General features: G+C 44.5%; 2 protein-coding genes across 2 annotated transcripts in view; both read right to left on the bottom strand.

Annotated features, from left to right (window-relative positions):
* The window catches only part of bean1 (brain expressed, associated with NEDD4, 1), a 31,088-nt gene extending 16,671 nt beyond the window's left edge, over nt 1–14,417 (bottom strand). The window contains exons 1-2 of the mRNA XM_035606246.2: nt 14,288–14,417; nt 8,172–8,292 (exon numbers count right to left, since the gene is read on the bottom strand). Of these exons, the coding sequence (XP_035462139.2) occupies nt 8,172–8,196 (25 nt within the window). The 5' untranslated portion in view covers nt 8,197–8,292; nt 14,288–14,417. The remainder of the gene's footprint in view (nt 1–8,171; nt 8,293–14,287) is intronic.
* Nucleotides 14,418–20,622: 6,205 nt separating this feature from the next.
* cdh5 (cadherin 5) lies at nt 20,623–54,846 on the bottom strand. The gene is made up of 15 exons (XM_035606226.2): nt 53,893–54,846; nt 43,146–43,376; nt 42,771–43,053; nt 42,113–42,235; nt 41,804–41,971; nt 41,523–41,704; nt 39,286–39,399; nt 38,642–38,781; nt 38,394–38,527; nt 37,008–37,117; nt 36,378–36,480; nt 31,732–31,862; nt 31,428–31,542; nt 26,679–26,811; nt 20,623–25,674 (listed from the first exon to the last, which is right to left on the bottom strand). Exons 2-15 carry the CDS (start codon nt 43,374–43,376, stop codon nt 25,284–25,286), a joined length of 2,358 nt encoding a protein of 785 aa, XP_035462119.1. The 5' UTR covers nt 53,893–54,846; the 3' UTR covers nt 20,623–25,283.
* Between the last annotated feature and the right edge of the window lie 17,243 nt (nt 54,847–72,089).

Here is a 72,089-nt window from a genome sequence, read left to right on the forward strand (position 1 = left end):
TGTGCTTTCATGCCTCTTCTGCCGAGGTCAAAAGGTGATCGGTAGTTGGTTTATTAATATTGAACAGACCTACTGGTTACAGGCCCACAAGTGCCGGACTACAGCCTGTGTATGATGTGATGGTTAAGCAAATGACTACAAATGACACAAAACGACCACAAAGAAATACAAAAAGCATCAGAAAGAAACATACACTGACTACAAAATGATGCAACACAACCACAAATACACACAAAATGACCACAAAATGACTAAAGTGACCTCAAAAACCATAGCAAATATACCTAATACAACCACAAAGACACACAAAAGACAACAAAGACATGAAAGCCATAAGGAATATAACATAATACAAAACACAAATTACACAAGATAGTAAAGTGACCTCTAAGAGACACAGAACAAACACAAAGACACAAAATACAACCACAAAGACACACAAATGACCATATACTGACTAAAGTGACCTCAAAGACAAAAACCATAACAAATACACGTAATACAACCACAAAGACCTAGAAACCATAACAAATATACATAATACAGTCACGAAAAAACCCAAAACGACTGCAAATGCATACAAAATAAGGTATAAAAAAGGTATCCATCTCAATCCACTGAGCGGTTCCTGGGTCACCTGACAGTTCCCCTCAGTGCGCTGCCCCCCCCTTCTTCTAATGTAGGTTATTAACCAGTTATAAAATTGTCGCACAACAAGAACGTGAATTCTTAATGTGATACACTCCGACACGTACTCATGTCAGGATCAAACCAGGATGTGTATTTAGATGAGGTAGTATGTGGGTCACATAACATCCGAGTATGTGTGTGAATATGGGTCAGAATACATCATACATCCCCTTAATCTCTCTCTCTCCCTCTCTCTCTCTCTCTCCCATGTGGGATAGATGGCAGAGAGACAGATTATCACACCCTGCTGGCCCACATTCCTGCCTTCCCCTCGTTTAATCATACACCTTCGTCTCCCACCAACCCCTCGTCGTTGCCGTTGTTTTGCATCGTTTATCTCCATGAACAACTCTCCTCACAACTCAAGTCAATTTTATTTGTATCGCTGCCAAATCACAACACACAATCATCTCAAGGCACTTTACTCTCAATCTGGCTAATTCTCATCAGGAACGCCACATGTGAAATGAGGGAATTATGATTTCGGCGGAGGAATTAGGTTTTCAGTGCAGTGTGGTCTCATTTTCATCACGTGACATCAATCTGTTTAGCTGTTTCAGCTATTTATTCTCTGTGTATCTGCTTCGTCAGCATGTACAGTGCGGACAGATGTTCATACTGTCGAGAGAGAGACCATTCACATCGGGTCCGGTTTGTGTGAATTCAGTCGAGGTCAAACTGAAGTGATCAATTCTGATTGGATCCTGGATTCCCTCTAGCCCGAATGTGGGGATCATGGACGTTTTTAGTCTTTTTGTTTTTGCACCTTTGACAAGTCAAAACATGTCCAGGTTGATCGACAACTGGAAATCCTTAGACAGTTTTTTGGGCTGTTAATCGAGCTGGACATTTTTTGTTTGTGTGTTTTGTTTTACAAGAAATTGGATTAGAGCATCAATATAAGTCTCTTCATAATTAATAGAGAGATTTAATATGCATAATTGTGTTGCTGTTTGTTTATACAAAACCTTGCACAAGTTGAGTTTAGAGTCAGTAAGCTTGTTTGTGCAAAGCTTCCCTGAACGTCATAGAATCGCCTCTAGTGAAAACACATTGAATGCATTTGGATTATTCTCTTTATTTTTTACTTCATATTTCATTTTTTGGGCAATTTCAACTTGCATTTACAGGACAGAGACTAGTGTGGAAGGGGGAGAGCGTGGTGCTGTAGAGGAATGATTGTGTTCAATGACGGATGATTTTACCTTCGCTGAGGTTTGAGCCTTGTTAGTTAGTTCATAGTCAAATGTTCTCGCAGCTGTTGGTGGTGGAGGTTTGACGAGAAGGAGGAGAATGTTTCAATGAGGAGGTACATTGGAACCCTGAGAGGTTTACTTGGTGTCAATGCAGAAAGTTACAAAAATAACTGTTTAAACAAACTATTTTAAATCGAGTAGATCGCACAAACCCAGACTGACTCTCTTGAATGTAAATCCAAGCAATGGCCGCAGTATATCCACCCGCGATTGGCCAGTGATCGCTGTAAATCCAGCTCTGATTGATCAATAAACACCGCAGATCCAGTTGTGATTGGTCAGTACGCCGCGGGAAACGTCAGATGCCAAAGAGCCTCGGAGATTCAACTCCAAATGGTTTCTCGGTCGCGCCTTAAATCCAGCTATGATTGGTCAATCGAGAATCGGCCACTGAAGAAAATACCATGTTAGATCTCTCTCTACTGAAACACACACACACACACACACACACACACACACACACACACAGCCTGTGTGCGTCCAAACATGTACACTCTTGACCGTTTCCACTGAGGCCATCTGGTGAAATTTAGGAAATAAGCTGTGATTACTCCTTCTCCACTGGAGAGTGTGTGTGTGTGGCTCAGATGTATTCGGGGGCGATGCGACTTGTTTCTCGTCACCTCGACTCACAACAAGTCACGACACGGCACTTGTCCTCGCTCGGGCCTTCTCCCCCTTCTCACCTCGCTGAAAACACGACAGATGGATACGAGCGCTTCTCTAATATCACCGAGCATATTTGATACACGTCTCACGTGTCTGCAGTAAAACTACAACAAACTGCAAAGCAGCACTATTATATTTATATGTATTATGTTGCTGTTTCAGAGCGCACATGCTTCTTGTTTCCGTTGGGGACATTGTTGAGAGCTTCAGCAGAAATCTGCCTCCTACAGTCTGGTTACCTATTTGTTGAAAATCTGTCTCTGTCTCCAAACCTATCAGACAATCTGACTGAAAGTGTTTCCATCTGTTTCTCTTTTCTTTCTTTTTTTCCCACGTCAGGTCTCTGATGAGGTTTTGCACCCAATCCAGTAAAAAGCCAAAGCAGCCGTCGCATCATATCAGAGAAAAAAAGCCATTTCAGACGGACCCCTGCCTTATGAATTATAAGACTGGCGATCTCTTTTCGCCCCTGACCCGCCTGACCTCACTCTCTGAGTCTCTTGTCTTTCTGTGTGTGATTCCCTCTCGAGCTCTTGGCCTTTTTCTGATCCCTCCGTCTCTCCTCCTCCATCTGTGCTGCCGTGTTTTGGCGATAATGGCAGGTGAAGACGAGGTGGAGGAGAAGCAGGAGAGACGATGAAGGGGAGGAAGAGGCTCCTGAACAAAGCCCTCGCATGCAGAAAAAATGACAGGGATTGTGGATTGGTAAAACAGCCTATCTTTTCATCTGCTCTCAATCTGTACGTACATCATTTTCCAACAAATTCACACTGACAAGCTGGTTAAATATTGAAGTATACTGTTAACACTTAACGTCCATCAATTTACACACCAAACTTTAAGTTTTTTCACTTGGTTTCATACCTCCAGGCCATAACTTACAGTTTGGTATTAAAATCAACATTCAGAAAAATTTAAACTTGCATAATCTATCATAGTGATGATATAATGTTGTTTTCTTCTAAAAAAATCCCTTTTGAATTGGGGGAAGAGGAGAGGAGAAGTCATATTAATAGTCTGGCGACAGGTTAAAGGTCTAACATCCTGTTTTCTTGAATAGTTATGACAAAACAAAAACAAAACATATAATTCTAAATACCATTTGATTTTTAGTATCTTGCAGTTCCAATTCCCTGTAAGTTGATTTTCATATCAAACTGATTTTAATTTGACGCCAGTATTCCTGAGTATTCCTTAAAACTGAGCCGACCGCCGCAGCGGCTTGGTCCTTTCACTGTTTTCCACGCATCCATCGAGCCGTCAGTTCCTCCGGCGTGGTGACATTGAACAGCTGAGCCAATACGTCCATTTCCAAATGACGAGCTTAATGAAGTGAAGAGGAGGAAGCGGCTTCGGGTGCCGGAGTCAAAGAGGAGCCGGTGTTCTGTCAATATTGGCACCAAGACATTAGCAAAGACATTTACCCTTCACCTCTCCTTGCTCCCTCTCTTATTCTCTCAGCCGTTCCGACCCACCTCCCTCAATTTCTCTCTCTGCTCTTCTACTTCCCCTTGAGAGTGACGCTGCCCCCCTCCCCTATACCGTCACCCTGTTCCTGTCCAATTCATTCCCCGTTTCATCTTTACCTCATCGTTCCTGTCCTTTTATTTCACACACGCTTCGACAACTCTCTCCCTACGCTGCTGTTTTATTATAGGTAGATAGGTGCTGTTTTCTGTCTCCATGACACAGACACACACACTTGACCACCTGTGGTGTGTATTAATTGTCTGCGGGTCCTGATGGGGGAGTGGGGTTAGTGAGGTGGAACAGCCTTGGTATTTGCTGACCTGCCGGCCCGTGAAATCTTCCTGCATATGCGCACACTCCTCATATCCATTTAAATAGATTTAAATAAACGACCTTACACTGTGACTAGATTGGTCCCGAGCACGGACGGACGGACGGACGGAGGGAGGGAGGGAGGGAGGGAGGGAGGGAGGGATGCATGAATGGATGGGTGGACACGGGCAGATAGGTGGATGCGATGGAAGGTAAAATGCCGTTAAATGCAGTTTTTCCGTCCATTTCCATAAAGCATGCGGAGTGCGATGATTGATGGCGAGGCGGCGGCGGGGAAGGCGAGGCGACGTGGCGCCGCGCTGATAGATGGATAGATGATGTGTGCAGCGAGGGGGAACAGAAGGAGATTCCATTTCAGATCTGCCCTCATCTGATGCACGCTCATGCCAGCGCTCTAATATGTAGATTGTGTTTAGCCTTTATCTTTTTTGTAGTGATATGAGGGGTGGGGGGTATGAGCACACAAACAGACACACACACACACACACACGGCCCTTTCAGTCTACACTTATTGTGCATGGTTTGCACAGAAATAATTTAATATTTAGATTACGTTTAAGTTTTTATGACCCTGTCACGTCTGCATTGTTCAAGGTCGAGTTTTGAGATACTATTATGCCACACGATCATTTTGTTTTTGTTTGTTCATTTCTCTCTTTTAGCGAGGAAAAAGAAATAGAGAGTGAACTCATTTTACTCTGTAAATATGTTGACTTCTAAATGTGAAGGCAGATATGGGTGTTTATGCTGCCAGTCGTGGACTACGTGTCCGTCCATGGGGCCGAGCGGCAGCAGCCGCAGTGACCCCTCGGGGCTCAAAGAGCTGCCGTGTGGTACGCGTCAGCTTCTACATGCACTGCGAGAGCAGCCACAGGTGGCTCGGAAAACATCATTCTTCATCATTTGTCTTTAGAAGTGGTCACTTATTGCTCTTCCGGTGTTCGGTGATGATAATTACTGCTGTGGCGAGAGCCAATATGGAAGGGAGCTGTGTTTTAAAGGTATATAAAGGGTTTGTTTTCTCTGAAAGGACATAAAAAACCTTCATGGAGATACTGAAAGCATAATACTGCCACGTGACTGTCCCAAAAACAGCTCATATGAGTGTTTGATCAGTCATAAGTCATATCCTGTGTATGAATATGGTTTGGTTATGTTTGGTCAACAAGGTTAAACTTGGGGAAACAGCACCATCACTGGCTTAGTGGGAGCCTTTGTCCTAAGTAACCTACATGTTCTAAATCTTGAAAAGGAATTCCCACCTACACATGACCCTACACCAAGTGTAATGAAACTATCATGAAAAATGAATCAGCATATCTAATCTACTCTTTAAATACTTATATAATCCCTCTGACTCCAGCAGATTCATTGTACAGCTAAATACCAGCAGGAGCATCAATAGTAGCCACAACGTCACATCCCGGCACGCACATTCAAAACCATAACAGCAGCCTAGCAACACCTCAGCAATCCATCCTGAGCACCCTTATGATGATAATAGTTTAGAAAGGAACAGAAAAACAATCCGAGGACAGAAAATAATTGTGGAGAAGCCGGGGATGATGAACCAAAGAGCCAAAGGCCTTTGTGAACTGTCTGACGGATCATTAATGTGCTCGTAGAGTTTGGTTACACTTTTCCAAACTTTGCTTTATTATAGAAGTTGGAGACGTATGACAAAAGCATACGAAATCACATGCCACGTGAAATTAGATGCCACTGAAATGCAAAGACAAAGCGAGCTCAACTTTATTTCCCTTGAGCTTGGAAAGGAAAACCGAGCCTCTCAAGTCATTTGGCTCGAGGTAAGTAGAATAAACCGCTGACGTTAAGTGCAATCAGTTTTGATTTTGTGAAATCATGAAGTTAACAAGTCATTTATGCTTCTGCTAAAATAATGGAAACTAAAGTGGCTGTCGAAAAAAGCAGCGATTCATCACAAAATATCTTCTCTCTCGCAACTTCCAGATATTCAACAATATAAGAAGGAAAACCCCAATTTAGAAAAAGACTATGAAGTTATTGATCCGTCACAGACGTATCAAAATTCCATGTTTTCCACTAACATCTCGTTCTAACTGAATCAAACATGGGTGTACTCGGTTAAACAGTCTTTTTTGTAGGGTGTGTAAAATGTCAACCTGTACAAATACACCGCACAAAGAAACACCTTAGCATTTCTATGGGCTGGAGGTGCCCATCCCGAAGCCGTCCCTATCCGTCTCATCGCGCTCTGTTCTTTTATTCATCATTCCATCTCTTTTCCAGAGGAGGGAGTGAGGCTCTGTTGGTGGAGGTCTAAACGCCCCGGAGCAGACGGAGGGATTTCAGGTGTCGAGGGAGCCGAGGGAGAAAGAGTCGGAGAGGGGAAGGTGAATAATAGATCAGAGAAGGGATGGAGAAGGTGGGGAGGGAGTCTGGAGAAGAGAACGAGGGAGCCGTAAAGGGGTGGGAAATGGAGAGACGGAGAAAGAGATGGAGAGCGCGGTGTCAAAGGGACAAAGAGTCAGATGGGGCGGAGGCAGAGAGGAGCCAGAAAGAGGAGGAGGCCGACGGGAGGACGCACATCTGTAAAAGCCGTGCGTCCATCCGTCCATCCGTTCCTCCCTCCGTCTCTTCGCCGCCTCGCAGCGTGGTCAGGAGCCGTTGCGTAAGAGACAGCCATTCATCTTTTATTGAGATGGGAAGCTTCTATAAATATACGTTCCACCTTATTCTCTGGCAGTTAAAAGCGCGACCTGGAATCCGGCTAAAAATATACACAACGGATGACCACAGCCAGATCAAGTTGCACCGCGGAGCTCACGCACGACGCACACCGCTCTCTCTCAGGAGGAGGAGTTCCTGCTCCATGTTTCCCAGAAGACACTTTGCACCGTTAACTAGAAATCAAATGTTGACGGACGTCATTACCGAAGACACATGCTAATAAATTTGAAGCTGCCCGCTGGAAAATCTGTGCCAATATTCGTTATCGTTAAGTGTCACGGACTCGAATCACACGTGTGCGTTTTCCCCTCAGAAGTTATTGGAATTTTTTTTCAGACCCATCAGGGACGAGCAATACGACCCGGACTGATTGCATCAATATTAACTGCGGCTCTTATTTACTGTGCAACATTTAATGTGTTATTGTATTCCGTATATTAAGCGGGTTGTATCCTTGTGGCTCCAACCTGTTTGGGGAAAAAATGAAAACGTTTTATTTTTGTATTTTTGTGTTTTTCTACGTTCTCTTGCATTAACGCAGACTTTTTTCTTTTCACCCTGGATTTGAGAAACTTGGAAATTGTCAGTTGAAAAAAAAGTTTATTAGGATAATAAGTATATTGATTTTACCACTACAGGATATTTTGGTCCAACTGTACTTATAGGAAACCATTAAAAAACACGCGTATAGGGTATAAATGTGGCACATCAGTGATTTATGATATAGGGACACGACTATTTAAGAAAGAAAGAAAGAAAGAAGATTAGCAATTGAATAAATGTGTGATTTTCCACAACGATCATTTTTGAAGCTCGGGTTCCGGCTGAATTCTTTTATATTAACAGACGCGTCTTGTATTTCTGTTTCTCCACATGGTTCCCATATTAACCTTTGACTCATCACGTTTCAGTGTGCGAATTGAGTCTTTCAAGATTCCCCCTGTAAGTACACGCAGAACAAATAACACTCACAATATCGGGACACTAATTAGCGGCCGAACAGAAAATGAGGAAATTGGTGTTCTGGTGTTGTTTTCTTACCTGAGCAGATCAATTTCATCAGCATGAACCCCTGTTCACAGCGTTTCCTACTGGCACATCTCAACAGGCAGGACGCCAACTCCAACTGCTCTCGTACCACACAGAGCTACTGTATATCCCACTACAGAAGACAGAGAGAGGGAGGGAGCGAGATCAGTGCAGGGCGAAGAAAAACAAACAGCAGGTAGGTAGATGGAGAACGAGAGGAATAAATGAGAAGAGTGAGAGATGCGGTGATGAGACAAAGAGGGAGGGAGGGAGGGAGGGAGCAGAGACTGATGTGCGAGTCACAACCTCCGAGCCCGGCTGTTTATAATGCCCCGGGCAACGTGTGTGTGTGTGTGTGTGTGTGTGTGTGTGTGTGTGTGTGTGTGTGTGTGTGTGTGTGTGTGTGTGTGTGTGTGTGTGTGTGTGTGTGTGTGTGTGTGTGTGTGTGTGTGTGTGTGTGTGTGTGTGTGTGTGTGTGTGTGTGTGTGTGTGTGTGTGTGTGTGTGTGTGTGTGTGTGTGTGTGTGTGTGTGTGTGTGTGTGTGTGTGTGTGTGTGTGTGTGTTGGGGGGGCAGTCAAGTGGCCACCCACGCAATGTGTGTGTGTGTGTGTGTGTGTTCATCGCTCTTCCCAGTACATGGCCACGGGGTTCAAATGTTCCAATCAATACCTCGCAAACACACACATATGTATAATACATGCACGTAAATACTACGAGCTCGGCTTTTTGTCATACATTTAATAGCGATATACTTCCTCTCTCTCTCTCTCCCAGCTGCTGTCAGATTGGACCCGTGCCTTACATGGTAACTTGCTGCCCTTGGTATGTATGAGTACGTATGAGTACGTATGAGTACGTATGAGTACGTATGAGTACGCATGCGAACGGGTGAAGCACTTTGGATAAAAGCAGTATAAATATAGTCCATTTACCCTTTAAACGTAGCTTCAAATCCTGTTTATTCTCTACTTTTTTTGCGGGTGGGGGGGCGGAGACCTCAAATAACCCGGTGGTTTCAATAATACAGGACAGTCGTGCCATTTTACTCGGGCCTAAATTTAACAATCGCTGGGCAGAGGCTGTACTCGGGACATCAGCTTGTCTGCTCTGACATCATCGACCGCACGTCCTCCTGCCGCCACCTTTTCTCTATCAGGACTTTTACCAAATGTACGACGGCGGTATTAGGGCCATCGTAGGAAAGAAAAGAATAATACTTCTCGGCGCCGGGGGAAGGGAGGTGATATTCCGAGAAATGAAAGACATTAAAGTCGTAAAATTTCCGAGAAAAAAACGTGGACATTCTCTGAGATTAAAGTTGCAAATTTGGGGGGGAAGGGACGCACATTTACGAGAGGAATAAAAGTCGGAAATTTCCCAAGGAACATCGCTTCAGGATCACCGCAGACGTCCGGATGCTTATGATGATATTGTCATTCTGGGCTAAAATCACGAATCATCCTTATTGCTGAATCCCATTGCGAAGAACAATTTGACTTCAGAGAATATCCAAGTTTCTTTCTCGTAAATTTGTGAGTTTTTTTCTCGAAATGTTACCCCCCTTCTTTGTTTCATACAACGGCCCCTTGTTCGCCGTCGCACAAGCGAGTCTCCTGTAACGTGCAATCTGCTCCGTGTTCCGGCCTCCTGCTAATGTTTTTGTAATAGCGCAGTTTCCCAGCTACACGGCTCCTGTTGCTCCTCACAAGCCGGAATCTCTCTTTGGAAATCTCTTCCCCTGAGGTGTGTTTCAGTTATTTTTTCTTCAGTTTTTCTCGCCTTCATGAATCCCTCTGTGTCATCTTTGTGATCCTACAAACAGCGTCGCCACGCTGCGTACGTTAATCTCCTGTAACGAGTTAGACGCGAGTCGTCGTACACAATGTCGCGCGTCAAAGTCAAAGCGACGCCGCGTCACACCGCGCTCCTGGCAATTCGGCGGAATCTCGCACACAGCGTTTGATTCAATCGCTCACTTCCTGTCTACAGGCAGTGTGTGTGTGTGTGTGTGTGTGTGTGTGAGTGTGAGTGTGTGTGAGTGTGAGTGTGTGTGAGAGGGCTTGATCTGCTATGCTTGTGGGCTCCGACAGCAAAGCGCTAGACTCCAGACGTCTGAATGGCTGAAATTCCCCAGTTGCAAAGACCAGAATGGCTCCGGTGGAGCTCGGGCCTGGCTCTGTGAAAGTACGGGAGGGGTCAGGGGTCAGTCGTGATGGTTGAGGTCGGGCTGTAAGTAAGTGGCGGGGGAATACACCTTGGATGGTGTCACGAACGCATGTGACTCATGAGAACCTACGACGCATTCTGCTTTGTTGTTACATAACTGTCCCTGCTCACACAGACAGATATTACAGACAAACACACACACACACACACACAGAGAGAGAGAGAGAGAGAGAGAGAGAGGCAACTTGAAGAAGAGTTGTAAGTCCCAGGATATAAAACGGTGCAGGTTGATTCTGCACGATGTAGAACGTAATCGGCAGGAACGAGTCGAGACGTGAACACGAGAGATTCAAAACGTGGTAATATCATTTACGGTGTAAATAGGATGTAACAACGGGAACTTCTCCGACTCTTGTTTCTGAGACATGACATAAAGCTGGGAATTGTGATTGAAAGAATAACCGCCAAAGGAAATGTCCATAACAACACATTTGATCATGGATATATCATCAGCAGCTCTTATGTTGAAGTTATCGGGTTTGGTTTTTGTTTTTTCCAGAGAAGTCACGCATCATTCTGAGGGCTGTTCAGAACGATTTCAGGTTTTTTATAGACTTAGAAAAATGCAGAAATTGCAAGTGATGTAATCCCTCTGCAGACCTTCATCGCAGCCTTTGCCAACGGGAAGCTGCTGCTGCCAATTTCCGAAAAATCACGTATGAACGTCCTTAGAGAGGCAGAGAGAGAGAGAGAGTTGGGTTGGAGATGAAAGGCTCATTAAAATCCGAACTGGACATGCTGAGCACAGCAAATACTAATACTAATAATATGATATGCTTCAATTTTCCACAATCACAGAAACTCTGCTGCGACTTGTCAGCACGCAAGACAAAGGAGATGAGGCAACTGTTCAGAGCACAACGCTTGAGAGTGTGAGGATATAATAACTCTGAGTATAGAAAATAATACAACACAATCGCAGAACGTCCTCCTGGGGGAGTTTACCCCCTGATTTGTTCCAGGAGTCTATGATGGTTACTGTTATACATGCAGATCTTTACATATAACCATTAAAAAAAACTAATCCTAATTCTAAAGGTTAGAAAATCGCAATTTTGGTAAAATTGGTTTTAACTTTTGTTAAAGTAACAACACAAAACCGCAGCTGTGGGTCAGGTAGGGTCGGCCGTCCGCCAACCTGAAGGTCGGCGGTTCGATCCCGGCGAGACACTTGAACTTACAATGATGCAGGTGTATATGAGTGTGTGTGTGAATGGCTGAATGTGATGCTTTGACGGGTCTATACGACTAGAAAAGTGTTATATAAACGCAGTCCATTCACACACACACACACACACACACACGTCACTGCGCAGAGCTTTGTAGATACTCCACAGATTACACGCGAGCAGACGCTGATTTGGAAAGAGAAAGAGGGAAGGAGAGCGAGAGGGAGTGAGGGACAGGACCAGTCAGAGGAAGAGAAACTGAGGGAATCGAGTATCGCCTGTAGCCACAACAGCACTCCATCATTTCCTCATCTCTCTTTCTGGTGTTCCCTCGCCCTCTCTCTCCCTCTCTCTCCGTCTGTCCCTCTCTCCCTCCTCTCATCCATCTCCTCCCAGCTCTCCCTGACAGTCTATTTGGCCCACACAGCCCTGTCATCCATTCAACCTGTCAGCCCTGGCGACGGCAGCGATCTGGCGTTTGTAGCCGGGGCCGGCGGAGGGCCCGCGGTCGCAGCGCTGAGGAGCCCAGAAGGTCAGAGGTTCGGTCCCCGCGGAGACTTCATCCCTTCGCCCGTCTTATCTTTAGTTTCACATATGCAGTGTTTTGGGGTCATTGCTATCAATAATAATATTCATCGTGTCTAAGCTCAGCGCGACGCGGGAGCACGACTTAACAACTGAGTGGACAAGGCTACAACTGATTTTGTGAGATTTTTAAACCTGTTGTCTTGGTAACCGTATCATTTGGAAGTAAAAACAAAAATCGATTTTTGTTATCAGTTACACTGTAGAGTGACCGTTTGTTCAGAAGGTCAGAATTTAATAAAAAGTGGCTTCATAAAATAAATATTAATATAATAATATATAAGAATTTGGATGAAAACAGAACATGAACATGTGTAAAGACGATTTCTATAAATTTCATGCCAATTTTCTGCAGCCAACCATCGACTGTATATAAAAAATGGACGTAGTGTCCAGGTTCATAAAATGAAGCCAAGGCCGAAGTGCCTGACCCCTGTATTCTCTGCTTTCACCAGCAGAGGGCGACTCTGGTCGCAACAAAGAAGTGCGTTTCTATAGAAGTCTAAGAGAAATATCACTCTACTTCTAAATTTGATTCATAACCTCAGGAACCATTCTCTGCTACTTTCAAGTCTTCAATTCAGCACGATGTTCATTTAGTAAATGATGGTTCATTTAGAGTAAAATACATGATAAAGCGTGATTGACAGCTAGTACAGGTGTAGGTCTCTCAGCCACTCCTGTACGCCTGGTTCCAGAAAAAACCAAAAACAAGATGGCGCTGCGATGTTCAAAACACGAAACTCGTGACCAACGGGTGACGTCACGGCCGACGTTCAGACTCCTTGTACTCTACGCACCTCCACGTTGAACTGAGGCCTAATATCCCTTTCGATGGATTCGTCAAAGGGCTTTTTTTGCCCTTCATGCCCGACTGCAGAGCAGGAGCCTCTCCGATAACCCGAGCACGGCTCAGACTTCCTCCGGGGAGCGGCGCCGCGCTCACGCCGTGAGCTGTCCGGACAAGGCGAAGATGCAGCCGTCACCCAGACCTCAGACACTCTGCTTTTGCCACGGCGTGCATGGCGATCTGAGCCACACGAGCAGAAGCCCACAAACCAGCAGTTTGGTCTGCGTCCCTCTCTGCACTGTTCCTCTCTGGCTGTCACTGCAGCTGTGGAGTTGGGAGGCCGCTGCAACAATACAGCTGAAGTGTGTGGGAGGGAAGCTGAGCGAGAGAGATGAGGAGACGATCCGACGCCCACAACTGTCCTACAGGAACCCACAGAGAGTTTGTGGTCCCCCCCCCCCCCCCCCCTTGGAAATGTGCGTAAAATAAAACTAACTGTAGGGATTTATTACTCAGTGACAAGTGCATTTTTTTGTTTTCATATCGAGTTTGAGTTTCACATCAAAACGTAAGTGAAAGTTATTTTTTGCTCCTATTCCAATACACACTATAATTAGGTGAGTGGTTTTCTGATCTTATAATAATAATAATAATAATAATATATTTGATTTATAAAGCGCTTTTCATGTACCCAAAGCGCTGGGCGCTCTTATAGATAAATAATGTATATATGAGTATACTAAACTACTAATCCACAAGTAAAACACTTGTATTCAGATTGTTACTTCAGCAAAAGTACCACAGCTTGACTTTCAATATATACGATTAGGCTTATATACAAATTATTGGATTGTTATCACCCGGGATTCCACGAGTAAGCAGCATTTTTATGCTAATTGTAATTTACTTATTTAATAAAATATGATTTTTTACATTACATTTTAGGAGATGATCATGTTTTATGTATTTTTTAGAAAGTAAATACAGCTGTCACAAACAATACATGTAGGACAAAAACCTTAAATGTGTACTTAACTCACTTGTAGTAAATGTAGTATACGTTGCATGTCACCAGAGAGTCATACTTCATAATGTGTCTGTTCCGTGAAGCCTGTTACATAATATCACTGTCATTCCGCAGAAGGTAAAAAAAAATACAGGTGTAATGTATAAATTCGCCGCAGAGTACCAAAAGATATAGAGAACAAGTGTTCTAGTATCATATTTGTGTAGTTTATACATTTCTAATAGTTTCAGGATCACCAGGAAGAGAGAGAGGCGGAGATGATGGAGAGGAAGACCCAGAAAGAGAGATAGAGTACAAAAAGAGAGAGAGAGATCATAATTTGGCTGCTTACCTGCAAATATGAATATAAATATGTGTCCACGCGCAGACAGGAACTCTTCATCAGCTCCTCAACGTCGCTTCACATCACTGAGAGGAGCAGCAGCAACATCCCAGACTGGGTCTGGAGCTCCTCCCCCTTCTCTCTCTCTCTCTCCCCCTCCCTCCCTCCCTCTCTCTCTCTCCTTCTTTCTCCCTCCCTCCTTCCCTCTCTCCCCCTCCCTACCTCTCTCTCTCTCTCTCCTTCTTTCTCCCTCCCTCCCTCTTCTCTCTCTCCCCCTCCCTCCCTCCCTCTCTCTCTCTCTCCCCCTCCCTCCCTGCCTCTCTCTCTCTCTCTCTCTCCCTCCCTCTCTCTCTCTCTCTCTCCCCCTCCCTCCCTCTCTCTCTCTCTCTCCTTCTTTCTCCCTCACTCCTTCCCTCTCTCCCCCTCCCTCCCTCTCTCTCTCTCTCTCCTTCTTTCTCCCTCCCTCCCTCTTCTCTCTCTCCCCCTCCCTCCCTCTCTCTCTCTCTCTCCTTCTTTCTCCCTCCCTCCCTCTTCTCTCTCTCCCCCTCCCTTCCTCCCTCTCTCTCTCTCTCTCTCTCCCTCCCTCTCTCTCTCTCTCTCTCTCTCACCCTCCCCCTCCCTTCCTCCCTCTCTCTCTCTCTCTCTCCCTCCCTCTCTCTCTCTCTCTCTCTCTCTCCCTCCCTCTCTCTCCTCCCTCCCCCCCTCCTTCTCTCTCCTCCTCCCTCTCCCCTCTCTCCCTCTCTCTCTCTCGGGACTTGATCCTCCTCCTCCTCCTCCTCCTCCTCCTCGGCCGTTTCGTTAAACTCCCGGAGACTCCCGCGGTTTCATCCGCACGATGATCGACGTTGCGCGGGACACGCGCTCCGATAACGGTCGGAGGAGCGGTGGTCGCGTCCTCACAGCAGAAACCTCCTCACTACCACCATCATCATCATCATCATCATCATCACCATCATCATCATCACTGTCACCATCATCACTGTCACCATCCAACCCGAGGAGCTCTATTTTTTTCCCCTTTCTCCTACGTTCACAGCATCCCTCTCCTCATCCTCCTCATCCTCATCCTCCTCTTCCTCCTCATCCTCATCCTCCTCCTCCTCCTCATCCTCATCCTCCTCCTCCTCCTCCTCTTCCTCCTCATCCTCCTCATCCTCCTCTTCCTCCTCCTCATCCTCCTCTTCCTCCTCCTCATCCTCCGTGTCTCTGTCCCGCGGCTCGTTCGGCTCCGCAGCCCAGTTAAAGTGTGTCATGCCCGGGGAAGAGAGGAGCATCGTCCAGGTCCGACTGGTGCAGACGGTGGTGGGACACAGCCAGGCAGGAAATCCCCTCAGGGGTTATATGACCCCAGAACTATAATCCAAAATTCCATTGAAATTATAGATGCTATGTATATTTATTGGGACTGAATTCCCATATGAGATTTAAAAAAATACCATGTGTATGATTTAAGGAGGAGTCTCTAAAGACGATGTGGCCAAAAGTATGTGGACACTGATCACATCGAAAAATGTTTTAAATGAAAATGGGGATTCAAACTTGGTGGCAACATTTGGAACAAAGAAAGGTTCATAAAGAGATGGTTTCCCCGTTTGATGTCGAAGAACCTCAAGTGTCACCTGCACCACACAAAGTGTCCGACCTGAAGCCACTGGGAGAAAGATGGTTACTTAAAAATCCTGTGGAAAGTTTAATTAGCAGCATATTAATGTCCATCTTCAATTAATGAATCCAGAATTGAAAAAACATTGTCTTTGAAAAGAAGTATATAATACATTCAAACATTTCATCCATCGTCGTCTTTTGATAGAAACCAGGTTCAAAATTTTCTCGAAAAACGACTTTTTACAAGTTTTTACAGGTATATGCAGTATACAGTACTTTTTACTCCATAATATTTCAGATGACTTAAATTCAACATGAGATATCATAACATATGAAATGTTTCCAGGAACAAAACAGTTTCAGGCGTGAGCTCAGTCAATCAGACTCCAAATGAAGAACGAGGGAAAGAGAATGTTCTTTAATCTCTGAAGCTTTATAAGTTTCACTTTTCATTATTTTTCTTGCTTTTACTTCTTCTAATGGGAAATCTCCTTTTTTTTAAATTTTTTTTTACCTTTGTTGTTCCACTTCTTCCTCCTCTGCTGCCTAGCAACCAAGATGCTCCATTGAAGTAAACAGCCTAACCATTAATACAGATTGAATCAATAGTTGGACTGGACACCAGGTAGAGTTCACAGCCAGCTGATGCAAAAATCATAAAGATTTTATAATCTCTAGACTAAAATCACAGTCAGCTGCACACGTTGAAGTCAGGGTGTGCTTTGTGCCTTTCACCACCAGGTGGCGACAGAGCTCTGCCAGTTGTCACGTTTGTGTTCTCTCTCTCTTTGTTGGTTGACAAACGATCCCTTATCTCATCTCTCATGCACAGACAGCTGCTGGCTATCGCCCAGAGACCAGACCACAAACAGACAAACCGTTTGCTTTGGACCTGGAAACGTGTGCAGCCGCGGAATTTCCGTCCTGAATGTCTTCCAATACGTTGTATTGGACTTTCATTTTTTAAAGCATAGAACTGGATTGACAATTTCTAAATCCTGCAGATTTGTTTTGCTGCGTATAATCATACAGAATCGCACCGGGGATCAAACCTCTGCACATGATTTCTGCACAACTGTGACTTTAATTTGAAATCCATAAACCTCCAAGACTCTATTGCCGGATATGGATGAAACCATTTTCAAACAATCCCAATGAGAGGATGAGGACAAAAGGGCGGGTTGACATTGTGGAGCTGTGCACCGGCAGGACATCGGTCCGATCGCCGGCAGCCATTGTATAATGTTGCACTGCAGTTCCCTTCCAGTGGCTTGAATCCACTCCTTCTCTTCTTCCTCCTCGAGACGGACGAGTCACAAGAAGATTCCTGGTCCCCCAAAAAACAAGGGAACCAACCGCATCGTGTCTGGTTCCCCCTTTTTGTTTTGGTTCACTCAGCGAGGCGGCGTCTCCATCTTCAGTGGTCCTTTTGAACTCGCCCGGGTTTATTTGCCGTCGTGTCAGTGTCGATGTTTGATGCAGATCTACGGGCTTCTTGATGGTTCACTGCTGTGCTTCTCCGAAAAAACTGGGAACGAGGCCCAGGCCTGTTTTCCGTACGGGGGGGGGGGGGGGGGGGTCGCCGTGGTACATCTGAGTAATCCCGACTCACGAGAAGGGAATCGAACCCCTACATGTGGCGACGCCTACATTCTACCTACTCAGCCGCACGCCACAGCTTCTACTGCTGCTGCCCACACGACACGACCACATCTGCTTCACACACACACACACACATACACACACCACGAGGCCAGGAGATCCTGTGTGTCGTGTGTGTCGGGCGTGTTTAGTCTGCGGATGCTTGTGTTTCGCCGCAGTGAAATATTTGCACGGACGACGACGGGGGAAAAAGAAGAACAAGTTTCTCTTCCCACCGCCACAACAATGGAGACGAGACGTTTCGTCTATGAGATCAGACGTCGGCAGATGTTCCGTGTGCATAGCGCGAGTCGCCGACAACGGAGGACACTGTCTTTAAAGGCGCGATGGAAACTATTCCGACTCCTTCACACTTCCAACATTCCCCAGTAGGGGGCGTCTATATCTCCTTTCCTCTCGCTCAGGAAGCTCCGGTGTACCAAAGGAGGCACTGGAGCACCTTTCCTGAGCATTGAGAGAATCCGAACAGCTCCTCCCACGGCTGCTGATGGAATACTTCGGGGTCACGTCAAGATTTAGGAAACTTCCTGAGCCACGACCTCACCCACCATCTTTGTTTCTCTCTCAGTCCCTGTAAACATTGAGATTTAAGGCGATTCATGAAGCATGTTTCTATATTTCTCTCTCTCACGTGTCAGATCTGACCGACAATTTCATTTTTTATTTCTTTAAAAATTCGTTGAGAGGCTTTTTCCTCATTGCTCCGCGTGCCGCGCTCCGATCACCGCTGCGTGTCAGCAAATGAGAATACTGACAAACATTCCTGCACATATCATGTACTTCTGCAGGAAATCGTGTGTGTGTGTGTGTGTGTCTGTCTCGCGTCCATTTGTGCCGGTTCCTTTTCAAAAAAAAATAAAAAATTGCCAGCAGCTCGTGACAAGACGTGGAATACATATTCTCTAAGTGGATTACATGCCGCCGTCATGTAAACAGTTCCCCACGTCGACTCCTTTTACATGTCAACACGCGCACCGCTTCAAAATAACTCCGACTTTGATCGCGCTTCAAAGGATTCATCCCTTCGCAGTCGCCATGTAATTGTATTGAAGGATGGAGCACGACTCGGTTTACTAGTCTGGGGGGTTTTTTTGTCGTTGGACCGTAAAACAATGTTTAGCATGTTGCCGCCAGCCGGTCGCGTCCCGCCCCGCTCTCGCCGCAGGCGGGCCAAAGTTAAGCCGAGGTCGAGGGAGGGGGCGACAACAGGAGCCTCTCTCCATCTTCATCTTGTCCATCCTCATCCTCATCCTCATCTTCTTCTTCCCCCGTTCAGCCTCCGTCCTTTCCTGCAGACAAATCCGTCGCATCTTCCAGGCCGCTTCTCGTCCTCGCCTGAACAAGTGACGACAGGGTTGATTTGGGGACTGTGCGGCCCACAAGACTCAGAAAATCACCCCTGTTCCTTATTAGGGGCAGTAATAGTACGGCGGCCCTAAGGGGACATAGGCAAAATCAAAAAAAGTATGTATATATACATTTCTCGTGCGCACCAGAAAGTTGCCCAAAGTTTGGAGGCCAAAGTGCCGAATGTAATTGACGTCCGGAGACGACTTGCGATCGGAAGCAACATTGTCGTCATAGGAAGTCCTAGGTTTTAAAACATACAAGGCTCAACTAGCTCCTGTACTCGTCACCGTCATTTTCCTAATATTTTTCTCCTGAACTTTAAAGTTTCAAGTTTGCAAGAGCATCACCGGACTCTACGGTGAGAGGATGCAGCTACTCCCTGGAGCAAATGTGCCCGAGCCCGCTGGACTAGAAACAATATCCAACTAGCAAAATTACCAGCGGAAAAGATTAGGTCGATCGTTTCTGTTAATTTTTAGTTTTTTTATCCGGCAACTTTTAACAGCAGGTGACGGTTGAAGGACGACGCACGAGGAGCAATGGCCGATAACCAGATGATCCGTTTTGTTCAAAGACTCGAAACCATAATCATATCGCCTGTCGTCCAATGATGAGGGGTAGAAGTACAAAAGACCCTAATCTGACACGTTTGAGGAGGCGTCACCGAAACGCTCGCGAGTCCACATTTGTGAAAAGGGTCATTTTTGCAAACCTCTAATAAACGGGTTGTTTTGATATTTAGTTTCAGGACTGAGAGGAATAGTTTGGGAAGTTGAGCTTCCTGACGAAACATTATATCGCCTGCAGGTGTTTCGTCACCTGGTCCAGTTTTTAAAGCATAATTTGTCCATATATAATCATAATAATTATAATAACCATATCAACAAAGAAATTGGACTAACTTTGGCATTTCCCACTATCTTGTTCCTCACGTCTCTCATCTGGACATAATCACATGCATGCAGATGTGACCCCCCCTCAATCCACCTCCCCCCCTATAATAATAATAATAATAATAACAATAATCATAAAAACTGCACGAGCCTTTGGCGGATTTACACCTGGTTTAGAAAAAGTATCACATCTGATCACATGTCAAAGATCGAGGTGGTTGGAGATCAGAGCCACATGGAATCTGACACATAAAAGACGAGTGTGTAAAAACTGGCAGGTAATATATATATATATATATATATATATATATATATATATATATATATATATATATATATATATATATATATATATATGTATATATATATATATGTATATATATATATGTATATATACGTCCTTTTTGTTATTTCAGGTAAATATCAACACTCAACTTTGACGTTAATGATCTTTTAGAGGAAAATCTGCTGCAAATCATGTACCTGACCCGACCTCGGGGTCACACCCGGAAATTCCACCTTCTTTTCGTTCATAGACCCGAGGGATGATTCTGTCATGAAAAACACATGATGTCAATTTTTTTTTGTCTTAACCAAATGCCCCCCAAAAATGGATTTGTGAGCTTAACTATGTCATACACGTTATTGTAGATTAATATCTGTTGTTTATCTGCTCTTATTCACTTTTTTCTTGTCCCCATTAGTTTTGACGAGGAGACTTGTCCACTTCTAACCTGCCACAAAATTAAAAACATCATAAAATGACGTTTCTTTACCATCAAACTAAGTGTTGCAGAGCTTTCAAAACTCCAATCACAAGCAAAGAAAAACATATTTGAGTGTTTATTTATTCTTTATTTTTTTATTTCGCACTTACAAAAATGTCAGGTAATAAAAAGTAGTTGTTATACACCATAAAAACAATATAAAAACATTGTGTTCACCATCACAAAAATGAATTACAGTATTTTTTTTTTTAAAGGAATAAAGGCACATGTTGCTCCCTCGAATACCCCTTACTGTATTTACACCAGGATTTATTTTTTATCTATATAGTCGCTTTTTTTTTATTGGTTTGACACTCATTTGCGTGTATGTACATGAGTACAGCTGCAAGCACACACAAGTGGACACAAACAATAACTCACAGATTCACGCGGTCGCTCGCTCGTCCATCACACTCTGCTCTGTGACTTTTGTAGGAAACTTTATGTTTTTCTTTCTTTTTGACAGCAATAAAAAGAGATTGTAGCAAGTTTAACATCCTCGAAAAAATACAGTAAATGATAGAATGAAACAGGGCGAGGGCAGAAAGAGAGAAATCACTATTAGGCACAGTTTTTTTTAAATATATACATGTCACTCAAAGTTTATGTTTCCTTACACATGAGATACACAGATGAAAGTACAGTTAAATCAGATTTTTTTTTTAACAGAATATTGTTAAATATGGGGTTTGTTTGTTGAACCACTTCTTTTTTTTGTTCCTGGAGCCTCAACCTGAGAGATTCATTTTTATATTTTCAATCTAAATCCAAGAGTGATTCGTTATTTTATAGAGGACACAACACAAAATCAAAATTATTTAAAATATGGCACTTTTTTTTGATAATGCACAAATCTACTTGACAAAACAGTGTCACTGTTACAACGTGGAGCTTGGAAGATGATCCCAACGTGTTTTTAAAATACAGGATTCCTCATCAATAGAATTTTTTTGTAAGGATATGCGACGACTTATTATGGGTTAACGTATAACAATGTAAATAAGTAGACGTTACTTAATTTAAATGCAATCTGAAATGAAAATGGACATTTTCACTTTTATTGCCAAACAATATGTTAAGGTCATATTTATTTTTGGAACCGATCTAAAAAAAAATTTTTTTTCGAAAAGTGGAAAACACTGGCGACTTAAATGTGTTTTTTCACACGTAAATACGAAACACATGAAGGAAATATGAAAGTTCATGTGAGGGCGTGGTAAAGAAACCATACGTTAGATGAAATACAAACAATAACAGAACCACCAATACATTTTTTTTTAATATCAGCGTTCAGTAATTGCACATAAAAAAAATAAGGAAAGTAGAAAAGAAAATTTCGTCAAACTACCGACCCGTGTCAGATGTTCTCACCACAACTACACACCGACACTTATTGCTGTTCGGAGAGAAGATAATTGAGCACCTCCATCTGCTACAGGCGGCTGATTCTTTTTTTTCTGCATGAATCCTCTTTCTTTTTGTAATAATGCCAAAAAAACAACAACTTTAATACCGTCTCCTTGAAAAGCTCGGGTCTGAAATGAGAGGAGATTTTCCTCCAAGGTGCAGCGCAGCTTCTCCAGGTCACAGTTTGATTCTCTGACGGCAGCTGGAAAAAGGTCAAACCACCGTTCATCTCCATTGACGTTTAAAAGTTTTTAAATCATCTTCATTCTCTTTTGAGGTGGTCGTGGAAACTATTTCAAGATGTTATACGAATGGCCCCGTTGTGATTGGAATGTAATCATCAGGACGTCACATTTTAGAACAGTTCATCTCTTTTGTGAATTTCCAAAATTTCAAAAAACGCAACAGGACGTCAACGCGTGACGCGTCTCGAGCGTTTCGCGTCTTTGCTTGTGTTTTTCTGCTCGGCTGGAAAACCTCATCACGGCTCCACATTGTTTTTTCTCTTCGTCTTTCTTCAACCTCATACCCCCCCTCCTCCTCCTCCCCCATCTCTCTCTCTCTTCAAGGTGGAGGTTGTTTTCCCATACCACAGGAAGCGTCGCACAATGTGTCCGGGGCTCAGGAGACAGAAGATAACGCCGGACAGGAAGGGGCGGGCACGGCCCAGATGGACAGGAAGTCCCGTTTGGTTTCGCTGATTAAAGGGCAACGGGAGAAGAGGACGGCGCGAGGGAGATTCGGGTGAGGCAACAAACGTGGAGGGAGGGGGGGCGACTGAGAGTGAGGCTGCTCAGATTATATATATGTGTGTGTATATATACATATATATGTATGTATGTATATATACACACGTATGAATCTAACAGGAAAGCATCGCGAGGGCTTCCAGCTATTGTATCCAGCGTTTGTCAGATTCCGCGCGAGCCCAGAGGTTTTAAGGAAACGAGTCTGAGTCCAAGCCAAACAGAATAAACGGGAGAATAAACAAACTGCGAGTTGGCTACACGCTGGGCTTCACATCACGCTGACAAAAAACAACAGGAACCGTCGCGAGACTCATTCAGACGGATTCATTTCGAAAAATTGTCATTTATCTCCAGGCGCTGAATTTGAACAATAAGCTAAAAATGTCTGGTGTTTTTATTTTTTTTTTAAATTGCTAAGTAAGTCATTGATAAATACAGTTCCTGGTTGGACACAGGCCTCGTCCCAGAGGGTCGGGGGTCAAACAGTCGTCCCTGAGGACGACCTCATGATCTAACTGGAGAGCGAAGAGACATCTTGTCCTGGCAACTTGAATTATTGAGGAGATGAATCCACGATGGAGCAGAAGTGAAAAGTTAATCTCGTCGTTGACAAAAAATTGTGATTCAAGGAGTTGAGTTTCTGCTGCTTTTTTTGTTGTTGTTGTTTTAAATCAATGTAAATTAGATTTATTTGTGTTTTGGACATTTGGTCACTTATGATAATGAAGATGAAGAGAATTATCATTCATTTCAGACATGATCCGCGACACGCTATTACGTTTTTCACGAGGCTGTCAGAGTGATTATTGGATTCTCCTGTTCATACCAGGACCATTTCTTTTTTCAAAATAATTTGTTGTGTATCCATATTTTGAGACAAATCCCTTTTTCAGATGGAAACTAATAGTTGGAGAAACCAAAGCATCACATCAACTTGCACGAGCAACTTCCCACGTCCAAATTGTTGAAAAAGCAACCAACTACGCACAATAAAACGCTGCAGAATCAGACTAAAACAATGCTTACAATGACGTCGAGACTTTACGACCCGGACAGTAGCCAGAAAGGATGAGAGGTTAAAGTTATCGGGGCCACCTCCAGCTGCCCGGCCGGCTGCTCTCCGCCACTCGGCGCTTCCTGATCTGTGTGAATGACTCTTGTTCTCGTCGTCCCTCCGAGGATTCGGTCTTCTCATCTCCACAATAAGTGTGATGATGAGTTCTGTCGAATACAAAGCCGGGGCCCGAGCTGTAATTCTGTCTGGACGGCCGCGCTGCCGTTTCCTTCTCTGTCCATTGTTCTCTCCTCCGAGCGAAAGAAAGAGGATTTGGGAAATGACTCCTCATCAGATGGTTGATTTCAGACAACAGCGAAAGGGGAAAGAGATTTTTTTTCCTTTTCGAGGTTTGGTTTTTCTGCTTTGCAAAAAAAAACTACAAATGCCGAATGTCAGGATCTTTTGAGACACGTTATCTGAAGTCTTTCTTCGCTCGGGACAAACAGCTGATGTCACGTCAGGATGCATGACTGCATGTAGAGGAAGAATGAACACATGTATCACGGGAACAGACTGATGCTGAACAGCACACGGACAGAACACGGCTCGCCGCGATCAAACACTTCAAACTATGAAAAAACAATAAAAAACCTCAACGATGATATTTACAAATCTCCCCCCCCCCCCCCCAAAAGAATCACCTCGTTCTCTCCATGTTTGAGGCCCTTTCTTTTTTTTTTTAAATGTAAAAAAACAACAAGTTCAAAGTTGAAAAAGATTACAGGCGAATAGGAACAAAAAGAGAGTATGGCAAAAAGAAAATGCTTTTGCTTTGACGTGCACCATTTTGCATCTCCACTAAGAGACGGAAAAATAAACGGAAAACTGTTAATATTCTGATATTAATCTCGTAAATGTGCTCAGATCTGGACGTCGAGTGCAAAGTATGATAGTTGGAATGTGTTTCCTTGGTTGTTCATTAACTGGAAGGTGTATACTGTGTGTAGCTGGATATCAGTGCATAGAAAGGAGACGGATCAGGATATGAACTTTTTTTGCGTGCAGTGCTCGGTGCATGGGGAGAGGGGACGCAAAATGGTGGCGCGCACGAAAAACCCAAACGTGAAGAAGAAGTTTGTACAACGTCGCCGTCGACCTCCGCGATCGACTCCGACGGGACGAGGGACACGTCGTCGTGATGAAGATCTCAACTAAATCCTCTTTCAAACATCTTTAGCTTTCGTTTAATCCTCTGGCGTTCCAACATCTCCCCGTTGGAGAGAGACGCTCTTCCCCTTCGAGCTTCCTCGAGTTTGATGTGGGGAGTGAACAAACCGATTCAGAGAATTACTCTGTGTGACAAAAGTTCGTTGGTGACGCTGCACCGGGAAAAGTCGCTCCTGGATTCTGTTTTCAGACGGCCGGAGAAGAAGCTCCTCGCCCAGAAACAAAATGGACGACATGAAAGCATGGATCTATAAATGTGTGTGAGATTGATCGATGTGTGTGTGTGTGTGTGTGTGTGTGTGTGTGTGTGTGTGTGTTTTGGCATCACGTTTCCCCGGACGTCGTCCGTCAGTACTGGTGGTAAAAGTCGGGCGCGTCCACTCCGTACAGCTCGGCCAGGGTCCTGAACCGCGGCCCCCAGTCGTTCAGGAAGTCGTAGTCCAAGTTGGAGCCGGTGGACGAGCTGCCCAGCGAGCTGAGGCTCTCGGCCAGCGACTCGGCGCCCTCGTAGCCGTAGATGTGGAGCGTGTCGTACGGCACGCCGTCGCGGTCGTGGTCCGCCTCGTCCTTCTTGGACTCGATCATGGCGGCCATGTCGCCCTTGCACGCGGCCGGGTGGTGGTGGGGGGCCTGCTGCTTCTGCACCATGGCGTAGAGCGAGGGGTGCGGGTGGAGGCGGTCCGAGTGGCGCAGCAGGGAGCCGTCGTGGCAGGCGGAGCTGAGGATGGAGACGTCGTAGCTGCAAGGGAGGAAAGCATTTTCCATTTCAAGACCATATTTGACATCAGAGTACGAATAGCACGTTTTTTTTATTATTTAAACATTATTAACTTCCAATTTCCGACATCACCTGTTCCAGGACTGATCCTTGTATTAAAAGATTGATATTTTGGGTTAATGTGTATTTCATCATCAATAGGTACTACTTTATCCTTCCGCCTGTCACGGTCACGTGTGAACTACGGCTCTGTAGATACAGTAGTGGCACAAATATTTTTCCATACTCTCTGTTCTTTTTTCGCCATACTTATCCAGACCTGGAAATGACTAAAAAAATAAATTCCATACTGCGTAGGAAACCCTGTTGTATATCAATTAGCCGAGAGCCGGTTGACTCCTCGTCGTGGGACCAGAGCTCAACACTGAAACAGTGCAATCAGAGGGAAATAAAAACATACAAACAACCTACAACAATGAAATATAATATTTAGTCAGATTTCACAACTAGAAAGAAAAATTGTTTTTCTAAAACATAAAAGTCTTTAAAAAAAACAAACACAATCTAACATAGTTTTTTAATATGACGAGAACGGCACATCCTGCATATGTGGATGAGGGTATATTATATTGGATTATTAACGGTTTTTCAATACTTTTTAAAAATAGATTGAGATTAGATTGAGAATAGATGAAACTTTAATGATTTCTGTCGGGGGTAAAGTGGGTCAGCAAATTGAAGGATAAGACGAGAGGATAAATATTGCAGATGGGGGAGTTTTAATATACATGTGTAGGGATGAAGTGTGTGTACTGTAAACAGAGCAGAGCAGGACATCTATAGAGAGAAAATTAATATATATGTACAATATTTGTATATAATCATATGCATTCATGAGGACTATTTGCAGATCAGATGATTTATATCTAATTTTCTCTGTGAACAATTTGTGTTTTTATGACTCTGTTAGTTCTGACTGACGTTAGTGATGATTTCAAGTTACAGTAACATAGAAAAACAATTACCCGTTAGTGTCCATCTCTCCTCCTCCCTCCTCGTCGTACGTGACCAGCTGCTCGTGGATCTCGCCGCTGTTCTTCATGTTGGCCAGAGAATCCTTCCGGTAGCGTTTCCTCATCACGAACAGGATCACGATGACTTGAGACACACGGCAGAGAAGAAAAGTTCAGCGGGACACATGCTCAGGTAATATGAAGTTGACTTATTATAAAGGAAAAACAAGAACAACGAGGCTGAGCAATGTGCTGTTTCACCCAAAACTTACATTCTCAATCTCCGCCTGTCCTAAATGTTGTTAAAATGTTATGTATTTGTGAAAATATGATTCAAAATGTCTTATCGAATCTAGAGCTGCAACAGTTTATCGATTTGTAGTCGAGTCCAGAATTAATCGACAACTATTTTGATAATCGATTAATCGGTTCAAGTAGTTTTTATGGGGGAAAAAAGGCAAAATTCTCTGATTTCAGCTTCTTAAATGTGAATATGTTCTGGTTTCTTTGCTCCTCGGTGACAGAGAACTGAATATCTTTGGTGTGTGGACAAAACAAAACATCATCTTGGAGTTTTGGGAAACATGATCGACATTTTTGTGGATATTGAGGACATCCCCAGAAGAACACAAACACGGACCAACACTTCTATGAATTTTAAAAAACATGAGAGAAAATTAGGCCAGAAGAAGCAGAACAGGACGGGGGGGGGGGGGGGGGGGGGGGGGGGGGGGGGGGGGGAGGCACTAACGAGAGACTGGAAAACTGAGAGAAAATGAGGAGCGGATGGTTTAAGGGGTCGGAGAGCCAGAGAAAGACAAAAGAGAGAGACGAGGAGAGGACGAAAGGTTCACCAACTGCTGGAGGGGAAGTGGAGATGAGTGTGTGAGCAAACAAGGTGGAAGGAAAGACGATTGGAACTGGCAGCTGACAAAGACATAAACAGAAAGAGAGAGAGACAATGGAACGAAGAGTGGAGGGGAAACAGAGGACAGGAAGTGAGAGAGTGCAGACAATCAAATGTAAATGGTTCGAAAAATGTTGTTTATGGTCAAATGAGAAACAAATCGAACAGCAGGAGTTATGACTCCTCAACAGGAGCAAAGATGGACGGAGCGGAAGTGACCGCTTTCATGGAAGCACAAAGTTCCCAGAGGAAGCGGGAAGCAGCGGCTGTTCTCCTTCCCTGCACCTGCACCTATTGGACGGTACCAGCTGTCAATCACACGGTATCCACGCCCCCCCACCCGCCAATTTATACGGTGCGTTATCGTCTATTCTTACTCGACATGGGACCATAATGTACAAAATGAACCTCACGCTGTGTATTGAAGAAGACTTGACACTAAGGATTGAACCATAAACTGCTCAGGAAAAGGTTTCCTGACGTTCACGGTGCCGGTCGTTCGAGAGACCAACAGGTTTCAGGCCCCTTCCTCGATGGCGTCGCTTTACGGACCGGGTGACTACGTCCATTTTTTTTTAATATGCAGTCTGTACGGTAAGGACTTCACCAACACACGGAGACCGTTTTTGTCTTGACATTCAGAAAGCACCACATATTGAAAGAACTAAGGATTTGGATTAGAGCCGCCATCGCTCGCACGAGTACCTTATTGATTTATGACATCATTTGTGCAGAAAAGAAAAAGAAAAGGGAGGGAAGAAGTGTGCAGCCACGATAATGTGCCGTGAAAGGTTCAACATGTTTTAAAAATAATACTAATGATGAATGATGGATAGCTTTACCCTTAAAAAAAACCACCAAATTGGCTATGATTTAGTCCGCGGGCTGCCAGCATCATTAATCTGCCAGTCTGAGAAGTGACTGGGTCGACAGTTACCTCGGTGGGTGATTAGTTGTGCTGCTCAGCTACATCCGGCCCAGAAAGTGGAAAAGTGAAAAACACCGGGAGGAGACGCGGCCAGAGAAGTAACTAACGAGGAGTCATTAAATATAGACGTACACCTGACGATGACATTTAACATTTAAATTGCACTGCATTCATTTTGTCCACACCAAGTTATGGAAGTCTGTTTCCGCCAGTGTGAGGAGAAAAAAAAATTGAAATACTACGTCATTATTTAGAGATACTTTCTCATTATTTTGAGAAAGTTTCTCATTCTCATTTTTAGATACTTAGTAAATATTTTTGAGATACTAAGTCAATATTTTGGAGATAATAAGATAATATTTGGGATAAGACAATATTTTGAGTTGATAAGTCAATATTTTGAGATAGTTTCTCATTATTTTGAGATGATGAGTCAATATTTTTGAGATAATAAGACAATACTTTTGAGATAATAGGTCTATATTTTGGAATACATTCTCATAATTTTTTTGATACTAAGTCAATATTTTTGAGATACTAAATCAATATTTTTGAGATAATAAGATAATATTTGAGATAATAAGACAATATTTTGAGATGATAATAAGTCAATATTTTTTATATTTTCTCATTATTTTGAGATACTTAGTCAATATTTTGAGATAAGTCAATATTTTTGAGATACAAAGTCAATATTTTTGAGATAAGACAATATTTTTGAGATAATAAGACAATATTTCTGAGATAATAGGTCAATATTTTGATATAATAAGTCAATATTTTTGAGATGCTAAGTCAATATTTTGAGATAAGTCAAAAAAATTGAGATAATAAGTCAATATTTTGAGGTACTAACTCATTATAATGACTCACAGGATCTTTTTGTTTTTCATCAAACAGTTGACAGAAATTAAAAAAAAAGTTTATCTTGCTTCACGTCCTGCGACTGGAGCTACTGAGGTGGAGGGAATGAGGAACAGGGGAAGCAAAAGGAAGGAAGAGGAAGAATAAAAGGAAAGGAGGAAACAAATGAGGAGAGCAGCCAACGGCCGACAGAAGGACGAAGGGAAGAAGAAGAAGATGTAGGAGAAATCAGAGCTGAGGAACGACAGATGAGGAGAAGGACGAGACGAAGGACACATTTGACATTAGACGAGGCCCCGAGCCTCCGTCCCGATGTGAACCGCTCTCCCTTCAGACGGATGGGCAGCATTAGCCATGCCTTTTTAGTCGAGGGCGAGCGGGACTAATTTAAGTTTGCATGGGAAACCAACAGATTAATCTTTTACAACACATGCTTCTGCAGTTTAATAAGCTCCGGAGATATCAGACTTAGAGGAGCGGAAGAGCAGAAGAGCAGAAGAGAAGAAGAAAAGGAGACGAAGCCCCCTTTCTCTTTTGTGGGGAAAGAGAAAAACGGTCTTTTTGGTGTCAAACCCCTCCCGACTTCTTGTGAGAAAAGACGGCGCCTGTGAACGGGTTGCACGGCAAATTGCTTTGGGCTCCGGCAGATAATGACAAGTGCATTAAATAGTTAATCTGGCCTGTGTTGGGGGGGGGGGGGGGGGGGGGGGGGGGGGTGTTTGATAAGGAAGAGGGAGAGACGGAGAGACGGAGAGACGACCCAGAGGGGGAAGAGAAAGAGGAAGAGAGAGATGAACCGAGGGGGGAAAGCAGCGATAGCGGAGGAGTGTATTAATAGTTAATAGGTTGAGTGTTTGCTGGTGTTTGATAAGCAGACGGCACCTAAAGACTTGATAAACTCTCCTCATTACCACTCCCATTCTTCTGCTGCTGCTTTTTCCCACAATCCTCCTCTTCTCTCCTCCTCGCCGTCTCTCTCGTCTTCTTCCTCAACCTCTTTCTGTCTCGCTCCGTCACTCAGTCTGTCGGTTTCACCCCTTTCCCGTTATCTTCGTCAAAGTTTTCTCTCTCTCTCTCTCTCTCTCTGTCTCTCTCTCTCTTTCCATCCGTCACTCCGCCTCCGTCCCTCTTTATCTCTCACTTCTTCTTTTCTCCTCTCCTCCCAGATCCACTCTCTTGTTGAGCCAACTATCTCCAGTGTGTGCTACTCATCCAACATGACAAGTGTTTCTCTTTTTGTTCCCCGCAGAAAAAGAAAAATAGAGAGGAGCATTGGGGGGGGGGGCGCGAAGGTATCAAAGAGAATTGCGAGCGCACAACCTGCAGGCATTATTTCCACATCCGCCGCTGCATTATTCATAAAATCAACAACACCGGCAGCGGAAAAAGTTCCCCCCGCTTAAAAAAACCCTCAAATCTTATTTATCGCAGAAGCGAAAGGGCTGCACGCGTCCTAATCACTCCATGTTTGGCTTTTTGCTTCTTTTTTTACATCTATCATTGATGTCGCCCTCATGAATTCCTCTCGGAGGATAAAAACAAACTCGGGAAAAGTCTTTTGGCACCTTTGTGTCGACAGTCTGTGAGACAGCAGAGTTTCTTTCGTGGATGTCTGTTTTTTTCCGGCTCGCCATTCCCGATTCCAACTACTACAAATTTTTATGAATGTCCAAACATCGGTGTTTGTCAAACCCCGAAACAAACCCCGAGCCGCACAGGAAGTCATGCATTTTATTTCCCCCACATATGTATATATATATACATATATACGTATATATATGTATATATGTATATATACACACATATATATACATATATACGTGTGTATATATATGTATATATGTGTGTGTATATATATGTATATATACATATATACGTATATATATATGTATATATGTATATATACTTGTGTTGCGCCTCAGACTTGTTCACACCAACAGATTTCCTTGAACGACACATCGTGTTATTTTAACAGGCAAACTACAAACCAAAGGCTGAGTTGGCTACGTGAAAAACAGGAAGGAGGAAAAAGAAAGACGTTCAGATCTGAACGTGAACCTACCCAGTATGGTCAGTATGCAGAGCAGGATGGCGATGAGGGCGTGGACGCTCACCGACATCGTCCGGGCGCTCGCCTTGCACTGCGTGGGAATCCGCCTGGCGTCGCAGCGGCACAACTACGACGGGGCGGCACGAAAAACAATCAGATCGATCGGTCACTCGATCGGTCGGGGGGACATCCGTGAAATAGATATAATAGACACGTTGATATTTATCAATGACACAATTTAATTTTTGCTGTGCTGAAACAATCCCAGAGTAGTTTAGTATGACACAAAAACACACACACACACACACACACACACCTTGATCGCCAGTGTGGTGATGCTCGTCTGGGCGGGTCGTCCTCCGTCGCTGACGCCCACGTCCACGTTGTAATCCCTGGGGTCGTCCAGGCTGAACGGGCCCTGTTTGACCAGGATGTCCGCCGTGTTGTCTGCGCAAGCAAGTGTACGAAATTGACTGACACAGCTCTAATTCGCGTGACCCATCATCACCTGCGGCCTTCACCGCAGCGCGCCTGATATTTGAGTCTGCATGAGTCAACATTTTAACAGATTAAAAGCGAGATATGACACGCGACGGCGAGAGGAGCGGCGTTACATGAAGGGGCGGGCGGATCATTTTGTGGTTATCTATGGAGTTTGGTGCGTTCAGGATTACAGGTCAGATGATGGCACGCGGCTTTAAAAAGAATCATAGGCGGAGGACAGAAACACGACCTGACCAACAATGCGGTCATTGCTCAAACCTCCCCCCCCCCCCTGCCCCGAGACAGGAAGTAGTTTTCCTGCTGAGACGATGGGCTTCACAATATCCCACCGCTGGAGGAATTCGGCAGAACACAATGGCAGGAAACGACGGAACCGAACACTTCGACTCACTGGGAAACGCTCAGACAAAGAGACACGAGAGTAGGAGCTCTGGTTTACAGGCAGGTAAAAAAACAAAACAACCCACAGCATATTTGACATTTGCACATATTGGACGTTGAATACAAACAGTATTGTTGCTTGTATTCGATCCATCCTGAGACGTGTTTCGCATTCTCCAAAATGACTCGACCATTCGGATGTCTCACCATACCGCCGCCAAGGAGGTTATGTTTGAGCCCGTGTCTCACTTTGTTTGTTTTGTTCGCAGGATTTCGTAATAAACGACTGAACCGATTTCCGCGAAACTTGGCGGAGGGTGTTCCATTTTGGCGTGGACGCAGATTCAAGGGTCGAATCGAGGATTTTTTTCTTCTTCTTTGTTTTATATCGCGACAATAAAAACTAGGCGATCGTTGTTCGGCCTTGACGGAGGTTCGTTCTCTTCTGAGGGCGATTCCAGTTGGAACGAGCCTTCAATTCTACAACTGCATGACGGTTTAAATCTCCTGCATCTTTAAAACTTTATTGGAAGAGCAGTTATCTTCCTCCTTCGTCAGACAACCGCCACTCAGCAAGTTCATTAACTGCTGGAGACAGAGGACAAAAAGTTCTCACGTGTCAAACAAATCGCAGATAATTTCACTTATATTTCTTTTTGGGATTGGTTAGATTCCGCTACAGGTATTTTCCCAGTTATCTGGTTCATCTTGACTTCTCTCATGAAGGTTCAAAACCTTCTGATGGGGCTCGCCCAATCGAGGTTCCTTTGGTCTCGTCGACATATTTGATGTCGCGACTGAAGGTGTGAGAGTGGGAGGACGCGGGTACAGACGCAGCCCCGACGAACTGAATGAATGATGAAAGCGGCGTCTGTCCTCCCTTCATCTCGTCCCGTCTCCTGCTCCCCTCTCCGTTTGAGCTCTTCTCCGTTTCCCTGGATTCCCAGTATTCGTTACTCACTGTTGGCTTCTTTCCGTCTCTCTCTCCTCCTCCTTCTCATTAGACTCTCTTTCTCTCTTCGTCTCTCTTTTGTTTCCCTTCCTTCCTCCCTCCCCCTCCTCCTCCTCTCCCTCTCGTCGTGTCGTGTGGCCTGAACACCAAGGCCTGTCATTTTGTGTGTGTGTGTGTGTGTGTGCGTGCGTGTTTCTGGATCCCATCATTTCATTGCAAGGTTGTTGTTTTCTTTTGCGAGTTTTAAAGAGCTGGTTCTTGATGAATATTTAAAAAGCCTTCACTTTGCAGCTCGAGCGTGTGTGTGTGTGTGTGTGTGTGTGTGTGTGTGTGTGAGCCGTGTTAAGTGGTGTGAGGTGTTGTCAGATCATTTTTTCGGAGGCCACACTCCCGAGGAGCCACCAGGGAGAACAAGAGGTGCACTTATCAAGCAGTTCTCCACCTCCTCTTGCTCCTTTCTTGTCCTCCCCTTTACCTTTTTTACCTTTCTCCTCCTCTCTTCATCCATCAATTTCTATCTCCCTCGTCCTCCCGTTCTCTCCTCCTTCCTTCTCAACTTGTCATCTGATGTGTCTGGAGCCATCTTCCCTTCTTGCATCATCTCGCCGCCCCTTCGCACTTCACCGCCGTCCTCATTCCTTCCTGCGATCCTCGTCCCTCTCTCTTTTTATCTGTCGTGTCCCGTCCTGTCATCTTTGTCTCTTTCCCCTCCTCTGTTTCTTGCGTCCGCTCACCTTGTTTCCTCTCTGTGCCCGTTTCTCTTCTCATCTCTTCCTCCATCTTCTCATTTTGGGCCAGTTATCGCCTCGCCCCTCTCATCTCTCCTCCCCCTTCTCTCACCGTCTATCATCTTTCATCTGTTCATTTCTCCCCTCACCTTTACTTCTCCTTCCACTTCTTGTTTATCCCCTCGTTATTATTCTCTCCCCCTCGATGTTTACCACCTCTCCTCATTTTAACACGGTCTCACTGACATTACTCGCCTCCCGTTTAAGCTTAATCTCTTCTCCGCGCCTCCTTTCATCCTTTCTTCCACCTCTGTCTCGTCTGTCTCTTCTCCTTTCGCTCTCCTCCGTCTTCCCCTTTCCAACTGGCTCCACGCGTCAACCCCCTCAAGGCCCCGGAACAGGGAGGAAATGGATGAGGCAAGTTCATGCCCCCCCCCCCCCCCCCCCCCCCCCCCCCCCCCCCCCCCCCCCCCCCCCCCCCCCCTCTGCTTATCTTATTTCAGTATGTTTCAAATTTCACTTAAATGAAAGAGTAACACTCCATCTAAATATTTCATCCGTCCACCTCGGGCTTTCATCTATTCAAACTTTTAATATTTGACCATAACAGTCGGTAACACTTATTCCTCCGGCTTTCATGTACGACGAGGGTGCGGGACGATCACGAAAATGATGAAAACTGTTTTTTTCTCGTGCCATTTTGTGTCCTGAACCCGAGTGCACTTTGGAAATCTGACGTAACAGAGCGCCAACCCCTTCGCGTCAACGTCAGCGTCTGGAACAAAGCTGAAGTCTTTGTACAGTTTCACTGTAACCGCCTGTTCATCCCAGTTGACATTCTTCAAACTTTACATTTATATTTATATCTGCAATGTTTCTTTTGTGACATAAATGGCTCCAGATCTGATGAAAGTAGTTGCTGCTTTGAATTTAGAATAATCTCTTGGTGGCAGAAAACTCTTTTTTTTAAATGTTCGGTATGATGGAGCTAGCACCGACCACAGACGGGAAAAAACAAGTGTCAATTGAATATTAATGTGTGGATTGCTACTAAATTTATCACAGATATTCATGGTGATAAATGGTGAGCAGTTTGAATCCCAACAGCCTTGGTCTAGCGCCACCATGATGGCGGCGATGCTTTAGCTTTAGCATTTAGCATCTAGATAGACCCCCCCAAAGGGTGTCAGCCAATCAAATCACGTCTGATGTCGATACCGCGTGTGTGTGTGTTCTCATAGCCACTAGCCAGCTAACTCCTGCTGTATTCAGGTGGTAAAAGTTACAGTTAGCTAGCTAGCTAGCTAGCTGTAGCAGCTGTAGCTGCTCGATCTCAGCTAGGTAGGAGCTATCGTAGCTATCGTAGGAGTTTGCTAATAGCTAGCCACCTTTCTTTTGAAAGGCTGCTAGCTCCTGGTGTTAATTATTTTTTCTTTAGAAATAAATAAATTAATGGTGGTTTCCCTTCCCTTGAGGGAACATTACGAAGTCACTGGTCAGTAGATTAGCTGACAGATTCTCATGCTAAGTCGTGATTGGGCGCACTCAACCATTTTGCGCCTTTTTTAAAGGATGAGAGGGCCCTCAGAGAAAGTCCACTATTTTTTGAAATACATAATTCAGTCTCTCAACCAATGTATTGAGCCAATTTTGAATTGCATGCTAACAGGCTAAACTGAGAAGAACCAAACCAAAAAGACGACTTTCTAAATGTCAGTGTGCGTTAGCATACACCGTTTCAGCATTGTGCGCATATTAGCATGCTAGCATACGGACTGTTCCGAAGGCTTTAAGCCCTTTAGTCTTTGCTGATTGAATTTCTCCTTTGCTGTAGCTACAACGTTTTCTTGTACCGCCCACAGAAGTGTTAGAACTATATGCACACAGTCAAAAGCTAATTTATTCAACAAGTACTCGCATGCATATCCCGACATTCCCCTTGGCACCATTTTTCCATGTACACTTTTTCCACTGTTTTCATTTTAAACAGCTCCCCTACCAGCACGGTGTGTGTGTGTGTGTGTGAGTGTGACATGTTTTCTTAACATCCTCCAGATTACATAGAGTGTTGTCTGCAAGTCCACAAGAGCCACTCCGTCTCTCATTAGTTCCAATATTTTTGCTGTTGTGCATTCGAGACAGCACTTTACAGTCCCAGACAGGCTTTTTCTAAATCCCCCGTCTGGCCAGGAGAGCTGTGAGCACACGCTCAGAGAAGTTAAAATAATTTCCCCAAAAAATCTCTGCAACAAAAGCGTCCGTTGCTATAGAGGAAAAAAAAAGGAGTTTCGGTCGTTGCATAGCAACAAGTGCTGTGGCCAGCGCTTCCTTGGAGCAACATTTTAGAGGAACAAGAGAGAGAATGGAAAGAGGTACATATACCGCACGGAGACTTACTGCCGTGGTCTTGGATGGAGAAGTTGGAACTCTCGCTTTGCAGGCCGAAGCTGAAGGAGGCCGGCTGGTCGTCTTTATCGGTGGCCCTCAGGGTTCCTATCACCTTGGGAGAGACCAAAAAATAATTAAATTAAATTAAATGAAGACATCCTGGGCACAAATTGTATTTATATCCAATGTTGTTCCTACAGAATAAAAGGATGCTGATAACAGGCTTTTGTCTTTCAAGCCCGCAAATCAGCTGTTTGACTCAAAGCCACCGCGGCGAGTCGGCACAGTAATACGTGGTTGAAGCACGCTTGAAAAAAAAGGTGCAAACTTAATTGGCTGGCCAGCGGAAATCTGAAGCGGTGAAAAAATACATCCTCCAGCGTACAATTGAACGGATATAGTTTTTCGTTGGTCCCCTCTGCAACAGTGGGACTCAGACTTACGCTACTTCCACTTCTCCTCCAAACTCCGTTAAATGACATCGCTGATCACCATCTCCATGAGGTGACATGTTAACTATGCATAAGTGACTCATACAACCCCACTTCAAAATCCCTGAACTGTCCCTTTTAAGGAAGCAATTTGGTGAGACAACGCATAAAGAGATCTAGCAACTTCTAGCAACGTTTTTTTTCTTACGGTATTAGTGACGTCGTTCTCACAGACGAAGATCTCATCCACGGACAGTTCCGGCGCGTTGTCGTTAATGTCCAGCACTATAATGTTCACTTTCACAAATGACTCCAAACCTACAGAGAAAGAGAAAGAGAAAAGCAAAGATAGAAAAGAGAAGCGCACGATTTAACCGCAGTGCACTGGGATGATGGATTTCAGGTTTACTCAACGAGTCGCCGGCAGGGAGTTCTTCAGAGTGTACACAAATGCTGGAGGGTAAAATGAACTCGGATTGAAGATGCTATGAAATCTTATTTAATGCATCTGTGGCCCTCGATAAAAAAAGAGAAAAACAAATCAAACCGCGTAAAACGGACAGTGAAGGACGCAGGTGTGTTAAAGGGGCAGTGAGCGATTTTGGAGAAAGATTGTTTGTTGTTGAATTTTACAAAAAAATGTATTGGATTAAAATCGCTTACTGCCCCTTTAACAGGACAAACAATTGTACTTCAAATCATCTACTTCTTCATAATTCCCACTTTGCAGTATTTATGAAAAAGATTCAAAATTCCTGCATAGGAAAGGTGAGTGAAGTGCAACGTTTCCAGGTCATTTTATCTTCAATAACTTTAATTTCCACTGTTGTCTGATGTGGCTCACTTCATACAGTATCATCCGATATATCAAAGATCAGGCGTGTGTGTCTGTACATTGACGGAACTGATTAAGGATCAACTGGCTGAAAGGATTTCTATTTGTGAGCAGCTTTTAACATTCATTTTGCATCACCGATGACCTTTTTTGAATATTCATCTTCTGAAGAAAAGAAAAAATGCGTGGGATCTCTTTCCTGTTCTCTTGTGCCGAGACCTTTGAAAACTATCTTTAGTGCAGTACATGTACTGTATATCGGAGGGACCTTGTCGCGCTCAGGGGACCGTTGTGTTTCTTAAACATCGTGACAAGCCACCGAAAATAGATCTTTGGATTCCGTTCACTGCCGGGTCTAAAAATACAGAGAGTTTGGCTTTTGGAAGCCGCGAGTGAACAAAGAGACGCGCTAATGTGATTTCCCTGCTTCCCGTGTGGGTCGACCAGGTGTTTTGGCAACGTGTTAAATCTAAAAAATTTAAGAAATTAAAATCCCAGTTTATGTGTTACACTGCCATCCCCAGTAAACATTCAGAGAAGTTGCTCGGTGAATAACAAGAACAGACTGTCTTTTTTTTTTTTTTGGCTCTTCCACCTCCCTCCCTGTGTGCACATCACCGTCGACGGAGAAAACACATGGTTCTCATTTTTTTCATGTGAGCATCTATTGTTTATAGGAAACAGGATTAATAAACCCACTTGCAATTTGTGCGTGCGTGTGTGTGTGTGTGTGTGTGTGTGTGTGTGTGTGTGACGTACCGCTTGGCTCCTCCTGCGCCATAACTTGAAACATGTGTGTGGCCTCCAGCTCCCTATCCAGCGTCCTCAGGGTGGACAGCTGACCTGTGAGCGGGTTGATTCCGATAGGACAGTCTTTGTCTAAGATGGAGTACCTGCACACACAGAGAGAGAGAGAGACAGAGAGAGAGAGAGAGAGAGAGAGGGATCAGTGTAAGCCACTCGTAAGGAAAATAATCTTTTAGATTAGTTTGCAACCGGCGTTGTACCGTATGGTCTTCTTGGCCTTGTCCGGGTCCCGGGCTGTGACGATTCCGATGTTCGCGCTCCGTTCCTCCACAACGGAGAAGGTGTACATGGGCTCGGAGAAGACCGGCGGCTCGTCCACGTCCAACACCTTGATGTTGACCTGTGCAATGTGAATCGGAGAAGACGGACTTTGACCTCTGTGCACAATGGACTACGACTGTGTGACTGAACTTCTTTTGTTCTTTGAAACTTGAAACTCATTCTGGTAACTGACGATTGAGCTCGGGGACTCTTCAGGGCTGTTCGGGAACATTCAGGAGACAGAAAAATAACACTAACCACCTCTGCGTTTCCAAACCGGCGACTTCTGAGGCAAGATTACCGCTAAAATATGTAAACTCGGTTGTGACCTCACAAGCAAATCCTATGCACTAACATTATTTCCTGACCATGAAAGCAGGCTGACGCCGTGTTTATGTCTGCGCCTCGTAATCAGCTGAATTCACATTGCTTTTGCAATGTGCCTGTGCAACAGAACTTCCCCCCCTTTCCTTTTTCTCCCGTTTTCAATAAGGAAATTAATGAAGTAGCAGGGTGATAACGATCTCCGGATGAAGGGCTTTAAAAGACTTCTGGTGTGAGAGGCCCCTGTGCTGTACCGTACCTGGGCCGTGGTGACGGCGCTGTTCACGTTGTCAGCGGGGAAACGCAGGTTCCTCAGGTTCTCTCGCACTTGCACAGTGAAGGTGTAGCTGTCCGTCGTCTCGTAGTCCAGAGCCTGCGGAGAGGTGTCGATTTAGGCCACGAGTTTTAAAACTCGTTTTTTTACGGACGCTTTCCACAACATCGGTGTGTTCAGTCTGCAATATTTTACACATTAAGGTGCACTGAGACATTTCATGGCTTTTCTCAAAGGGTCTTAAACTTGATTACACATCTCATTAGCATGCGCCTCGTACTCGTGCTGCCTAATCTGATGCAGCTGGGCTATAAACCCATCACACACACACACACACACACTCGCTCAACACATCACCTTCCCCCTCGTCAACAAAATGTCTCGCCGCTTGATGCCACTTCAAAAAAACTAATATTCTCCACATTTATATATAAATATATATATATATAAACACACAAATATTTCCCCGCCTGCACATTGCATTTGCACTTTCCGCCTCAAATTCCTCTCCCGTCATCGTCCTGAGTGCATTTCACACGTCTTTGCGTCTGTTCACTCCGAAAACAGCGGTTGGTGTTCCAGGTGTGAAAATGCTCCAAGTGGCACGACTGAAGCGCAAAACAAACCTGAAAATCCACAATTTTTAAGAAACAACTGTAAAAAAGAAATAAATAAATACCAGCGTTTTTTCCCCCCTCCGTGTTGAACCTTCTTCGACGTCTGCACAAATTGAGACTTTGAGTATTGCGGATACACAACGAAATACGCGACAGCGAGCAAGTGCTTACTGTCGACTCTCAGCCGGGATTATCGTTTCTTTACCCCGTATTAGAAATAACCTCCTGTGTGTGTGTGTGTGTGTGTGTTTTTTTTAAAAGGTGGACTGATTTATCTTTGAATGGGACACACTGCAGGTGCAATGGAAACATTCCCCCTAACTGGATTATCCACGGCGACGCACACACACACACACACACACACGGATGCCCACAGTCGCAGGGTATCGGAGGCGTGTGTGTAAACAGCTTAACGAGAATAAGACCTTCACCGCGGTTGCGGACGATAGCCGGCTTTACTCGGCGCGGGTATAGACACGGCAACGCGGCGAGAGAAGAGACGGGAAGGGGCCGCGCGGCTGGAGGGGCGAGTTGTGCAGACGGAAGATGATGGGGTGCGATTTTCGATTCACGGTGTCCGGGCCGGCGCGGCGCTGGTACGAGCTATATATATTACAGAGCTTTCCTTTTCGTCAGAACACATTTCCAACTCTCTGATGTCCTAAATACTTATTTTGTGAAGTGTGAATATCTCAGCCAACCAGAGAGGAGGCCGGAGCTTTGTCATCCGGCAAAATAAAATATCTAATTTTATAATTCGGATGTAATTTGTGGCCGTGTGGTGGCAGAATGTTGAAGGAGCCGCAAACCTAAAATCACCCTTAAACAAATCATGTATATTAGAATTGACATTCAGCCATAAGCCTCATGCCCTTAACTCTTGGGGACATTTATAATATTTCCTTATTGTATAATTTGTGAGGGCCGCAACTAAAGATTCTCTTCATAATCGATTAAGCTGCCGATTATTTTCTCGGTTAGTCGTTTGGTCACTGTCATAGAGGATCAAAGAAACCAGAAAATATTCACAGTTAAGAAGCTTAAAATCCCTTAATTTTGACTCTATTTTTCATAAAAATACTTGAACCAATTAATCGATTTTCCAAAATAGTTGGCGATTAATTTAGCAGTCGATTACTAATCGATTAAATGTTGCAGCTCTACAATTTGTGCATAGTTTGCATTCAGTCGAAGGGCTACGAGATTGAAGCGTGAATATATCTAAAACTCACTAAACTACCGTCGGTTAATGTTGCTCTAACTTTTTTTAAATCCTACAAATGTGCTGCTTTTGGAGGGACCTTCAGTGACGATTCCAGAACCAGGGGTGCGGAATATGTAACCCTCAGGGGGTATAAGTCTGCATTTCCTCCGTGGGGAAATATCATCCAATAATCCTAAGAAGCCGTTACATTTTTTTCAAGGGCTGTAAAATGGAGAGGGAACATTGAGGCCGTCGGACGCGAGAGGGGTTGTCGGGAGTATGTTGGATGAAGAAAAGTTTCGTCACCACTACTCAATGTCACAAAGTGACGGCAGAGAATCGAAACTTTCTTAGCGCTGAGATGTCCGCTATCCTAATCGCCACGACGAGCAGCACTTTACCTGTTTGAGCATGAGGTTGCCGTCTTTGCTGGGGCTGAGTTCCAGACTGAACATCTTGCCGTGTTCGCTCGGGATGGCGAAGATGGGCTCTTTGTTCTGGATCTGATCTCTGTCCTCCAGCTCCAGCGTGCCCATCTTGTCGCTCAGCTTGTGGTCCTCCGGCACCTGCAGTTCGTACGTTCCTGCAGTGGAAAAAGAACAATTACGCGTCACATTATTGTTTAATATTTAAAGGGGAACAGGGTTTTTTTTTTCCACATCCAGCACTTTTGTTTCCTCACTTCGGGTGAAAGAGGCCATGTTGTCGTTGGTGTCGGTGATGGTGATGGTGACCGAGGTGGTGGCTGTGCTGCCGGAGGCCATTCCTCTCATGTCCTGAGCTCTGACCACCACCACGTACTGACTCTTGGTTTCCCGGTCCAGGGTGTTTATCTTGCTGCTGATCACACCTGCAGAGAGGCAGCGTGTTACCACTGACTCATATTCAAGTTCAAACATAGCCTGCACGCCGACAGCTCCTCCAAATTGACTTGTTAGGGCGAAGAAAGAGACAATGGAGCCGCAGAATAACAGTCATGCTCGAGACCAACCTGTGATGCTGTCGATCTCGAAGGCGGACAAGTCTTTACTTTGGCTCAACGAATACCTGAGCTCTCCGTTGGCAGTGGTGGGGTTGTCGGCATCGGTCGCCCTCACCTCAACTACTTTGGTTCCTAGACGATGAACATCAATGCAGAAAATAAGTCTGTGTCACCAATGGGACGTCAGGCCGCAGTTTATAGTCTTTGGCATAAATATTCAAGACACTGACTGTGAAGACAACCAACATTTTCTTGTATCAAACATGGTATGATATAATTTTAGTGGCTTTTTTACAGATGGATGTGCTAATGAACGTAGCACATGTCAACATGTCTCAATACGTCTCATTTTCCCATGACTTTTAAAAACAAACAGATTTCTAATCTAAATTATCACTAGATGGTAAATGTGGAATGTATTCTTGAAGTTGGTGAGCAGGACATTGCTTCTGCTATCATATATTTTTTTTGATTCTAGTCTTTTCATGGAGCTTGGGGAAAAAACCTACATTGATGTTGTGGGCTTGTAAAGTACATTTAAGATATTATAGAGGATTATACATAAATCTAAATTTGACTCTCGTCTCTATATTTCGCCGCGTTGCCTATATGCAACATTTTCAACCTGGCATCAACTGCTGGTGACTATTTTTTTTAACCTACTCACCTATGGTGGACCTCTCCATGATGGACCCGTTGTACTTCCGGGGGAACACGGGCATGTTGTCGTTGATGTCCGTCACATGGATGATAAAGTCCCCGGAGTCCTCGATCAGCTTGTTGTTCCCGTCGTACATCTTGGCGACCAGGTGGTACGAGTCCTGCTCCTCCCTGTCCAGAGCGCTGGTGACGTACAGGTCTCCCTTTTGGTCCACGGTGAAGATGCCGGTGTCCGCCCCTTTGCCTTCTATTTTGAACCTCTTCACCTCCACCTGCTGGCTGGACTTGAGCTGTGAAGAAGGGAAAAGAGAAGACGACGTAGAAGATAGGCCCGGGAAGTCGACAAGAGCTTCCCACGGCGACATGTTGAACGTTAACTCACTTGTCCGATCTTGTAGGGGACGGGTGCGGGCTTCTCCTCCTCCACGTAGAACGAGTTCCAGATCCACTCCCTCTTCTGCCTGAGCAGCACCGGATGGGTCTCCTTCTTCACAATGTCGACGGGGCCTCGCTCCTCCGCTCCCACCGCAGGAAAGCCGGAGCGTTCGGCAGCGGCGAGAGACACGGATAAGGCCATGAGCCCCGTGGTCCACAACTGGAGCCAAGCCATCATCTGCGGCGGGGAAAAAGGGGGGTAGGAGAGGAATAAGATATGTGGGGGAAAATGGAGGGAGGGGGGAAATCGGAGGGAGGAGAGGGAGCAGAAAAGAAGATCACATTAAAACCACTTATCAGCTGTGGACAGACCCCCTTCGCCGTGCCAGGGTGAGACTCGCCAAGGACTCGCCGTCGCCCCTTCACAGTCGACCGCAGAGCGCTCCACGTCTGCCTATCATTCAGGACCAGGGCTCTTAAACCTCCTCAGCCTGGGACCCAAATGAAACATTTAGCCTCTCATCGCGGGGCCTGTGCTGGAAGCGTATCGCCACCGTGGGCCGTGTGGGGATCTATTAAACATAGGCCTGTGACCCATTTTGGGTCCTGACCCACTGGTGTCGCATGAGAGAGAGAGAGAGAGAAATTGAAAAGAGAGAGGAGCTGACATTAAAACCACTCAGGATGTCTGTCTTCATCAGCCATGGGGACGGTCCAGTTTTTCCACAGAGGCCCCGGTTTGACATTTTTAATATTTGATAAGTGGAGTTTTTTCACCCTCCACTTTAGTACAACACGACAATTTTAATAAGAAAACGCTTGTCAATTACAAAGTGATTTTTTTTGGTGGCTGATACGCACGGTGGCCCTGAGAGCTGACAGCACTGCAACTTAAGAAAAAAACACATGCAAATTAAGAAAACATCTCTCGGCAAATAGGCCGCGACAAAACGGAAGGGTTTCCAGAGGCCACTAAAAAGTGACGCACACGTCTGGACACGTTTGTTGTTGCGATGGATTTTTTACTCACTGCGCTATCAAGGTTCTCTTTCTGTCAGTAGTTTTGGAAAATGAGATGAAAAGTTGCGTGTTTTTGTCTTATTCTTAATATTGTGATGGCATGATTCAGACGTGTCCTCCGGAAACATTTCCGTTTCCATTTCCGCTTTTTCTTAATGTGGTGTGTTGTTTGCAGCACGTTTTTTATATGCTGCACATGTGGTGTCAAATTGATGAAGATGTTTTTTCTTCATTTGCTTGTGTTTTGTCTATTTTCATGTGTTTTCTTAAAGCCCCAGCGTGTAATTTTTGGTAATTTTCTGGCGGCATCTGGTGGCAAAGTTGCAAACCGCAACAAGCCTAGCAACCGACAGGGGACACTTTATGTTGGCGCACTGCTGATTCCACTTCCCGTTTCCAGCAGCGTCTGAAAATTCAACGTGAACGCGTCGTATTCTGGAGCGTTTTGTGCAACAACCATATTCAACGCGACGTAGAAACATGGAGACTCACACGGAGGTCGGGTCCAACTCATGGAACTATATTTAACTCACATATGAACACATCGTTATGGACAATATATTCAATTTCTGTCAATAAGTTCTTCTAAATATTACACCCTGTAGCTTTAAGTTGCAGTGCTGTGAGCTCTCAGGGCCACCGTAGATATATACGGGTTCTTGATTCAATCTAGTTACGACGAGAGACGGACGGGCCAGTTTTGTACATTCATTTCAAAGTTAAGTGCGATCGTGCTCTGACAGATGTTAGTCACACATCAAAGAGGAACGCAGCCTCCTCTGTGTTTCATTAGGGCGGCTGCGTTTTGCACAACACAGGCCCCAAACACATTGGACTCTGGCAAATCCAATGCATGCATGCAAAAAGAAAAAATCAGTCCAGAATCTGGATCAACTTTTGCCGCGACATTATGCAACATCATCTGGAGACTGTACCTCTTTTATTTATTTATTTATCTTAAAATAAGCACACATTGCAGTGAGATCACTTGCAATGTGCGTCTACTGTTAATAGACTCAGCTTCATCGAAATGTGGGACAAAAAAAAAATGCACAGTTTGCAATGCACGAGTTGTAAAACTACTCAGTATTGGAAACAGCTGTTCCGAGTTTTTGGCATCAGATGAGTCTTGGAACTCGTGGATGTGTCACCAAAGTGTGTGTTGTCCTCTGATCTGGGCCCATTACTGAAGCAGTACACATCCATCAACATCAGAATTGGGGTTTTTTAAAGGCAGCGCTGTTTTCCATCACGTGAAGAACAAATGAGAGAAGAGCCACAGTGTATTGGCTTTGTAAATCTGTTAATGTCAATCATAAATAAAGCCAAACAGAGCACTGCAAAACAAAACACTTGACATATTGACATTCTTTTACTTTATGACAGAGCTAAAGATCGTCTGCACAAAATCTAATCTAAAACTAAAACTTTCCCTCAGTTGTCGTTACATGGCAACAACAAATGTCTATCTCATAAAGTCTGGATAACCAAAGTGAATAAGGATTCATCCTCTGGGGATCATGAATGCCTCCGTTGTTTATTTGTGCCAAATCCATTTTGTAGATTTCAAAATGTCTCACTGGGTATAAACATGTTTTACCTGCTGCTAGTGATACTCAAGGAAAAGTCAGGGGATCACCAAAGTCAGTAGGATTCTGGGGACAATGAATATGTTTTTTTAGTTTTATCATAATCGTAAATCGAGCACCGTAAACCAAAACGCAGTTGTCGCTACATGGCACTTAAAAACAACAAATGTCTATCTCACGAAGTCTGGATAGCCAAAGTCAAAAGGATCCATCCTCTGGGGACCATGACTGCCTGTACTACCTTGTGACCCAGGGAAAAGTCAGGGGATCACCAAAGTCAGTGAAGGATTCTGGGGACAATGAATATCTGCAATCCATCAAGTAGTTAAAAGAAGAACCCTTTTACAGAAAAACCAACAGTTGACACACTAAGAACTAACATTGTTTGTAAAAAATAATACAGGAGCACAACAAATATTTATCAGATTTTCTCTCATACCGTAAAAACCATGGAAAACAAATCCAAACTCGACACTCGGCTTAAAAAACACGCTCCGAACCGACTTGACTGCTCTGTTTATCCAAAGGGATCTAGTGACATGACCTAAATAAAAAACTTGAAGTTGTGGTGTTTTTTTGCACCACATCGCTGGTGTATTACATCATGACACCATTGATCTGCCGTGCAATGTGCAACACACACAAACAATTCACGATATATATATATATATCCACCAAACGCACGGGGGGAAAAAAAAAAACGGAGGAAATAATAATAATTATAAAAAGTGGGGAATTTGGTGGATATCGTCGTTAAGATTTCAGCTCTTCAGATTTTACGCTGTGCGACTGATTAACAAGTTTCACCGTCTTGCATCAGCTGTTGCTGCCTGCGGGGCTCGTTTTAGCAGTATTCAAGCAAATATAAAAATGCATAAAGTACACAAACACCAGCCCTCTAGTAAACTTGAGCCCCCCCCCCTTACTAGGCTCTATCTAATAAAGCAGAAATGCCAGGGAAAATAATCTTCAAAACACTTTTTCGTCTATACTCCAGTTGATGTCTCGGTGCGGCCCCATGTGCCGTCCCAGTCCACAGATTAGTGCGTCTTATTGTCTTGCAGCCATTAGCGGAGGGAGAAAGGGAGAGATTACGATGAAGGGATTATTCCCGGGCACAAAGTCTTTCCGCCCCTCTAATGGCCTAATCTCGTATTCCGCCGACCTCCCCTGACCTCTTCACACGGCTCCCCGCAAATCAGCTCAAACAAAGACTCACCAGCGTTTTTTGGGACTTTAGTGCATATCCTTTTGTTCGGGGGGGGGGGTTTATTTTTCCCCCTCATGTGTTTCATTTTCGCCTTTCCGGACCAAATTAATTAAACATTGTCCTCTATTGAAATTTACTGTGAATATAAAGAATAAACATGTGTTTTTCTGACCCTCGGTCCTCACAATCACATGTAAATTAGAAATTTAATACCAATGATCCTTCCTAATTCTTTAATCTCACTTGTTGCGAACTCGCGACTCGTGTTTGGTCCAAGTGCTTAGAGTTTCATTACTTTTGAAGAATTACTTGCGGCGTTCAATTGATTTAACTTGATGCATTGATGTATTTATCAGATCCAGCTGAGCTCCTGATCTGCAGAGGTTTGTCTCGATAAATGACACTTCGTCAGCCCCCCCCAAAATGTTGATGGTGATGTTCCTTTGACTGGATATTAACTGGATTACAGTAATGATCATTTCTTTCTTTCTTTGGTTTGTGGCAGCAGTTGTGAATGTTTTTGAATCATTTAACTGTGTTCACATGAGTGAAGCTTGGGTCACATGTTGCTGACTTCAGTGTGCTTCAGTTTTCCATAGAAGTTGAGGGCGACTCAATATATATATATATATATATACAAACTGTATATACAAACTGCTCGAAGTGTTGTGTGGTGCGGTCCGCACCATTTTCTTTCGATTTCAATTCACGGAGCCTGGGCAGCGGCCGGAAACAGCTATTTTTTTTCCCGGGCGTACGCGCAAAAGCGTCAGCTAACTGCCGGTGAGGAAATAGTCGCAGATTTTTTACAAAACATGTGTTGCTTTAGAAATGGCTTACTGCCCCTTTAAGTGTAACACGTCCACTTCACGGGGAGACATGCGGCTACTGTTCAGGACCCAATCGTATTTCCTGTGACCGCGTCCTGCTGCGTCTCTTCTCATCGCCCGGCTTTATTGTCAGGCCCGTATCCGTCCTCTCAACCAGTTCCTGGACAAACAAAGTAATCACACCCGGCCCGGTGCCACACATATATGTTCTCACACTCTGGGAATCCAGAAAAATATATGTGCCTGCGGGAACGAAATCGTTAGATGACGAAGAAAAAATCAAACAGAGCAGAGTGTGCTATCTTTATTTTAAGACCAAATACTCACGTTGTATATGAGGCCTTGAGTTGTAGCGTTGAAAAGATGCAAACTAAGAGTTTTTTTAATGTATAATTAATACGCAACTAATGTCGGATGAATAGAAAGCTGGAAAAGCGAAGCGGAAAAATACTTGCATAACTGAAGCTGTGTAACCGAGTGAAACTCTGACACAACAAGTTAAAGCTGTTAAAGCGTTGTTGTTTTTTTCAAAGCCAAAAAAGACTCATCAGACATTGATGGGATGTGATGGGACGAAATTCATGAATTCAATCAATACTTAAAAAGCTATTAAAAAAAAAAACCGAGCGAATCACTTTCAGGGCTTTGGCTGGAAATATTCTCTTTGCTGCTCAGGCTGGGCAACACACAAACACATATAAATAATCATAATCATTTTATTTTTTTTAAAGAAACAGTATGGCGGTGAGCTGGGAGGACATTTTGAAACTGCGAATGCCATCGATCGCTGAAACGTCATCTTAATGCGACATCTCCGACCGAGAATCTTTTTAACTTTGTTACGGCTATTTCAATGTCGGGGGCTTTAGGCGTCCTGGGACATGTACAAGACCGGGACCCTGAAACTGAATCAGCCTTATGGAAATCCATCCACCATCACTCTTTTTCCGTGACATGTCAAAATGTCTGCCACGACCGGCAGCATCTTGCTCGCACGTACAACGGCGACATCCGGCGTCTCGGTTCGTCACTCAAGAGTCATTTCTGGGATGACCAATCCGTCGGGTAGGGGGGCAATTTTCCCAAAAATGGCATTTCAAAAAAAACCAAACAGCGCTTCCTCCTCCTTCAAGGCTCAGCGTCTTACCCCTCCCCTTTTATCAGCAACAGGAAGTGTGTGCACAATGTCTTCTGGGGTCTGCTAATGAGGGGTCATCATTGGTGAGGGGGCCACGCCCTTCCTGGTATTCAACCCTGCTGCTGACGACGTCTGTCTCAGCCTCACACTTTCCGTCTCCTCTCGGTCCTGTTGAACTCCACTTTGTCTCTTTTATCGAGTCGTCTCAAGGTGGAGAGAAACTGCGTCTCGTGTTTTTTCCACACTTGTCTATTTGTGTCTCCTGTCTATCTTCTTTTTCCTTCAGCCCCCTTCCCTTTTCTCACCTCTCTCATCTTTTTCCATCGCTCTCCGCACCTTCGCCGTAAAAAGCAGATTTAGCACCTTGCGAGACGGTGAGAAGGATTAAACACGCGCTAATGAACCCGCGTTCATACCGGAGGAAGAACAACAATTCAACTCCAGTTTGCTTTTTCCAACGAGGACAAGATGTTCCGGAGGCTTGAGATGTCAAATCACTACACTTGCACCTGCAATTCTTCTTGATTCTGTTGAGCGACGTGAACATTAATCTCACATACGGGATTAGACAAAGTTATTTACGACCTCATTCTATCGAGCGCGTCTTTCAGAAGGTATAGGACGGGAATAAATAACAGCCAGAAATATCTGTAATTACATCTGTGCATTGTCCACAGGCGAAGCAGCAGCAGAGAGAGAGAGAGAGAGAGAGAGAGAGAGAGCGTGAGAGTGACGGAGGAGCGAAGGATCAGACAGACGCAGAGATACAGTTGTCATTCTCCGGGACGTTTTGGGGGGTTTTTTTGAGACTGGCAGACAGGTCTGACCTAGTTGCAATGTACCAAAGGCTAAAGCACATGAAACGAGTACAGCGAGACTTCAATAATCCACGGCGGTTCGTTCGAAGGGGGTCAGTGGAGTTCACGTCGCGACTTTTCAAAAGAGAAAAGAAGCGACATGACGAAATCCGTCTCCTCCCTCCACGTCTGGGACATCGCGCATCACGTCTTGACACTTCGTGGCGAATGTGTCCTTTGAAGGTGTTATCACTTAAATAAGTGACGGGGGTATTTACTTGAATAACGACGTGAAGATGATGAGGGTCAGACTAACCCTATAAAAAGGTCAAAAGTCCCTGATTTCAGCTTCTTAAATGTGAATATGTTCTGGTTTCTTTGCTCCTCTGTGACAGCGAACTGAATATCAAAACAAAAACATCATCTTGAAGTTTTGGGGAAACGCGATCGACATTTTTCACCATTTTATGACATTTGATGAACAAAAACAGCTGATCGATTAATCGAGAAAAGAATCGTCAAGATGAATCGATCATGAAAAGAATCGTGCCGACCCATCCTCGCCAGTAGCACCCAATACCAAAACATAAAACGAATTATGAAACGCCTCCAGTTTTTCCAGCAATCAAAAACAGTCATAATAAACTCTCTACGGACAGAAATACATATTCAGGAGGACGTCATGTTCCTGTGCCAGACCCAGGGGAAAAAAACGGCATCAAGCACTACAACCGACTGAAGCAGACATAAAATACTTTTATAATTGGAACTTACAGAAATATTAAATGCTTAAAATGGACAATGTTTTTTTGTCCCACCTGTATTCTTTGCACAAGCCCAAAGGATGAGTCATGTTCTCCTTGAGACTTTCCATCTGTTCGCTCCACCTGTCCAACACTTTGGTTGGAAGGCAAAATATCCCAATTAGAAACAAACCACATTGCCATCACTATGATATTTCTTGCTGTGGTATATTCACCGTCCCCAGAGGACGGTTCTGGTTTTGAAACATGATGAGGCTCAAATATCCCGTGTGAAATACTAATAATAATATATTCCACTGTCTGGCCTAAACTGTCGACGAGAGACGTCTATAAAGCTGGATTGGGAGGAAGTTGAGGCGATTCAAGGTCCCAAGAGGAAGAACCCCTGTTGAATTTGATAATAATAACGTGACCTTTTTCCCCCTTAGCACCGCCTTCACCTTTTGTCTGATCATTTTCTACCTGAGGCTACAACGGAAGCCTCGCTGCGTAATGGAACAGGCCGACTGACGTGGCATTTGCTCCGCCGGACTCTCCAGAGGTGGAACCCCCGGTTGGAACGAACGTGGAGATTCTTTCCGTCATCCCGGGTCTTTAAAAAATTGGAAATGTCATCCCTGTAACTCGCGAGAATAACGATAAATCGTGGCGATGATGTTCTTTTCTGTCCAACATTTTCTCACGAACACACACACACACACACACACACACACACACACACACACACACACACACACACACACACACACACCCCTCCATCTCAACATGGCGTCTTTGACACAGTTTAGCTGACTTTACTTTTAACTCTCTACTTACCCTCAATTCACCAGTATGTTTATTTGTGATAAGTGATTTCACAGCCTCAGATCTGCGATGTCGGGCAGCCGAATAGTGTGTGTGTGTGTGTGTGTGTGTGTGTGTGTGTGTGTGTGTGTGTGTGTCTGTTGTCTAGATTAAAACAGGTTTAATCACAGAGCAGCTTCTAACAATCTGTCTGCCAGCAAGTCACACTAGTAACCACCGCGCGCACACACACACACACACACACACCATACACACACACACACACACACACACACCCTGTGTCCTCGCTGACACTCTGTCATGTCACAGGGTGTATTCACCACGGCTGTGATTGGTGGCAAAGTGCTTCTCTAGTTGTTAACTCTATTCGCCTCCGCAATCGGACAAAAATCTGATTTTTACGACGGCGGACCCTGGGGGGTATGAATGATGCCCGCCGGCTTTAAAAGTGACAGTAATGACCGACGGTCATCTGAAAATAATTTAAAGCCTTGTTATCCACATTGGTTTTGGCTTCAGCTGTCACTGCCCCCCCATCTGTGCCGCGGGGCGAAATTCTTCCAACTACAGCACCTTCGAATAGTGTGTGTGTGTGTGTGTGTGTGTGTGAAGGGAGGGGGGGGGAGTACCCCAGAAATATGGGGAAATACATTTTATTTCACCACATAAATCGTACTGAATGATCTGAATATGAATGATCGTATATGAGTCAAGGACATTCTCCAAAAGATCCCCTCTTTTGTTGTGGCCTCCCCCTTTTTTCTACAGCAACACATCAACACACAAACCTGCAGGAGGTGTTTGGTCATCTACTGAATCAGTTTAGAGCTGCAACAGTTAATCGATTAGTCAGTAAGTAATCGACTACTTAATCAATCGGCAGCTACTTTGATAATCGATTAATCGTTTCAAGTAGTTCCTAATTCTAAGTCCTAATTCTCTGATTTCAGCTTCTTGACTGTGAATATGTTTTGCTCCTCTATGACAGTAAACTGAATCTCTTTGGTCTGTGGACGAGAAACAAAACATCATGTTGTGGTTTTGGGAAAACACGATCGACATTTTCACCATTTTCCAGCCCTAAATCAGTTGACAGCATTTAAACAATGCCTCATGTTGCACCGAGGTGGAGCTGTGGACCAATCAGGGGCAGCCATTCGACACACTTCCCTATAAATGTGTTGATGCTTCATCTTCTTGAATGGGCTGACATTGTCTAACAAACCTCATGTGTTGGATCATCGTGTGTGCGATGGATCCGATGGGATGTGAAAGCTGATTTTGTTTGGAAATCCAAACTTGCTCCAAGTGCAGTATGTTTGCGTGGAAATGGAGAATGCAGGTCACGGCTGCCTGAAAGTAAAACTCGTAACTGGGTCTTTCAGGAGTAATCAGCGACCTCAGCCCCGAGCTCACATCGCCACAGCTGGACAGCTTGTCAACCACGCTGACATGTATCTGAATGAACGAACGGCTGTAATCGCGTGTGTGTGTGTGTGTGTGTGTGTGTGTGTGTGTGTGGGAGGGAGGGGAGGGGGTGAAGTCTCCCAGATGGCACCCAAAGGATTTTTTTTTTCTCTTTCTTCCCCCCTCTGTCGGTTCCCTCTCCAGGAATTAGACCACTGGCTTTAGTCGCATCAGCGGCTTTTCGTCGTAACAAACGGAATCAGATCACCTCCGTCCCCCCGGGGGCCACGGATCGAGAAAATCCCCTCTCACGCTCACCAGTCGACAACACAACACAAACGGCTGGAGCACCAAAAACTTACAGCATCGGGAATGAGATGATGAAATATCCTCAAGATCATATTGTGAGATATAATTTTGTCTTGGAAACTGTCGGGGAGCGAGTTGTTAAAATGAATTGCACAGCTGACAAGATGACACCCCCCCCCCCCCCCCCCCCCCGCGACTGACAACCTCCTCGCTACTTAGGAAATATCAAATGTGCATCATCAATACTTTACAGCCGCCCCCGACTTTGACGTGTAGTTGACAGCTGCCACGAAAGGAAAAAGCTCTTCGAACCACGGACAGCCGAAGGACCTCCCTTGTGGATCTTCGTTCTTGCCTTTTCGTAATTTCCCCGCTCCGTCCACAGATCACACACTGCGTCGACTTCCCGGCCGCAGCCGTCTGTCTTCAGGAATGACAGTCCAGCCCTCTGGGAGGGGGGGGGGAATGTAGCAGCGGCACTCAATTACAGCATTCAAATCCACACCGAGCTGTCCGACATCATCCGCGTAACACATGGGACTGGACGGTGACGGGGCCGACAGCTCGTCTATCTTAAAGGGTTTTTTTAAACCCCCGTTCCAGGTTATTTCTGTACCTTTATTTTATGTGGAGACAGTTTTGACGTATTCATGAGCGTCTCAGCCCCTCAGGAGTGACTGCAGGGACAGTTGCCATGGGGGGGGGGCGGTTTCGAGGAGATGTGCGTTACATCTTCTGGACACTTTGTCTTTTTCAAATCGCAAAAGGACATCTATTGATTTGTTGCACCTCCTCGTCACCTGCGCAATCTGTGTTTTCTCAGACCCCTGACCCGTTCAAATATTCCCAAATCTCAAGATGGAGATTAAAAAAACTGAAAACTTACCACAGCTGGAGACCAGAGCTTTTGTTTGGAAAAACCCAAATCCCTTCAAGGTGTTTCCCTCTCTCTCTCTCTCGGCGGGTCGGTCCAACTGTACTCGAGAGGCTGGTAGGTGGTCGTGAGCTCCACCACCTCCTGATTCAAACTGTTCCCCCCGTTCCTCTCGCTCTCCTCTACGCCCCTCTTCGTTTCTTCGCAGCTGGTTGTCGTCGTCCGTCCCCCCCCCCCCCCGCCTCCTCCTCCTCCTCCTCCGATGTAGAGAGGAAAGCAGCAGGTGATGTTGTACAGGCGCGGATTTCACTCTCTCCTCCCTCCTCGCACAAATCCTGTTTCTTGACTAAGTCGGCGATGATGATGGAGGACGGATGAGAACGTATCCTATAGAGCTGCGATATTACTCAGTATTCTCTTAACTTGAATTTTGTCAAAGAGGTACAACAACAAAAAAACTCCTGTCAATCCAAAAAGCCTCTTTATCGACCTGCTCTCCGTCCTCGGGGCTGTCGAGGTTTTTCCCCTCAGGTGAGAGTCCAACAGGTCTTTTTTGTTCTTCCCGTCACCTCCGATGTGATGCTCTCATCCAGTGGCCACAAAGTGTTGACCCGCAGCTCCTGTCTCTCTCTCTCTCCCTCGCACAGGTCACTGCCCACTTCCTCTTCCTCTTCCTGTTATTGTGGTCAGTCTTCTTTGCCGGGGCTCTCTGCTGTACCGCTCCTTTTTCCTGTCCGGGTCTGGTAAAACAGACACACACAGAGAGAGAGAGAGAGAGAGAGAGAGAGAGAGAGAGAGAGACGGAGAGGTGTGGGTTTAGTGGAGAGAAAGAAAAAAAGAGGAGGAAAAAAGGCAAGAGACGCAGACAGAGAGAGAGAGAGAGGGAGGCGAGCGCATATGTCACAACAGCTCAAAGACGCTCGGAGAGGCAAGAGAAAAGCAGCCGGCTCGCGTTCGTGAAGCAGATGGAATGAGTGTGTGTGTGTGTGTGTGTGTGTGTGTGTGTGTGTGTGTAAGAGAGAGAGAGAGCGGAGGAGCGAGCGAGGGGAGGGTGATGGAGAGTTAAGGTGAGAGAGAGAGAGGCGTTACTTCTCCCGTCCAAGAGATGGAAAGAGAGAGACGGAGAGTGTGTGTGTGTGTGTGTGTGTGGGGGGGGGGGGGTAGATTTATTATTCATGTGTGTGAGATAAGGATTAAGTTAAACAGGTTATTGGGGATAATCCCTGGAGATTTCCCCCACATGAGGCGATAGTAAATATTTCAGGGGGCCGAGGTTGGCGGGGCGAGTGTGTGTGTGTGTGTGTGTGTGTGTGTGTGTGTGTGTGTGAGTGTATCTGACAGAGAGATCTTGTCTAAGCCAGTAAATGAGATGAGGGTGGGGGGCACCACACACACACTCCATCTACTCTCACCCCCCTCCTCTTCTCTTCGGGGGGAGTCGGTCATTGGTAATTTGCTGGATTGGACAGGAAAGCCGGCTGTGTGTTTTTACATGAAACCTCTCCTGTGGCACTTCCATCACTCCCTCTATTTCTTCTTCCCCCTCTCCCTCTCTTGTTTGCTCTCTCTCTCTCTCGTTATTTGCACTTTCACTTCATATCTCCGCGCACTATATTTTCACAAGAGCAGCTGGGAGCAGTATTGTAATATTCCGGCACGACATAAGACATAAAAAAAATCCACATTTACTCTGAGTCCCGCTCTTGCATTATTGTACAAGGCTTGTGTGTGAAGACGAGAGTCTCTCTTCTCTTTGTCTCTATATTTCACTGGTGTGATATTGGCTAAGAGCTTTATTGTTTGTCATCACCTTTTACGACATGGACTCGCGGGACGTTTTTCTCATCCACCGCCTCTGATCTTAACAAACGCTTTAAGTCAGTAGGAGCACCGACTCCCCGCTGGAAAAATTAATCTCTCTTTGTCTAGATTACATATGCAGAAGTTGTTTTTTTTTTATGTTTGTTTGGTTGTTTCTTGGGGAAAAAAAGTCCCTTGAAATGACTTGGATGTAACCGTACAACTTTGTCTCATTTAGTATCCACGGATCTATGAATATGCAGATCAGCCCCCGCTCGGCTGCAGCCCCGACTTTGCTCAACAATTTTCCTCTTGTGTTCTGTTCTGCATAGCTGCTGTTAGTTACACAAGTGTGAACATGGGAGTGACTCGGCGGACATTTTGGAACTGAAGCAGAGGAAGAAACAGAACATTCTGTATTTGAATGTATCGCTCTCGACCATGTTTGAAACGTAACACCAATAACAGTATCGCGAGCCCCCTGCTTGACTACATCATTAAACTCCCAATCATTTTTTTGCTAATGATGGCCTTGGGGAAAAAACTAGGACATTAGCTACCGTAGCTAACTTAAGATTTATGAAGAATAATTAAAGCGCAGCAGATATTTGTGAATGGATGATATGGATTGGAATCATGTTGCCGTTCCAGTCTTTTCATGTGTTCAACAGAACTTCTAATAAACAGAGTTTATTTCACGGCGGATAAATACAAGAGACGCATTAATATTAGTGCTAATATTAGAATTTGGACATTACAATCATTCTCCCTCCAGAGTGTCCAGAGAGTAACGTTAGCAGCATGCGGAAAGCCGCGGGGTTGTTAACGCTCCAGCTGGCCAATAAAAATCACGAGCGAGCACATCATTTTGTAATATGATTTCTCCTTCACCTCACAACCATCGACCAAAGAAGATGGAGTACAGAAGCAATCAACTTATATTACTGTTTTTAAGAGTTGTTCCTCCTGCTGTTACCATCTTCTTCTCAGAGTTTTTGCATCTTCAATCTCGTGGATTTATTGCTCACATCTTCTCTCCCAGATGACATTTTATTGTCTCGTCTGAATTCCTGGTTATAGGTGTCATGTTTTAAAAGGAACGAGGTAAACTTCTGACTTTTTTTTATTCTATCACCGCGTTCCCCCCCCCCCCCCCCCCCGTGAAGAACACTACGTTTTTTTGACAAAGAATGAACATCAATTGTCAGTAAAGGCAAAATCTTTGTGTTTGGCAGGAAATAACTTATTAATTAAAGTCTGACATTTATGTATCTCTATATCGTGTTTTATGTATTGAGCTTTGTGATCAATATTAATGCTTGAAAACTATTCTGCGATTTCTTTTAGCAGAGACAGTGATGTATGTATGTACGTATAAAAGAGAGGAAATGAAAAAGAAAGTTTGTCCTGGTGTCGGCTGTCATGTACGCGGGTGACGGTTGTCCCGCCAAACACACAAAGAAACGCTTTCGTCACAGATTTTTGACGGAAACTCTCTTGTTTACACGTCTCCGTTCCTCTATCCCTCTGCGTCTCTCTGTCATTTTCTGTCTTTCTGTCTTGCTCTTGGCCTACTTTCCTTAAAAGACACTTTGGCACTAACAAAAAAAGAAGAAATCACACCCTCGCTCGGCTCATGACATGTTAGGAAAACGGGTGATATTCCCCGACTGGTGCTTTGCCTGGAAGACGGCCGCTGGGAGCGGAACACATCAAGAAGTGAAGGACTGAGAGACAGACTGAGAAAAAAGAAAGACAGAGAGAAAGAGAAGCAAATGTCTAACATGACAGATTCTTTTTTCTATATCTGCCTAAAGGATCCACTTTCATCATTTGCAGCTACAATGCTTCTTTGCCGTTAGCGTTTTCAGAGGCTACACAAACTAGCTTTAAGTAGCAAAATCACCAGAGCAGACCCTAACAAAGGAGGGTCACAATGAGTTCAAATACTTTTAATCGTCTCACATTCGTCTGGAAACCCACATGTCACATGACACAAAGCAAAAAATAAATGCTGCTAGCTAGCGCATAAGCTACCAAAGCTACTAAAACTCTGTGTGAGATAGTGTTATGTATTTTGTCTAATAAACCTGCTGCTGTTAAGTTTACAGTATCAGGTTTTGAAGAGTAAAAGACCAAGAACCTGTTTTAATAAAGACTATTGGTGAATTTTTTTTTCATGAAAATAATAATTTTTTATTAAAGCTACAGGGTGTAATATTTTGAAGAACTCATTCACAGACATTGAATGAATTGTCCATAACTATGTATTCAAATATGTATAATCAATATGTATAATCAAGTTACCACCTCATGTAACTATAGTTACATGAGGTGGACCCGACCTCCGTGTGAGCGCCATGTTTGCTATGTCATGTTGAATACGGTTGTTGAACTACGTCGCATTCGCGGCTGCCGGAAACCCGGAAATGGAATCAAGCGGTGCGACACCATAAAGTGTCCCCTGTCGGTCGCTCAGTTGGTTGCGGTTTGCAACTTTACCACCAGATGCCCCCAGAAAATTACAAAAATTACACACTGGGGCTTTAAAAGATACAACCTATGTTGTGTGATGAAATTTGATTTAGTCGATTACTGAATGAAAATAAATATGTTCGCTCATTTTAATAAAAGTAAATGAGGTGTTGCCGTTTTGAGAAAGTTAAATCGATTTTTTTATCTAGTCCTGACTGGTCCAGACCTGATTTTGACAGTGGTGTCAAGTGGAGATATACAAAAACAGAACCGGTTTGAAGAGCAGCAGTGCTGATATTATGGTATTATGTCTAATTATTATGCCTTATTATCACACAGAGCTTTAAATGACCACATACATGTTATTGGAGACTGACTTCCTGGTTATCCTCCCGTTTAAAGGCCCACATGGCAGTTTAACTATGAATCATAGTGATATAAGAGACAGTAATACGACAAGAAATGGAAACAAATGCTGCAATTTTCCTCAAATCAAAATCTCTCGTCTTATCTGCTGAAGGGAGTGAAAGGAGCATATCTTGGTCAGCGGTTGCATCATCAGGTGTAGGATTTGGGGGGGATGTGAACGACGGCGCCTGCCAAAAAAAAAGATCCAGGGAGTATTGTGCAAGTGCGGTGGAGTGTAATAAAGACGTGCGATAAAATGAGGTGCCTCCATATAAATGATGAGAAGAAGCACCGAAAATCCTCAAAGTGCGACCTTGGCAAGACACTCGATACAAAGTGTCCAGCGGTTTGTACACGACTACTTCACATGTGAAAAGAGGAGCCTGCGTGGAAACCCGCTAAAAAGTTATGAAAGGGAAACACGTTTAACCCGCCCTAACCCGCCACGTAAAAAGGCAGCGGAGACGAGCTCCATGTAAATGTCAAGTCCCGTAAAATGGACGGCGCAGCGATCAGAGGTTCTGTTGCATCAGAGACGTGACTGTGTTTGTCTTAGTTTGACGTCACGTCGCGGCGGCTGTTGCATTTGGGTCACGAAGCATAAACACGCGGGGAATCGTTGAATACTCTTTAAATGAAAATATCCACAATTCATGCCTGCAGGCGATTAGTCGGCATTCCTCGTGTTTATTCTTCTTTGGGAAACGGAAGCAAGTTAGAATAGTCTCAAGTTGTAGAGCCTTGATTTTCAAGCACCGATTTTTTCCCACCTGGGTCCAACGTGTGGTGACAACTTAGTCGTCTGCCGGTGGCTGATGTGTCACAGTGGGTGTTGTGTTTGTATTCTACAGACTACATTGTCACAAAAATTGACATATTCAGAGCACTGTGTGCTGTGAAAATGGATTTGTGGCACAACGGGGAAACTCTCCCATGACCTCGGTTCGGGAAAACGTCACACATCAGCTTGAATTGTTACAAAACGCAGAACCAGAGATGGGACATTATTCCCGACTGTGTGCATGTGTGTGTGTGTGTGTGTGTGTGTGTGTGTGTGTGTGTGTGTGCGCCTTGTGTATATCGACAAAGATCCCCGAGGACAAATGATGAGGAGATGATATCTTGTGAAGTGTGCCCTTTAAAAATAGCAGGGTCGCTGTCAACATTACTCGGCTCTGGGTGAGCTTTCTCTGCGTGTGTGTGTGTGTGTGTGTGTGTGTGTAACCCACTGCCACATGCCACCATGATCTGTGTGTGCAATATGGTGTGTGTATGCAACCACATACGTCGCTTTACTGTATTTGTCTGACTTTGTGTGTGTGTGTCGACAAGCAGCAGCTATTAGGATCTGTCATCATGCATGACTGAGCGCTACATGCCCTCTGCGCACGTGTGTGTGTGTGTGTGTGTGTGTGTTACGCGATAATAAACCTGTGTGTGTGTGTGTGTGTGTGTGTCTGCAGAGAGGTACGAGGTGCATGTAACTGGAGCTCCTGTGAGTGATGTAAATGGTAATGTGAAATACCGCCTCAGGGTGACACAGGCAGAGAGAAAGAGAAAGAGAGACAGATAAAGGGTGTGTGTGTGGGGGGGGGGTGGAAGACGAGCGCGACGAGACAAAGGAGCAGTGTGAAACAAATAATATGATAAATATTTTCATTTACAGTTTTAAATATGTAATTGAATGCACATCCTTCTAAATCCTAGCTTTTTGTTTTAAAATGACCCTCAGATTTGGGGTTATAGGTTAAATGGAGACTCAAAATTGATTGTAGGTGAATTGGCGATTTGTCGGGTCTGCGATGTTGGAAACGTACGGCTGTGTTCAAACAAACAAGAATCTCCGCCTCGTTGTTGCATGCCATTTATCCCCAGTGGTGAATTAGTCAAGAAATATGATCATAATCTCTCCTCCTGTTCCTTGACCATTGACCTTTTCGGTTTAAAATCCCACTAGTGCATCATTTTATCCTGTTAGACATTTCATGTAAAATTTCTCATAATGGATTTGTGAATTTTTTTGGTTGTAGCCAAAGAAATAACGACACTGATCTGTGAGATCAGTGAGGCCTTGACCTTTGACACCTAACCACCAAATTCGGAATAATTCATCCTTCAATTGAACGTTTGTGCCAAATTTGAAGAAATTCTTTCCCAGAGGCGTTTTTTTCTTAAGATGTCGAGTTCGTGAAGAACAAAAAAAAAACATAACCTGTGAGGTCACGACGATCTTGACCTTTGACCACCAAAAATCTAACGAGGGCGTTTTCCTGAAACATCCCGCTCACGAGAGAATGGGATGGAGGGACAGAAAGGGCTCGGGGGGCGACACAACTGGAACCTGCGGCTCTACACTATACACAGTGTCGTCCGATGTTTTATCGTTCACCTCGTGGTCGTCATGTGTCAGCGTCTCGTGGATCTCTTGTCAAACTGATACTGGACCACGTCAGTCGCCGTCTCACCCGTACCTGATGATGCAGGACGCCCACCATCAACGAATCGGCTTGCGTTCCCTTTTTTAAAGACGTATCGCGCATCCCTTTGTTTTTTCATTCCTTTTGTTTCTTTAAAGCTGCCACCCACGGTGCTAACAAGGCTAAATGTGTTTCTATTTCAGGTTGGCAGATGGATGTTTGTTTCAACCGGCAGCTTTAAGACTCGATCAGAAAAGGAGACGAGTAGGTGTAGAACATCTGAGAGAAACGTGGAGGTATGGAAGGAAGGAGGATTTATATGCAGCACCCCCCATTAAAATCCAGAAGATAACGACCTACAAATTTCTCCCAAACGGACTCTCCACCCCGCTGCCTCGTCTTGTTCCACTCCCCCCCTCCACCCACCCCCCACCTGTCTGTCTCTTATTGCGCCTGTCTTTCATCACTCCCTCCGCTCTGCGGCCGAAAAAACCTATCAGAGGTTGAATCAATGACGAGACGTCTGAAGGTGCCTCTGTCTCTGTCTCTGTCTCTGTCTTGTCTTTGGGTGATGTGCATCTTTTGCGTCTTAGATGTTGGTGTAAAAAAAAGAAAAAGACGTGTGTGTGTGTGTGTGTGTGTGTGTGTGTGTGTGTGTGTGTGTGTGTGTGCATTTACACATTGTGAAACAGAGAGATCGGTGTGTGTTTTTGTGTGTTTCTTCCTCATTATGGAGAGATTTTGTGATTTAATGTCTTCTGCCCGACTCTCATCTCCGTATTTCATTAATCCAAAAGTGTGGAGGGAAAAAAGAAAAACACATTCACCACTGTGTGTGTGTGTGTGTGTGTGTGTGTGTGTGTGTGTGTGTGTGTGTGCGCGTGTCTGCATCTTTGAGGAAGCTAACGAGTGGATGCTTAATAATGCAGCGTCCTCCCGAACGCCTCTCCTCCCCAACAGCATCCTGATTAGTGATTCGGGGGGTTTGAAAATGTTAATGCTTTTAACACAGTCACTGCTCATTCACATCAAACTGGGGAGGGAGAAAAAAGATAGCGGCGACTAGAGAAGCTCGCAAAACACAAAAAAGACATGAACAGAGGCATAAACTGAATGGACAAGTATACTTGTACCAGACCACAGTACTCACACGGAGAGACAAAGACATGCGAAGATACTCCCAGAAACTGACAACATGTAAAGACACAGCTGGATGAGGAAGAGGTTCAGAGGAGTGGGGCCTTTTTTGTCTTTATTCATTAGATTACACTGTAAAAATGTATTTGTTTCTTTGCTGCTGTTGTCTGCAGGATTATTTAAAATCTGATATACCGATTTCCATGAAGTTTTGTCAAGGTGTGGGACCCAGACGAATTCTGGGAGCTCATTAAAATTTGCTCTGCCACATCGCCTCCATTGGGAAGTGATTTCCATCCGGCAGAAAACTTGCCGGTCGAATCACAACCGATTATTTGACAACGGGCGGGGTTTATACCACGACGCGGAGAGAAGCGACTTTTGTAAATTGCCAAGATGGCTGCCGCTGACGTATGAGCCTTCCACTTTAAAGTACCTGATATTTAAAAATGCGCGACCCAAAGAAGAACAAATATCAATGCAGAGGTGATATTTGGTACAGATCCAGCTGGGATACGGATCTCAGGTAATGCAATATGATGATAAAGGGGCCAATCAGCCAATAGGTGGAGCTTTGAGCACTCCATCATGGTTTAAAAAATATCTGTCTTAGTTGCTATTTGGCACCAATAACAACAGACCGTACTGTTAAAATAAATGTCGGATAAAAAATAAGAAAGGGCCTGTACGGCCCAGTTGACCCTGTCCCTGATCCTTGTGGTCCTTGTCACTCGGCTCAAACAGGAAGTAGACACAAACATGTTCTTCCTTCTGATACGCAAAATAGTCATCAGTCACTTCTCTTCACCTGCCAATGGAGATCTTCACCAGGACGCCACATTGTGCTTGGTGGTTTCACGTTTACTCAGCGTACAGTCACTCACTCGGCCTCCCACCTTCGAGCGCAGCCAACAGATTAGATACGAGGAGGAAACACTTGCTGGATGACTTCATGCAACCCCGCACTCCCAGACATTCCATGCATATTCTACCAAGCCCCATTTCTCTCAACTTACATTGTGGTGGCAACATAATGTGTTGCTCAGTTATGTTCATAAAACATTGAAGAGAATGAGTCACCGGGAGGCGTCCGGCGGGTCAACAGAGTGCACGACTGTCAAAACAGAGACTCTGAGAGTTTTTGCATCCATCCTGGAGCCAATCCCAGCTGACGTTGGGCGAGAGGCGGGGTTCACCCTGGACAGGTCTCCAGCCTATCGCAGGGTCACATACAGAGACGGACAACCATTCACTCTCACGTTCACACCTACGGTCAATTTAGAGTCTCCAATGAACCTGACCCCATTCTGCATGTCTCTGGACTGTGGGAGGAAGACGGAGAACCCGGAGAGAACCCACGCACACACGGGGAGAACATGCAAACTCCACACAGAAAGGCCCTGGTTGGGTTGAACCGGGACTCGAACCAAGAACCTTCTTGCTGTGAGGTGACAGCTCTAACTACTACACCACCGTGCAGCCATGTACAAGTGTCCGGTCTCTCGGTCGTACAAAAGTTTCATAAAATGTTCACCCTCCGACATCTCACGGCTCGACGCCTTGTTTACAGGCAGAGTTAGTGACGCTCGAAACTTCTTACGCGAGGCAATCGAAAACCAACGCACACTCTGCACGCACAGAGCATTGAAATGCAGAACCGTGAAAGTGCCGTGCGTTTTATCCCTCCCCTCCTTGTTTGAATGTTTTTGGGCAGCACTCAGCAAACAAGGTGAATAGAATGAGCTCCTGATTTAACACACACACACACGTACACACACACAAATAAAAAAAAACGTGTGACAGAGGAAGACTTTATCTTTTCAAATGACTGAATTCGAATGAACTCGCAGCGCAGGAGAAAATATGTTCAGTTTAAACAGCCTTGGGCGGAAAGGGAGAAATAAACACGCTCCGCACACTTTCCTTTTGTTCTTCCTCCCTCCTTGTCTTGCTGCTTTGAAAATGGAGCATCTTTAAAAGGGATGCTGAATACTATATACACGTTATGTCTCTCTCTATATATTCATATATATTCTTCTTTTTTTTTACTTTACTGCCATTGTTATTTATTTATTCGTCTTTTTTAACCAAGGCACAGGAACATTGTAGTTTTCAACTATCTAGGAACCGTATGGTGCTGGTGCTGGTGCTGGTGTCCCCCCCCCCCCCCCGGATTATTCTGCTTAATGTGTTGAAAGGTTTAAAAAATCATCAATCAATGACTTCACATTCCAAGGTCATCCAGCCTTTGTGATACGAGGTCGTACAGCTGTGATTCCGAGAGCATCAAGGTTAAACTGTTTTGATGTTTTCCAGTAGGTGATCGCTCCGTCTCTCTCTCTCTCTCTCTCTCTCTCTCTCGCTGTCTCTTGATGATGCAACCTCTCCTCACTCCTTGCCAGGCGCCGCTAACCAGTGCCCTGACTCGAGGACCCCCCGTCTCCCGTCTCCCCATCCTCCTCCATGAGCCTTTTTCTTCTTTCTTTATTTCTTTCCTCCCCTCGTCTCCCTCCCCAAATGCCCTCCCTGGAAGCCACGCAAACAAATCTTGACTGGAGTTGTTTATCAGGAAAGCGCTTGAAAGTCAACTTGGCAAAAAACCTGCAGCTATACGGCTGATGTGAGGAGGAAGAAGAAGAAGAAGAAGAAGAAGAAGAAGAAGAAGAGGAAGAAGAGGGGGTAATGAGAGTAATCACACAGACTCTGACACACACACACACACACACACACACACACACACACTAAATGCAACAGTGCAATCAGACACACACACACAAAATAAACAGACGGAGGCGATGCTTTCATGTTGTCTCAGTTTACTGTCTGATGAAGCCACTAAATGTCTCTCCTTACTTTATCTTTCTTTCCTGCAATCTCGTGCCCCCCCCATAGTCCCACCTATATTTTTTCCTCATCCTCTATAGTTCAATGATGGGAGACTTCAAATTGCCAGTGAATTTCATCATAAACCCCCCCCCAGCTCTCACTGGCCCCCAGTCGCCTCCTGCCAAAAGACACGCAAAGACGCGCAAAGACGCGCAAGCTCATTCCAACATGCCGACACCAGAATCCACAATTCAGGCGATGAGCTATCAACGTGAAAAAGAATTCCAGAAGAGGCAGCTATAGACCCAAAGGAAAAAAATAAATAAAAAAAGAAGAGACTGAAAAAAAAATTAAAAAAACAAGAGCGAGAAAATATTTACTGAAGCGTCTGCTGCCGCTGCACACAAATCAACAAAAGCACACAAGAGCTAAAAGAGGGAGATAAGAATGGCTGGAACAGAACATGCAAATAGGCAGGCGACGCGTCTGCAGCTCCGTTTCTCTCCCTCCGGCACCGACTAACCACTTTTTCCTTTTCCTTTTTTTTTTTACACAAACATATACCGAACTGACGTGCAGGTGTAAAACACTGAACACTCCTGTATTCATGCAGAGAAACGAAACCCAAGGATCTCCAGGTCAAATTAATAATGCTGGGGGGCTGACCAGGGGACAATGTTCACCTTCCGGCTATTGGCAAAAATTCAGCGACCGAGATGTGTGTGTGTGGGGGGGGGGCATCATTTTTAATTTGACCAGTCCTCTATATATAAACTGTCCTTTGTTTGTCAATGTCAAATGTATAATATCCATTATATATTTCACGTGTTGCAGGGCTGTGCAGACAAAAATGTGCAAAAGTGCATATGTTTCAGTCCACGTTGGAGTTTCCTCATTGTAGGATGAAGCATATATATGACTAGGTTAACCTGTAAGAGGAGTGTATATATATATATATATATATATATATATATCATATGCAACCACCACTGTCAAATTCTAATTCTGTTTTTCCTAGAGTAGTGGTCAATAATAGTATTATCCACTTTCAAATTCATTGCGTTCGCAATTTCATTGTGCTGTTGTCTGCAGCAGTGCAATGACGATAAAGAATTAGTCCAATATTAATTTAATATTATCATTTTGGGGAGAAATTATACACAGTACTTTCATGGTAAGCATATGAGATATCCCATGTGTATATATTTGATGTTTTAACCCACTGGCCACACCAACAGCGAGGTCACAGAGTGTAAAGAACAGTAAGGGTTCATCCTCTGGGGAGCATCAATGTAGTAGCTTCATGTTAATGAATGTATGATGGCCAGTGTGAGGACTTCAAGGAATCTGGCAGGATTTTCTTAAATAGCTCATCATGCACAGATGAATTGAAAGACCAACGTTGACCAACAACGTGTTCAACTGTGATCCAACAAGTGAGGTCACGTCATTGTTGTACAATACGCACGGACGGAAATTGGTCACGCAGCTGACGCAGGCCTGAACTCTTTGTGATTATCCCGACAATGTTGACGTGACATTTACTGTCACAGACCGGTCGGGGCCCCGGCCGCCGTCTGCCATCTTTAACACATGACGGTAGGTTTCCATGGAGGGAAATGACATCAAAAGTCACATCCATAAAAAGCATTTCCTTCCCGCGCACATTTGCACGCGCGCGCGTGTGTGTGTGTGTGTGTGAGAGCGAGAGAGCGAGAAAGAGAGAGAGAGAGAGAGAGAGAGAGAGACAGCCAATTCTTAATCAGGTCTCTCCAGTCTTTCCCCTAGTTTCCCTAGCAACAACCCTTCACTTCCTTCAAGTATCCTCTAATCTGTGTGTGTGTGTGTGTGTGTTTGTGTTGTGCACTGTGCGTGTGAATGTTTACTTTGCCATTGTCTTGCTGTCGTGTGTGTGTGTGTGTGTGTGTGTGTGTATGTCTTAACTTCATGTTAAAAAAGCAGTTCATTGTTAAATCACGTCTTTACGTTTTTTTCCACCGCGTCACTCGCGGCCTCTGGTCCCACATCACGACAAAGTGGACAAAACTCACAACCTGCTACAAATGATTTTGTTTCTGTTATTGACACTAAATCAAGTTCAATGTGTATTACTTTTTACAAAGGGTTCAGTCTCTGAGGATCACAAATATCGTGGAGAATTTGGAATTAGATTTTGACAAATTGTGGAAAGTTTGATTCACCCTCTGTAAACCAGGACTACCAGAGGAGTGGAGGAGTGACGTAGTTGCATCACTGCAGACCTTTTTAACAATGGAGTTTAAATGACTCGTGTCCAGCTGCTGACCGGTCAGAAGTTTCCACCGGCTCAACAGGAAGAGGAGAGGTCACGAGGTTTCACGTACGCGCGCCTGTGTGTGTGTGTTGCAAACAGCTACTGTTTCAATAGGAGGAAGTGTGCGTGACCCTCGACAGCAGAAGAATTCCTCACAGCTGCAGAAAATTCCACCAATGGTCCTATTTTTTTTTCTCATCCTGCTCACATCGCGGTTGTTGAGGTGTCACGCAGCTGCTGCTGCCCCTGAGGGCCGCTGCAGTCGATCCACGAGAAAAAGAAAGAATAAGAAAGCGATTCATGTCACTGTCGATTCCAGGTGATGGAAGAAGTGTAGCGGCCTTTGATCGGGGGAAAAAAAACAGCCGAGCCGAGCTTTGCCTTGCCGCCCCTGAAGCTGTGGACGAAGTTAGTGCCGTGCAAACCAAGCGAGGCTGCAGGACAACAAACACACACGGACCGTGGAATCAACAGAAAATGAAAAGCAGCAACTCTGTCACAGAGAAAATATGAAGAAGACAAAAAGTTAGAAGAGTGAAAAGAAAGTGAGGGAAAAAGGACTGAGGGAACATAGGAATGAGGGAACATAGGAATGAGGGAACATAGGTTTGAGGGAACATAGGAATGAGGGAACATAGGAATGAGGGAACATAGGACTGAGGGAACACAGGACTGAGGGAACATAGGGTTGAGGGAACATAGGACTGAGGGAACATAGGGTTGAGGGAACATAGGAATGAGGGAACATAGGAATGAAGGAACATAGGAATGAGGGAACATAGGAATGAGGGAACATAGGACTGAGGGAACATAGGACTGAGGGAACATAGGAATGAGGGAACATAGGACTGAGGGAACATAGGACTGAGGGAACATAGGGATGAGGGAACATAGGAATGAGGGAACATAGGAATGAAGGAACATAGGGTTGAGGGAACATAGGACTGAGGGAACATAGGGTTGAGGGAACATAGGAATGAGGGAACAGGACTGAGGGAACACGGGGTTGAGGGAACATAGGACTGAGGTAACATAGGGTTGAGGGAACATAGGAATGAGGGAACATAGGAATGTAGGAACATAGGAATGAAGGAACATAGGGTTGAGGGAACATAGGGTTGGGGGAACATAGGACTGAGGGAACATAGGACAGAAGGAACATAGGACAGAAGGAACATAGGAATGAGGGAACATAGGGTTGAGGGAACATAGGAATGAGGGAACACAGGGTTGATGGAACTTAGGGCTGAGGGAACATAGGGTTGAGAAACATAGGACTGAGGGAACATAGGACTGAAGGAACATAGGACTGAGGGAACAGGGTTGAGGGAACATAGGACTGAGGGAACATAGGAGTGAGGGAACACAGGGTTGAGGGAACATAGGACAGAAGGAAGATAGGACTGAGGGAACAGGGTTGAGGGAACATAGGGCTGAGGGAACAGGGTTGAGGGAACATAGGGCTGAGGGAACATAAGGTTGAGGAACATATGACTGAGGGAACATAGGGTTGAGGGAACATAGGATTGAGAACATAGGGTTGAGGAAAATATAACTGAGGGAACATAGGGTTGAGGAACATATGACTGAGGGAACATAAGGTTGAGGAACATATGACTGAGGGAACATAGGGTTGAGGGAACATAGGGTTGAGGAACATATGACTGAGGGAACATAGGGTTGAGGAACATATGACTGAGGGAACATAGGGTTGAGGAACATATGACTGAGGGAACATAGGGTTGAGGGAACATAGGGTTGAGTGTAAACTCACAAAAAAACTGATTCCTAATTTAAGAGCTGGTGCTAATTTGCAGTTGTGTGAAAGTAGCACCGAATAATAATTCAAATTTAGAAGAAGAAAAAAAACGTTAACTTTAAGCAATGTTATAATAATTTTAGAATTGAATTACCGAGATATGATTGAGTGGTATAATAATTTAATGATTAAATTAAAATTGCCATTTTAAAAATGCCCCTAAAACAAAAATTGAGTTAAGATTAAGAAGAAGAAGGAAGAAGAAAAATGCTGGCAGACAAAAAACCTAATTTCTTATCTCCTACACGTTCTTTATCTTTCTTCCTCGTCTTTCGTTGCCCTTGTGACTTTTATTTCCCCCCTCTCTCTCTCTCTCTCTCTCTCTCTCTCTCTCTCTCTCTTCTCTCTTCTCTCTCTCTCTCTCTACATGATGGTTTCCCATCACTTGCAGTTTCTCTTCTTTATTCAGTGAACTTCATGAAAAATTACCAGATAATGATGAGTTTTCCCTTTCGGTCACTGTGTTCCCACACTCCCAAAAATAAGCTGAAAACAGAATAAAAGAGAGGCAATCATTTTAAAGGGATTACAAACTAAAATCTATTAAATGCTTGGCCGTTTTTCTTTAATATATATATATAGAAAAATTCCCCCTCAGCCTCTTCCCACTACGTACAGGTTTATCTGATGATGTGCTTCGCTCGCGGCCGGTGCCTTTCCAGCCGTGCGCGACTGACAGATGGACCAATTACACACCGACACGAGACTGGGAAGTGCTTTTCAGTTTCACACCGCAGCTTCTCAGACAAACACCTTGGTTATTAATTTCTTCGATAGGAAGATCTGTCTGACGTCAAGACACACGTTTCTCTCTTAATCCCAGCTCTCTTATTTTAGCCTTGCTAGCTATTAGCAGTGAGCTGCCACGTAACGGCAGAGAGATCAAGACTCGATTGTCACAATTTCTATTTGAAACTTGCAGGGTGTAATATTTAGAAGAACTTATTCACAGAAATTGAATATATTGTCCGTAACTATGTGTTCATATATGTACAATCATGATGTTTTTTCGTCAACTCTGAATGAGTTCAATATAGTTACATGAGGTGGACCCGACCTCCTCGTCAGTAGCCATGTTTGCTACGTCGTGTTGAATACGGTTGTTGCACTAAACAGTTCAGGAATACGTCGTAAGTCGTGTGGAATTTTCAGACGCTGCCGGAAAAATATGAAATGGAATTTAGCGGAGCGCTATCATAAAGTGTCCCCCGTCGGTCGCTCAGTTGGTTGCGGTTTCTGTCCCTATTCTGACTTTGTGGACTTCTTGAAATTTTCTTCATGGCCTTTTTCTTTTCTTTAAATACATTTACGGATTTTTGAAGGGTTTTCTTTGTGGACTTTTTATTTCAGTTGTTTTCCGTGTTTGGGATCGTTAGTTCCCGTTTTAGGGGTTTCTTGTGGCGCTCACTACCTTGACTTCCTGTCTGTGTCTGTGTTCAATTACCTCCTCCTCCCTTGTGCATCCAGTCTCCGTGCTCCCTATACGGTTTGTATGTTCGTTCCTGTTGCCTAAAGTTTCTGTTCAGTTATTTCTGCCGTCTGCAGTTTGGATCTTCGGGTCCTGCTTTCTAAAAAACCCTCACACTCTCCTTCGCTGCGGCATAATACTCTATTCAATATACGTCTTTATTCCCGTTTTTATGATTTATTTTTCTTGATAATTATTGTCAAAGTTAACACATTATAGACCCTCTTTCTCACAGCGTGTAATTTTGACTGTCAAACACAGCTGAAACTAATAACATTAATGTTGGCTCATGTCGGCGTGCCAGCTCCGACTGGCTCTTCGCTCCGGCAGAGATTTCTTGGCACGGCTTAAAAAATGGAACGCGGCCATCATTAATGATATTAGTTAAACCAGTGTTACACCTTTCTCTCTCTCTCTCTCTCTCCCTCTCTCTCTCTCTCCCACTTTAATACGCCAAGAAACACACAGTTGTTTTAATTCAATCAGGTTTTTTCTTGAGCAACACACTTCCCGACTCGAGGCGCTGGGCTCTCCCCAGCTTTTTGTTCTCCACCTCATCTGTTCTGGTTTACTTTTGTAATTTCAGACTCGTCCCTCCCTTCTCTCCTTTTTGGCTTTTCAGGTCGTGCAGCTCCTCAGCTTTTGGTATCTGCAAGATCATCCTTCTGCGAATTGAGGCAAGTATTACAGTAATTCGCCCCCACCAAATGAAAAAAAATAGATTCTAGGCAAAAGACATCCCACACACACTGGGTGTGTTTGTGACACTTTCCCTACATTCGGCGTTGAGACTCCATTATGTGGAATTCTTTGGAGAGGGGTCATCCAGCTTTTACATGCCACAAATCCTCTTTCTCTCCGTTTACACAAATCCTCACCTCCATCTCCCCCTCGGTTAATACTTGTTACTTTATAGAGGCTTTGCCGTCAAGACAATCCATCGGGGTAAATCTGTATGTACGGGAAAAAACATTGTAAATGTAGCGGCTGTAGCTGGGTTCGGTAAGTTTGTGTGTTTGTAGGTCAGTTCGCAGTCTGTTATTGATCGTGATATGAAAATAAGGGTTTTTTTCAGACTGGTTTTAAAGTTCATCTAGTGCTGGATGGGGACTGTTTCATTCTGAAGAGAAACTGGTCCCAGTTGCACGCACACACACACACACGCACACACACTTCAAACAAGGTCATTAAACTCCCTGCCAGATTGAGCAATCCTTCCTCCTCCTCCTCCTCGGAAACATCTGTGTAACAGCAACCGCAGCACAACAAGCGAGAGATTCACCCGCAGCGGAGCGTCTGTCATGACGACTCCTCTCTCTGTGGACACAACGCCGCCCACAGACAAGGCGCAATGCAACATGTGTCCACAGGGGGCGTGGAGGTGTGAGAGCGCATGCGCTCGTCATGATTTGATGGATTCCAGAAAGTCGGAAGATCAAGAGTTCATGCGAAACACGATGAGATGAAAAAACATTTTAAAGTCTAATCTGGACATCTCAACGTCAGTGGCTATTTCTAGTGTACGTGGTGAAATAAAATGTTTAATGTCTCATCGGTAAAAAATTC

The sequence above is a fragment of the Scophthalmus maximus genome, chromosome 10 (assembly GCF_022379125.1).
Source record: "Scophthalmus maximus strain ysfricsl-2021 chromosome 10, ASM2237912v1, whole genome shotgun sequence".
Lineage (NCBI taxonomy): Eukaryota > Metazoa > Chordata > Actinopteri > Pleuronectiformes > Scophthalmidae > Scophthalmus > Scophthalmus maximus.

What these genes read in the sequence shown, in the direction of transcription:
- cdh5 (XM_035606226.2), bottom strand. Translation starts at nt 43,376, where the DNA reads ATGATGGCTTGGCTCCAGTTGTGGACCACGGGGCTCATGGCCTTATCC. An exon ending in CATGGAGAGGTCCACCATAG is followed by an intron (nt 42,236 to 42,770) that starts GTGAGTAGGTTA and finishes TTCATCGTCTAG; the next exon opens with GAACCAAAGTAGTTGAGGTG. An exon ending in GGAGAGATGGACACTAACGG is followed by an intron (nt 25,675 to 26,678) that starts GTAATTGTTTTT and finishes CCTCCCTTGCAG; the next exon opens with CTACGACGTCTCCATCCTCA.